Below are 71,518 nucleotides of genomic sequence, written 5' to 3' on the forward strand. Positions count from 1 at the left end.
TTTTAGTGGAAATGAGTACAGTCTGAAAGCACACCTGCTCAGCTTGGGAAAAAAGTGGATTCTGATGGGTTTATGTCAGAGGGAGAATATCTGTATCTGTATCTCAAACCCTTACATGCATCCACATTTAAAGGAATAGCTTGACATTTTATAGGAGTAAGGTGAGATCATGCACACATGAGTGGTAGCAATCTTTTCACCTAACTCAGCAAGAAAACAAATAAGCGTTTTTCCCAAAATGCCAAAGCGTATACTTGCTATGTTAAGGGCAAATTGGGTTGTTGTTGTTTTTTTCTTCTAGCTGTGGTAGCCTACTTAAGGCTTTATTACTTCATAACATATTAATCCGAACCTCATTACTGAGCTAGAACTAACACAAAATCAGAAAATTGGATCAATTTGCGGTTGTCTGGCAGGAAGAAAACGGTCCGTCTCCAGCTGTAACAAAAAGTAATCTGTGCCAGAGTAAAAAAGAAATCACAGCTCTCGTGGCTGGAAAATAATTTTTAATAGCACTCACATCTCCTCAACCTGTTTTTTCTCTCCAGTTGCTACGGTTAAAGTGCAACTCTCGCCAAAATGCAACCTAGGGTCTTTTTGTGAATGTACCCGAGTCAAACTTTGGTTTAAAGGCAGAATCAGGACGGGAGTGTCACTTTTAAGATTGACTGTATTTTCGTTTTCGGTCAAATGGCCTTTTGAATGGGAGTGCTAGGGGCACTAAAGTAGTTATTTTTAAAACACTAAGAAGGCTCGACACAACATGAGACTTTGCTCCAAGTATCACCAGGGGCTCTACACCTCAACGAAAGCATTGAGAACACTGTTTGTGTACACAGAGTTTACTAAAAAGTAGTGCTGTCAGTTAAATGCGTTATTAACGGCGTTAAGCGTACATTTTTTTATTTTGCGAGATTAGCGTTATTTTTGGCCTAGCAAACTTTGTAGTTTTTTTTCACATGCTGTTGCAACAACTAGTAACGTTACAAAAACTACAACACCACACCGGATCTAGCTAGATCGGAAACAAAACAACACACTTGTTTGGGCTCGCGAGCCGGCCAAAGAGTAGTAGGCTAACGTTACGTTTTGAGTGGATGGCGAGCGCGAGACGCCGAAATGGATGCCAATAGATATATATAGAATAGATAAAAATGTGCGATTAATTGCGTTTTAATTGTGAGTTAACTATGACATTAATGCGATTAATCGCTATTAAATATTTTAATCGTTTGACAGCACTACTAACGACTCACTTTAGCAGTTGGTTTTTCCGCTCGCCGCCATCTTGCCAGTCAAAAAGTGTCGATCTCCGAATGCAAATTAACGGACTCCATGGGAGGAAATGTCATTCTTATCTGAGGCTCCTTTTTCATCTACAAGGTCAATATCTTTTTTCACACAAACAACAAATTATCCGTGCATTTATATGGAACTAAGCTTTAGGAGCTTTCCATCTTTACTCTCCACGTTGCATTCGGCGATCAACACTTTTTGACTGGCTAGATGGCGGCGAGCGGAAAAACCAACAGCTAAAGTGAGTTGTTCAAAACCTTTGTCACTACCCGATGTGAGTCGAGTGCAGATGGGAGTTGCGCATGCTAAGATTTAAACGGTGTATGGCATAACGCCAAGGGATCCAGATCCGGCAAACGTTTTAGATATCTATGATTGTTTGATTGCTAACGTTAGCTCAAAACGCCATTCAAGTGACAGCCTTCGTTGTGCTTGATTGCTAACTTGTAGCCAGCAGTGAACGAACATCGTTATGTAGGTCCATTTTTATTGTATTGACGTTACAGAAGTCTCTCGTTAACAGGTTTTTGGAGGCTACTTCAGCCTCTAATCTAGAACTGACATCAGGGATCATGCCGTGAAAATGTGATGCCTTACGCTAAGTAATAAATGACTGCTATGTAATGTACCTATCATTATTCTGTGGCTAACGGCAACACAGATCTGTGTGAAATCTGGTCATTGTCGCAAAGTGACGCATGCACAACTCACATCGAGTTCATGTGTAGAGCCCCTGGTGATACTTGGAGCAAAGTCTCACGTTGTGTCAAGCCTTCGTAGTGTTTTAAAAATAGCTATTTTGATGCGATCATAGTAGTGCCCCTAGCACTCCCATTCAAAAGGCCATTTGACCGAAAACGAAAATACGGTAAATCTTAAAAGTGGCTCTTCCGTCCTAAATATGCTTTTAAACGAAAGTTTGACTCGGGTACGTTCACAAAAAGACCCTAGGTTGCATTTTGGCGAGAGTTACGCTTTAAGTTGGCTGCAGCCCGGTGTCATTCTAGTAATAGAGAATAGGTTTCTGCAGCAGGGACAGAACTTTCACTCACTGAGCAAAATACTGCCCGTCAAGGCTGTTGGCAAAGTGACATCGTCTCTGACTGTTGCCAGCGTGCTGCGCTGTTTGAGGCTGAGGTGAGGACAGCCTCAGGCGGCTCTCTTCTGTCAGTTCACTGGTCTGCATTGAACAGAAACAGATCTTTAGCAGCAGTAACACATATCAGACTGTCGCTGTGGATTGTAACGCTAACACTCATACCTCCGTCAGCTGTTGTGCTATTATGTTCAAGTATGAAGTGTCAAGTAGGATTAAAGGCTGCTTAGTGAATACATCTGCCAGCAAACTTACTGGTGACTCATATGACTCAGATTCTGTAAGAAAAAGGGTGGGTGAAATCTTCCCATGTGGCTGGTTTCCTGCTGTCTGGATCTGTCATCATCTAGTCTCGGCTTTAATGTCCCATTCATCAGTAGGACTACCTTTTGGATGAGGTAGTACACATGTATTTACTACATTGAAACATCTGTATGCTATGTGATCCGACTCTTTGTATCTTATGCTACTGTACAAATAAAAGCTTCATGAAACATGAGGTAAACATCTGATGTCGTGTTTGTGGAATTCTGACTTTGGTTTACACTGAGCCACTGAAATAAGCTGAGCTAGAATGCAGACAAAAGATGTATTAAAAAAAATCCTGAAACTTGATTCAAGTTGGCACTGATATGTTGCTGAAGATATAATACTGTACTTGCGTATCATTCTTTCAGATATGCCTACTTACTAAACTGGCATATTTCCATTTTAAAAAAGAAATATTGTACTTTTTACTCCATTTACAGCTTTAGTTACTTTTTTTTTTGGTGGGGGGGGTCTTTTTCTGCCTTTAATTGACAGGACAGCTAGGTGAGAAACGGGAGAGACGCAGGAAATCATCTCAGATCGGACTCGAACCCCCAGCCACTGCATTGAGGCATAAACCTCTCAGTATACAGTATGTGCATCTGCTCTAACCACTGAGCCAACCCGGGCCACTTTTTCAGATGGATTTTAAACATAAAAGATGATCAGTTCATGAAAAATACATTGCTCTAAACTAATCAACTATTAGCACCACCTTGACACGTGAATGAATCTATTTCATTGAAAAAAAAGTAAATGTTTTGGTTCACTCAGTTTTGTGAAATGCTCTAAAACACAATGGCTGACAGACAAAGTGCCTGGTTAACATCATGGGCATTAAGCTGAAAAGTTAGGGGAGTTACGGAAGACTAAAGCCAACTAGAAGCAGTTGATGTTGGACTTACTGCAGGACATTTAAATGCTAAAAGGCTTGCTATCACGTACTGACTTAAAAGGTGATATGTCAGTGTTGTGTATACAGCTCGTTTTCACTGCCTGCCTGAAGTGGACAAAACTGTTATTGCAAATCAAGAATAATTCACCAATTCTGCCACTGTAGGGGGCAATTTCAGGCCTGAACAAAGTACACGATATTCACTCTTTAAACCATTATTAATACATGCTTCTACTTGCTAATTAATCTATACCTCAATCATTTTTGTTCAGTGATCCACATCTAATGATCTGTCTAACCTTTCGGTGTAATTGATCAGAAACCAACACTTGAAGTTCAGAGTAAACAGAGTCTCTACTTTCCTTTGCAATTAATCACCGATACAAATATATCACACATTCAAAAGAAACAAGGTAGACATGTGGCATTTACCAGTCATATTTATTTTTCATTCCCATAACGTGACACTTCTCTGACATGGAACAGCTACAATGATAAGACATTTTCTGCATAAAATCGATATTTAATGTTAGCGAAATGGTTACACAGATTATTGGACACGTTCATGATCATTTTATACAGTTAATGGATTATTCCTTTTACCTTATTAAACCCGTTGACTTCTTGCAATGGCTTGTTATTCAAAAAAAGCAAGACTACGATACAGCTAGTGCATGTACAGCAAGACCAACCAATCACAGAAGAGAGCTCAGGCTTTCGCTCACACAGACGGACGGAGCCGCTGGCCAGAGATCAGATCAAAAACCTTCAGACAACTAAAGGACAAAAAGTACCTAAATCATTTAAGAGTTGGGCTGACTTTTCACTTTTCTTTCCAAGGCTGAGCTTAAGTGGTACGGGAAGCCAAAAAATTAAGTTGATGCAGTTTAAAGCAGCCTTGGTTAAGCAGGAAAGACAAACTGCTTTGGGGGTTGTATTGAAATAAACATGGCTACAGTGAGATGAAACAAACACAGAGGCAGGATGGTGGGGTTGTGGTACTTCATCTGATCTGTACAGTACGTGTCGGGAGGCTAAATTGATCAATAGTACATCCCCTTTCCTCTGTCACAAGCATGCCAAAAATGAAGTGGAAACACTAAAATAGAATTTCCCAAATCATCTGCCGTCCTCTTTTACTCAACTGCATGAGGGGATCTTCTTATATATTCAAGCTATTTCCACAGAGATGATTTATTAATGGAGCAAGTCAGCAATCATAGTCTCAATAAATATGAGTGGCTCAGTTACTGAGGCTGAGAGTCAGTGGTCATTCTGTCAACATAGTGAGCGAGAAGCGTGGAAGTTTCGTTCCTTTTCTAATCCTTTATGCGACCCAAAGGGAGAAGAAAAGAGAGGAAATGGACGAAGGAAAGAAGGATGTATGGTGATTTCTAACTCAGTTAAGACTCAGGACTTATTTCCGCTACCAAACCTATGTTTGCAACCTCTTCTTCTTCTCCTCCTCCTCCTCCTCCTCCTCCTCTCACATAGACCCCTCTTAGTTCTCTCCCAGTTTAAGCTGTGCAAACTGGTTGGCCATTTGCAGTGCCTCCTGCAGGCTCTGGGTGTTCTTGCCCGTGGCCTGGGCCGACATGTCCTTGCCGCCTCCTTTACCGTCCAGCAGGGGGCACAGCTCCTGAACCCACTCGCTGGCCTTCAGACCTCGGTTGGCCACATCCTGAAGAGAGGAGGGGTGATTAGGGTTCAATCTGTTTCAGACGTGGCACTGAGTGGCTGCCAGGCAGCACACTGTATGGCTTAATGAATGGCTGTGTTACCTGTGGGACTTGACACAGGCAGGTGATCTTGCCGGCGTCTGGGTCTACAGTGAAGAGCATCGCAGCGGTCTGAGGAGATTGGGACTTCAGCAGCTTCAGTGACTCGTTCAGTGCCTGCGAGAGGATAAGGAGAAGAAGAAAAACAAGTGAGAGAGAAGGAGTGGAAGAGTAGAAACAAGGAGGGAAGAGCGAGAGAGAGAGAGAGAGAGAGAAGAAAAAAAGTCTCCTACTCAGCACTGTTGATGGCTCAGGGCCACAGAGCTGATTTGGTCCCATGGCAATAACACAATGAGCTCAGAGACTGCCCTGAGAAAATGTGCAATACTGCAGAGATAAACTGGATTTTAATACTGTTTGTACCTTTCATTTATTTTTGTATGGGGTGCTGAGGAAGTCTTGGGGCTTGGATTATAGATTTCTTCTCGTATGTGTGTGAATGGTCTTCTTTTACAAGGACAGTTTCCTTTTGGGCTGATCAATTCAAAGTCAATTCAAGCTTTTTCCTTTTCCTTTATTGTGTTGTATATCTTTTTTGTGCATGTTATAGGTGTACAAAGTGAAAAAGCCCAAAGTCCACCCCAAAGGGACTCACCATCTCCAACAGAAAACACTGTTCACAAACTGCTCCAAACAGCTCTATTGTAGTCCAGGTTTACTTCTGTGACAAACGTGCGTCACTCTGTAACACGTTATAATGCTCGCCTAGCTGCTAGCGTGGCACGCCCTCATACTCTGCTTCTGATTAGCTAGTAGTCCTTACCTAGCTACTGAGCGACTCCCAATAAAGATGGAATAGAAGTGAGATGTCTCACTCTGTAGAGAGCTCAACACACAGGGTGAAAAGAGGAGCTGCAGCTATGTGCAGTACAACAAATATATGGTGTTTTTTTTAAACCACATAAACCTATTCTGGTACAACCTCTAAATACAATTATAAACCTGAAAATGAGCATAATATGAGCACTTTAATACAAATTAATTTCCATAATTTTGGAGGTTGTTTAAAATCCTGTGTTGCCTCTCACCTTAGCGGAGGCTCCGGTCTCCATCTCCATGACAAGCAGCGGCTGGTTGGGGCTGCTTTCTATCACCTCCTTGGTCTTTTCCAGGACTCTCTTCTGGATGTCAGCCTTGTAGTTGCGGTCCAAGTCATCCATGGTCTTCTTCAGGCCCTTTAGGGATTCCCTCATCTCGTCCTTCCTCCACTGGGAGATCACTGCTGTGCCTATCAACTGCAGAAAGGACGGCCATGTTGACACCACGGCAGAGAGTTGTTCTGGAGTCTTTGGAGCACACAAATGCCATTTACCTCCGTCATGTCGGCGATGTCTTTCTGAATGTCCTTGTTCGGGGCCGTCTGCTGCTTCACCTTGTCTCCCAGCTGGGACAAAAACTGGAGCAGGGAATCGGCTTTCCTCTGGGCCTGATGGATGTGACACACAGAGAGGCATGAGCAGTGGGCAGGAGCCAGACAAGGGCAACAAGCAAAAAGTAGAGGGAGAGATGAGCAAGAAAGAAAATGAAGCAGAGTGGTGAAAGAAAGACGGGAAGAAAAAAAGAAGAAGAGGAGCATCAAAAACAACATTGTTGTCTAAAAATAGTGAAGCTTAGTTTGTCCTCGGGGCCTGGGGAGAGGGGGGAAATGCTAAATGCTCCTTTCTAGCTCCAAGTTCACCACAAGTCAAAAACAGCTTCATTAAAGTTCATCAGTGGGGGTGCGTTTTCTCACCAGGGACCCAAAAAAAGACCTCAGTCTGAGACACATTTTATTTAGTTTTTAGGTTTTTCTGTTTTGAGGGGCAAGAAAATCATTGAGACTTTTTGACCATCAACCCGCCACAACAAGTAATCATTTCATTTTAGACAGACATACAGTCCCTCCAGAAAAACGCCATTATGCGATCTCATAATTCAATGCATAAGGGCCAAAGTCCGCATATTTATGCGGGGGCAAAAATTGACGATTTCCGCGCAAAATATGCGAGGCCTGCATGATTTCATAATCCCCGCATTTTCGTTGCAAAAAAGTCACATATATCTTAGCAGAAAGTTGAAAGATGTTGCGTTTACTTCACACGAGAGCAGCCATTTTCCCCTGTTGCCATGGGAACGTTATGACGTGACGTAATTACCCGACGTGAACATCATCGAAAAGCTGCAAACCCCGCGATGAAACCACGATGAAACCACAGTTTTTGCAAGTTCCCGCAATTTCATCGCATAAAATTGCATAAATATCCCGCATATTCCATCGCATTTTTTAAGAAAACGTGACGCATAATCAAGGATTTTTGCCCGCAACAATCACAAAAAAAGCATTTCTCTGGAAGGACTGGACATACACTGCAGGAATATTAAAGCTACTTCCTTTAAAATGTTGGCTAAATCAACTCTTTTCTATGTGTGGGTGGATACATAATGCTGGGAGCGAGTGTGTGTGTGTGTGTGTGTGTGTGTGTGTGCGTGCGCGCTGACCTTCTGGGCCTCTGTTCCTGTCACAGCAACAATGCGGCGGATGCCCTTAGCGATGGCCTCCTCTGAGACGATGACAAACGGCGCGGCGTGACCCGAGTTCTGCAGATGGCTGCAGATAAGAGAAACCAACAGCACATTAGCAGCACAGAGATACACAACTGTGGGAGGCAGACGAGAAGGAGAGCCGTGAGGAGGAAGGAGGAACACCAACAGAAGACAAAAAAAAACATTACAAAAACAACAGCAGCGGGAACCAGTGATTCTTTGAAGTGGCTGCCGATTTAAAACAACATCACAGACGACATCCAGAAGCACAACAACAGTTTACTAAAATGGAATATTTTAAAGCCTGAAGCGGCACGGTGGTATGCACTTTAAGCCTTGTGTTGTCTTGCCGTCGACCGTGCAACGTTTTATTTTTCTGGGCCAAATCTTTTTCTGACGTTGTGGTCGTCTTTTTCTAGCCTGGTCCTACCAGACTCTGGTCCATTTCATTTGTACAGAGAGTCTGGCCACTCTCCATTGACAAGTGTTAACTTCCTTGAAGGCGGGTACTCTGTTGAAGTTTAAAACTATTGGATCTGCCCAGAGCCACTCTGGATCTGCCATAACCAATCGCTAACGCTTGGTCGTGACGTATGTCATGCACATGTGCAATAAGAGGGGAGACCGACAACAACTATCGGCTTATATTTAGCATTAGCATCGCTAGCGTTAGCCTTAGCCAACTCCTTCACCACTAAAAATCTAACTTTTCCCGAAGCCCGTGGGGAGGAGGGCCACAACATCATGGCCACCAACAAAACTCAGCAAAGACTGTTCTTGCTCGGGCTTTAACTTCTGGATATTCTGCCACAACGGACCGAATGGCTTCGCTCGCATCTTTCTAGTGCACGTCCTCGACGTCATCGTTCTCAGCCACTCCCTCTGTTCCCTGATTTGACCGCCAACAATTTGGCCGGAGAAAACCCAAGAATACACCGCGAACCCAGACGGAGTACAGAAGGGAAATGAAAACTGAGCGGAAGTACGTAGGAGGGCGGAGCCAGGCTAGTCTTTTTGACACTTCTGTCGCGTTCCCCCAAAGTTTTTTATACGTTTTTTTTGTCACTTCTTACCGATGTTTTTGTCACATTTTTCCTGCGTTTTTAAGGTTTTGCTGTTGTTTTTTCCCCACGTTTTTCCGACATTTTTGTCACTCTTCAACGTTCTTTTATCATTTTTTTCTCTCCAAATGCTATAAAATTGAATAAAACACCCAAATTCAATGAAAGTACTGTGCTGATCTTTTATTTTACTTGTGAAGAGTAATGGTTGTACGGAACCATCCATGTTATTTTTTGACAATTTGGTTGAAAGAAACCCAAATTTTGGATATAGAAACGTTTCGAATATGGGTCAACAGGAGGGTTTTAAAAAAAAAAAAAAAAAAAAGTGCTTGAATCAGAACCAACATTATACATGCGGGGTCATTTTCAACACTAATGCAAATAAAAATACAGCTTGGAAATCATTTTTGACAGCAATCAAATGAAATGAAACGTCTTGCTATAATCTATGCAAGAGCCGTCTTGGCATTCAGGTGAGTTTTACAGCCGGGGGCAGACACTGTAAAAGTCAGCAGGTTTAATCGCTGGAGTGAGCTCTACAAAATGTTCCAGGACTTTGTCTGCACAGGGACACGGCCGTCTCACCGTAAAAGACCCACAAATCCAATTAATGGTTTCCACTTTACACACCGCCACTGGGCACTGGCTTCATGCAGATGCAGACATTTATTCAGAGATAACTCTACTTCTCCAAGTTGATGGGAGAACTCGCGACATGCACCGTTAACGGTGAACAGAGCAGAGCTCATCTTACAAAAGTACCAACGGGTTTAGATTTTCCATCCTGCCGTGTGTTTTCGTTCTGCTACTTCAGCAGTCCTCCTTTGTTTTATTCTCCAGCGTTAGAGAATTTAGCTACTGATAGAATTACCAAGATTATCCAAAGTTTTTTTTTTTTATTATTACAAATAACGGCTTGGGAAAAAAAATCATTCTTATGTTAGTATTAGCTTAATGCACTAGCAGCGTTCATTTTGGCAGCTACTTCAGGGCTTGACATTAACTTTTTGAGGCACTTGTCCCTTGTCCTTATCATTTTATACTTTTTTTGTGTTTTGCTAATGCAGAATTTGAACAAACCGTTGAAAGCATCCAAAATCTATCAACATTAATAAAATTCAGTTGAAACAGTAGAAACAAACATGTCCCAAGAATAGATTTCCCATTCAACAAGAAAAAAGGATCTTCAGACACCATGATACAAAGTAATACTTTGCATGCCGATGTGCAGAAGTTAATATATTGAGATTGTAAGTCAATATTTTAAAGTTTGTCATTACTTTCAGATTCCTAGTCAATATTCTGAGTTACTAAGTCAATATATTGAGATACTGAGCCAATATTTTGAGATATTAAGTCAATACCTTTTTACCCTTTTTTATAAAAAGAACCGTCCCCTGTGGAGCCCCCATACTGCATTCTAGCGACCCAGAAACTTAACTTCCCCAGCTTGACAAACTGCAGCCTTGATGTTAAGTAGTCCATTATCCAGGTGGTCATGCAATTCATGAAAATTATATATATATATATATATATATAGCAAATCAACTTCTTATTCGATGGTGAGAGCTGACATTTCGGATTAGAAATGCTACATTCTTAAACCAAGATCACTTGAAAACAAGTTGTAAACAGGTTCTCTACATAAGGTTTGTTGCCAGCTATTTAGGTCAGTAATAATATGAAGTTAGGTGGACTAAGATGCTGACTAAATGTGCACCGTGACGGGCTGGTTTGCATCCTCTGTCACGAGCAGAAATGCAAAAGAAGTGAAGTAAAGCATCATACTCACGTTCCACCACAAAACTCAATGGAGGTGAGAGAACCAGCAGTACTGTCGGGACTCTCCAGCAGCTGCTCAACGGGGATACCGATAGACACGACTCGGACAGGGTCGGGGTAGGTCTCATCGAACACGGCACGCAGACCCTGAATAGCCTTGGCTTTTGCTAGTGGGGCTTCCATGGCATACACCGGCTGGACAGAGAAAGCACTGTCAACTGGTGGTTTAGTTAACATTCGTTATTATTATTATTATTATGGCAAAGGCAAGACCATGTGAAACTTAAATCAGGGTTGAAGGTTGGTACAAACCCTCTGTAATCTCATCAGCTGAAGACATTAAGCATTTACTAACACAAACTCATCTTTTTGTTTACGTTTCGGAGAGGCCAGAGGATGGTAGCTTCAATTAAACAGTGGAGCTAGAATCATCACCTACATGAAAATTATTTAGAGTATCTAAAAGGCAACATTCTCTTGCCCTTTCAGTCAAAATAAACTACTATCTGGTGTGTTTATTTCATGTGTATTCCCTTGCTGACCTTGGCTTCTTTTATCATGGCACAAGCAATCTCCTCAGTCTGGCGGACCTCCCCCGTGCTCAGGGCACCTTTAGCAGTGAAGTCAAAGCGCAGGCGGTCAGGGGCGACCAGGGAGCCCCTCTGGTCTGCCTCCCCCAACACCCCCCGCAGGGCGAAGTTCAAGATGTGTGTGGCGGTGTGGTTGCTCATGATGGGCCTACGACGAGCCTGGAAAGAGAATATGAACAGACATATGTCCAATAGACAAGTCAGGGGTTCACCTAGAGGCATAAAACAGACAGAGATCCCAAACAAATGTGTGAAAATGTGTCAAACTTATTTTCATGCCATGATAATGAACAATATCATGTGAACAATATCATGTGTGCATCTTGATTATATGGTTAAATACATTTCAAATCCTGCATATAGATCATTATATTCTTACCTCATCTACACGCAAGGTAACGCGGTCTCCAACCTTCAGACTGCCATAGACCGTCCCCAGATGGAGAACGTAACCTCCTCGAACCTGCGTATTCTTCACTGTGAACTCCATCCGCTGCAAAGAAATGAAGAAAGACGGAGCGACAGATGGTTAGACAGGTTTATGTTCTGCAAAAAAACATTAGAAAACAAGCGAAAATTTTCAAATCCAGCTTGTTAGCCAGTTTTCTAACTAACCTGATGGAAAAATGATAATTATCAGAAAGAATAACAGGACCCACAAAACATACAACATTCTGACATTTGAACATTTTTTGTCAGATGGTCTTCTGAAAACAGACATATGAATGTGTGTTCATGCCATTCAGGGTCTCACTCATGAGACAGTTGAGAACAATTTATTATATTTATGTTTTCCTGTCAAAATTGCAATATTTCCAGCCTTTGTCAGCTAACAGAGGGCCTTTATTTCCACCAGCTATCAGACCCAGTGGTTTTATTTAAAAAGTCATTTTAGCTTTGAAACTTTGGATTTTAGTTTTTATCTGCATGATCAATATGTAGTTTGGGTAAAAAGCAACACACCGACTCTGAAAATGACTCTAATGAGGGCTTCTTTTTAATACCGCATACCTTAAGATGTTTGTACAAAACAATCTCAAACAGCATCAGTGGAGCTCATTACAAACCACTGAGAAGCACACACATCCATGTTGTTTTTCATCCTAGTTTTTTTTTGTTGTTGCTACACTTACATCCTCTGTGCTGTCGTCCTCTCGAACCATGTAGCCCTCGTCAAATGTCTGTCCGCCCTGCTCGGCGTAGAAGGACGTCTGGTCCAGCAGCACACCGCACTCCTGACCCGTGGTCACTTCATCGCAGAAGGCGCGGTCGCAGCGCAGGGCCAACACTGTGGCTGAGGCCTGCTCAAACTCTAGACACACACACACACGTTAAGAGTTAGTGCGAGAAATGTTCTGTAAATACAGCTGTCCAACTAAACTTAAGGTCTGTTTGTGAGAATGCCAAACACTAACTGTAGTTGCCGTTTTCCTCAGAGGTGTAACTGTATTTGGAAGAGTCATCTGTGGCGGGTATGTTCTTGTTTCTTAGCTCTTCAATGGCGTAGATGTCCAACATGATGTGGTCAACGTCTCCTGCGCCCTTACCCTGGGACTTTAACTACACACACACACACAGTTGTTGTTCAGTTATAAAACACAACATCTACAATACTTAACACTTAAATACACCACATGATGGACTCTAGTCTCGCAGTACCACACCTATGTCCGGAGTGCTGTGTCAGCGCAGAGTATGGTCTTGATACACTGCTTATCTATTTTGGGATAAGGGGGAATTGATGCTCTAGCTTGATCGTATTACTTTAAATCAATCTGTGCTAAGCCCTGGATGCAGCAACGGTGCCCTTGCAAAATAGTAAGCAGACATAGCGGAGGGGGTTATTATTATCGATAACCAAAGCAAATTATAGGTTTGGTTTAACTAATCTGCTATTTATTGTGTGACTGGATAAAGGGGACATTTTATCGTGGGGCTCAGAGCATAGCTTTCTCATTGCAGTCTAAACTTGACTCGATCTAGTCAACAAAAACTGAATTTGCTGATTTCCTTAAAATGCATTCATATATTCCCACTCCCTATTGCACGTTCTGTCAACCTGAACAAACTGGAACTTTCCTGCACATGGTCTGGGAGAGTGAACAGGTGCATGAGTTCTGAAATAAAACAACATCAATAATATCTGATGTGATAGGATGTCAAATTCCTACTGACCCGATTGTGTTGTTACTTAATGACGACTCTAAATTACACCTGCTTGGGAGACAGAAGAAAGTTTGGCTAGCCGGCTCAACCGCAACCAAGAAAATGATAGCCCAACGTTGGCTTCCCCCTCCCACTCACTTTGTATAAAACAGTATTTTCTAGACATAGTTATGCTTGAGCTCTCTACAGCAAGGATTAACAAAGGCAAATCATCGACTATAGACCTATGGGAAAATGCAGCAGCACAAGTATCAGTCCTAATGACCTCAGCACCACAAGAACTAGAGGAGAGCGACTAGGCAAGGTGCGATCTCTGTTTTTGCTTATTTGTCCGTTCTTGTTTTCCTGGAGACCGCAGACGGTGGGGGGTGGGAGAGGGTTTTTGTTCTTGTTCAATTGTGTTTGTCTGTTCAAAAATAAAAAAAAATAATAAAAAAAATGTATCTTAAAAAAATAAATAAAAAAAATGCATTCATATCCATTTATCTGCTCGGTTTTAAAAAGTGCATACGAGGCAACAATACCCCAGCCTATATGCATTATAAATGAAAGTGGGTGTACTTTCACAAACACTTGGTCCCTCTCACTCGTGTTCTTATATGAACATGTGCACTGTGGATTTGCCAGTTTATTTTATTAGGTACAATCTAATGCACAACCACCCTGGAACACATCCTATCTTTGTCAAGCTTATAAGGTTCAGTTTGTGTTAATAGTCATACTCAAAACTAACCTCAGAGTTAAATCCATGTCTTTTTGACAATATCAACAAAACAAACTTTACAAGCTTGACAAAGTTTGGACTTACTGCAAGGCTATTGTATCATATTGGGTGTAATGAACCCAGTGTTCATGGCAGGATAAGAAGAAAATATAGAAAAATGCATAGTGTGTCAAACTCCCCATCTGGTAGGGAGCTGAGCTGCGGTGCCAGTATGTGTACAGACATTAGTTCACTCATGTGTTGGACAGCAGTCTGAGGCTGCAGTAAACTGGAAAAGAGATCAATATTTTTGCAAAATCAAACAACAAGGGATTAGCACAGCGCTGTAAAGTAAATGAGGGTTCATTTAAACAGCAGGTGCACAGCTCGTGATTCTGACTTACTGTGCAATACTGGAGAACGCTGACACGAGGCAAAATATGTTCCCACGGTAGTGGACACAAAACACTGCTCAGTGGAGTTTCCCTCCCAAATTCAAACAATCATTGAACACAGAAGGTGTCCTTCACTTCCCTCAACTCCTCCTTCCATCTCCTCACCTGTGCTGCCTTTTTCTCCTCTTCGAAGGCAGCGATGTCCACCACCATGCCTTTCTCCTCTGCGATGAGGGAGGTCAGGTCCAGAGGGAAGCCGTATGTGTCATACAACAGCCATGCTGTGTCACCTGGACGTACAAACAGAGAGGGGAAAGAAACGGATTGATATGCGGGAGAGGCGTTTGTAGTCAAAGACTACTTGATTCAAACAGTAAAACACGTTGTTGCTATAAAATAAAGTATCGTATATATCAGCGAGACGTGAGATGTGAAAAGCAAATAGTTGTCTGTGCTGTTAATGTATTTTCAACACTGTCTGTTAGATGTATTAGCGTCAGTAATGTCTCATCCATTATGGTGAGCCCTTGGGACAAATGAGAAATACATTTAAAAATCCTGAGGGAGACAACAATCGGTCTTTATGACAAGAATGTGTGTGAAAGAGCTGTTACTAGGATTTTAGTATATCTAATTGTAGTCCCTTTTCCTTTTAACACATTCTCTCTCCTTACAATAAATCTAAGCTCTTTCCTCTAAAATTTATGACACGTTAACGTGTGCACAAACAAGCGCTTCTCTGTAACTGAGTCTCACCTGGAATGGTCTTGCTGTCTCCCAAACTCATGATCTTCCTATCAAGGATACGGCGCCCCCTGCTGAGGGTTTTCAGGAACTGCACCTCCTCCTCATTAATAATGTCCTTCACCACTTCTGGGTCTTTCTTCAACTCCGGGAAGGCATTGCCCTGGAGAATCAGAGTGAAAGAAGATGGGGCGAGAGGGGGATGGAGATGAGATAGGAGAAGAGAAAAACGAGGGATCATAGAGAGGAGGTCACCATTTACAGCATCAGTTATGAACTAGGGTTTTGCGATTTTTTTCAAAAATATTGCGATTTCGATTCAATATGCGATTATTTTTTAAGCTCTTTGTCTTCTGTATTATTCAACAAAGACCAGCAATAAATCATTGTATAGTATGAACAATACAAGATTAGATAGATTAAACAAACTGTTCTTTCCTGGAGGCCAGGCCTGGATGTGATGAGGAAATCAGGTGATGCATGAATTTATATGAATGACATCTTTTATTTAACTACTTCAGTCACAGTAGTATACTGAGCACTGACCGCCTGGTATAAACATTCATATGAAAATCAGAAACAAATCACACAAACTAAAGTTCAGATTGCAGAAATATAAAAACAAAGATGTGGCTTTACCACACAATATTTACATTTAATTATTTACTGTAATAAACATATGTAAACATGTGGATTGCACTTTTTAAACACTGTCTTTGAACTTTACTAGACAGTTAAATAAGTAAAAATATAGCATATACAGTATATACAACGGTGTATTTTTTTTACAGCACACACAGAGGAGCTGCCTCCAGCCCCTCATGAAGTTGCGTGCCGCGTGCATGACAGCGTCAACATTGCACCAGAGCCCGTCTACGAAAAGCCGTTCCACTCCCTATTCAGCCCCATTGTACCGAATTTGGTTGCAGTTCCACCAGAGTTCCACTGGGGGTGATCACGGTCCAGTGCTAAATGAATGGGACTCTATGGAACTAGACGGCTAAATTTGTCTCTTTCGCCTGATTGTCATTGAGAAATCTCAGATTTGATTGTAGTTTGTAAGTTCAACATGGATTATAGGTCGAAAGTTGAATGAACGAGTACTTGTGTCCTTTTGATTTCTTACAGGTTGAGTCGTTGTTGCCCATAACACGCTAGCATTCTGCTAATGAATGCTGATTGGTCAGTGAAGGACTGATTACGACCAGAGATCCCGCTTGACGGCATCCGAAGTAGAACCAGAATGTCAGAGTGAATATTTCGGCGTGGTCTTTAAAACATTAGCAAACCTCTTTCTAGCACGTGTATTAACAGGGAGAGTCTAACCTGTCAGCTGTGTTGTATTAACAGGGAGAGTCTAACCTGTCAGCTGTGTTGTATTAACAGGGAGAGTCTAACCTGTCAGCTGTGTTGTATTAACAGGGAGAGTCTAACCTGTCAGCTGTGTTGTATTAACAGGGAGAGTCTAACCTGTCAGCTGTGTTGTATTAACAGGGAGAGGCTAACCTGTCAGCTGTGTTGTCGATGCCTCGAGAGAACAAAGGAAGCGACTCAGAGCTTGCCGTATATGTGTATGACGTCATTGACATTTTAAAAGGCTTTTTAGAACAAAAAAGCACCCAGCAGTGTGTATTTTCTTAGCCTCCCCTTTCGAATGCAACATTCAAATTACTAGAGAAAAAATTATATCCTGAGAAAAGTGGATTTTGAGGGGTATAGCTCCATAGAGTCCCATTCATTCTGCACTGGCTTGTGAGCGCCCCCTATATAGAACTCTGGTGGAACTGCAACCAGTTCAGAAGCCGGAAGTAACGAGAGAGTGGAACTTCTTCCCTTATTAGAAATTCTTTGATTGCACTCAGAGACAGAGAGGCTATCGTTACGTTAGCAGTAGCATGCTGCTACTGGTCTTGCCGTGGGATTAACTGTACTAATAAAACCGTTGAAACAACGCAGCCACGCTGCTGTGAAAGCTCCCCAAACGTCATTTATCAGAGTCTGGTTGTTACCCCTCCCTGTGGCAGTCTCCTCCACTCCATATCTTTATAACGGAGCTAGCTAACTGGAGCTAACCGCTCATCAGAGCTAATGGTTGCTAACCGAGCCTTCAGTTCTGCGTGCCTGTATCCATTAACTGCATGTATGGACTCGAGCCCGAATAAAACCCTTCATTTTATTAAAATGGCTGTAAAAGTTTTAAACTACAACTCAGAGTTGTTTGAATGACAGAAATCTGCTCAAGGTATGGCGTAGTGTTAAGTTGAAGTTAAGTTGATGCTTTCTCTGCGGGTGCAGACTGATTTGCTCTTGCGAGTCACGTGACTAAATCGCAGCCTTTGCAATTAGGAAATCGCGTCTTAACATATCGCGATATTATCGCAAATGCAATTAATCGTTCAGCCCTATTATGAACTGGATGTTAGAAGTTACTATTACCATTTCATGCAATGAACTGTGTCCCACTGTCACACACAACATGAAACCCTTTAGAAGTCTAAACAAAACCTCACATTACTCTTTTGGCGGGTTTTAATTACACGTTTGCTTAAAAACCTTAATTTGGACAACAGAAGACTTTAAAACAAAAAAGCAATATGTTATTGCTCAGCCCTAGTGCTATCTCAAAGGGCTTTACAAAGAAACATCCGTAGAAATGCCGCTTTATAACGGCATCAGGATAAAATGAATGACTAGTACTAGTTCAGGTTACTGTATGAAGGGAGATGGACAGAGAGAAGAGAGCTGCAGGGGACTGTTTTGTCAAATGCTTGCATTTTTTGGGGGCTTTTCCAGAAAACTGCCTAGCTCAGCTTTAACCAGCACACAGTACTTTTTAATCTTATATTAATGTTAGCCTCAGCGGTTCTGGACATACCTGTACTAAACTTTTATCCATTTTAACAGTTATGGAAAACCCCTACTGAGGCCATCACCAGTTTAAAAAGTCCACTCCTGTGGCCAGGTTGGCTCAGTGGTGGAGCAGGCGCACATATACTGAGAGGTTTATGCCTTGACGCAGAGGTCCAGGGTTCAAATCCGACCTGTGACAATTTCCTGCATGTCTTCCCCCTGTCCTGTCGGTTAAAGGCGGAAAAAGCCCCAAAAATAATAAAGTCCACTCCTCTCAAGTTGATATGTGTCACATACAGACCATTGAGGCTAGAATTAAAAGAAAGTGAAGAAAGGAAATCTCACCAGGGAATCGACCACCACATCCACCAGAGAGGCAAAAAAGCCTCTCTGAGCTCCCAGCTTCTCGTGAGCGTAACGGACTGCGCGACGCAGGATCCTCCTCAACACGTAACTAAAACATGATGGAAACAACAAAACGTTACAATAAAGTACTAAAAATGTACTGCAAAACAAAGCATTTATAGCCACGCTGTCTGAAATCTTGTGTAGTTTTGCAGTATCAGCAATGTTCAAGTCTCACCCTCTTCCTGTGTTATCAGGCCGGCCGCCATCTGATAGGGCGATGGTGATGGTGCGGGCGTGGTCAGCCAGCACACGGTAGGCCATGTCAATACCGTCAGTATCCTCGGCACCTACTTTACCGGTGTAAGGTCGAGCACCTGTACCCTGAAACAAACACAAACTATGTTTAAACGGCGTATTAGATCAGGGGTTCCCTAGCTTTTCTTCTGATATACTGTACACCGTCGAGTCGAGCAGAGCAGAGCTGGTACTAGCAGTGGGCAAGCGCCAAATGTCTCTATAGCCGCTTTCCGACCGGAGGGATTTTTGCAGTTCCTAGAACATAAAATTCCTAGAACTCTTTTTTTCTCGTGTTCCGACTGGACCAATTTGGGGATTTTTAAGTTCCTCTGGGCGCAGTTCCTGTAACTCTTTCAGCTCATACTTCAGGGCAGGGTCTTTTCTCTTTTCAGCATATGAACCTAGGTGAATGAGGGTCGGGTTTCCGGTACAGACAGATCAACAACGGGACAATTTTAACAATTTTCGCCATCTTATTCATCACTAATTTCACTTCTGACAACGTTTTAGGCGAGAAATTAACTGTTTAGATTTCGAATATAGGCAGTCTTGCGAAAATTGATGCCGAATTGACAATTTGCATCAAAGTTTTCGGAGTTGAGAAGCTCCATAAAGTGAGGCGACAGCCAGCAGGCGCGTGCCAGGGCCGCTAGCTCGTCGCTCGGCCAGTCATGCTCAGAGACCCCGCTGTAAGCTGGAGGTTTTTATTTCGCCGTTGACGGTTCGTTTGTTTAAATATCACAACACATGTCCATCATAAGATTAACGGGAACCTGTGGTTAACTGTCTTTTAGGAGTTAAACCCCACACACACACACATATATACACACACACACACACATTTCTATTCGGGAGACTTGTTTAAATTATGACAAATATGCTATACACATTAGATTTAGTATTTAGTTCATACTTTTCTTGGTGTTTTGCCAATCGCAGGTGTTATTTGTTTTCTGACTTTAACGCTATAAAGACCGTTGCCATGCTTGCATCACTCCCTTACCCCTCCTATCAGTCCCTATGGCCACTTGGCCAGTGCGAATGCAATTGGAAAAAACGGTTTTGGGGGAAGAGTAGTTAGTAGAACTGTTTAGAAGTGGACTTTTCCTATAACTACGTTCCTGTAACTACTTGGTCGAAAAGCGGCTATTGTTGATGACCAGCGCCCCGACATGGTTCCGACTCTCAAATATAAAAAGAAAACAGAAAATCCAGGCAAAGGGCAGGTTCTTTGCAGATACAGACACCACCCCACACTTCTAGTGGGTCAAAAGTGATGATTGAGAGGGATTACTTTTGCATTAGTCTATACATGTTTTTTTGAGGAAAGCACTGCATGTTATACCTTTAAAAACAGATCAGTGATGCTGTTCTGCCCTCACTGTTCTCTGTGAAGTTAGCTGGAAATGATGTAATGTAGCTCTAGTGTGTTTTATGTGGAGTGAGCACTGCGCCGGACTCAATTTCAAAGAGGAACTGGTCATATGGTAACTAAAGAGGTAATTTGGCCTTTTGTGCTTTAATTAATTTGGCATGCAGTTAACACGCCAGTCATAATTTTATTTTAATGAAAACTCAACTCCTGGCATTTGCCCATAGTGTTCTTTCACTGTTTTGGAAGACGGAATTAATGGGAGAAAAAACTCGCTTTAAAAGTGATTTTCTTTTTACATATGTGCTGTGGGGTGGATCTACTTTAAAAAATGTTTTTCCCCCTTTCCATTCAGTTACACAAATCTGGTAGCCTGAATGCCAGCCAAACTTAGCCCCGCCCACAACATTTGAGGTCGGGAAGTTCGGTCTGGACTTGATCCGTTGTGGAGCAACTACGCTCGAACCAGAGCTGTTCGGACCAATCAAATTGTCAGGGCGGGCTTTATACGATGATGGACAGATGATCAACAGTGACGTAATCAACCGCGTCACCAAAGAGCGCTTGGGTTGAATTCGTTTACAACTCCGTTGCTCTGATTGGTTGGAGGTTTATCCAATTGAGTGCAGGGGCATTTTCTTTCCTGGTTCGTTTGAAACACGCCCCATATGCCCACACGGCCCACAGCCCAATGGAGCAGCATCAGACTCATATTCTGACTAGAATCTGAGTATGACGACGTCAGGCTACAAATCCACGGCATTTCAGTACCTTCTGAATGGCTTCAAAGTACGGGATGAAGAGGTCAGTGTCATAGTTGGACATCTTGTTCTGCAGTACGGACACCAGGCGCTCCAGGCCCATCCCTGTGTCTATGCTCTTCTTAGGCAGTGGCTTTAAAACAGTCTCGGACTCCCTAAGCAGGATGGAATGAGAAACAACAGTTACAAACACGGATTCACTGATCAGTATACGAGTATGCACTTTGAGCAAGGCAGTCTCATAGTGTGAAAGCACACAGGTTTTTCTTACTCTGTGCATTTGTTAAAAAGGAGGATCGTGCTGTTTTGTTCCATTCACATCAAACCAGATTATGAGTTTTCTGGGCCAAGTAACACTTCAACTGCACTAACAATAGAATAAAGTGTAGAGGTGTGGAGTGAGGGTGTGTGTACATCTAATTCAGTAGCTGCACTTTATATTGGACAAAACAGATGATAATGAAAGGTGTTGCCAAATTCCAACAACACCTGAGCTAAATTCCTGGTTAGGTTTATGTTTGGGTGTGTTGCTGTCACAAAGCTTGTGATCAGTTAAACTTTCTTTATATAACCCACTAAACTGGTTACAAGCCTCGCCTGAAACAGACAGAGATTACCACAGAGCCATGAAGTCTTAGCGTGAAGGTGAAAACAAACTTTATATTTGATGTGTGAATAACTGCATCAGTTTGACCACAAAACCTGTCAACTATGTGGACTAAAAAATTAATGAGCCTCTCAACTTATTCTGAAAAAGCATTGTTTGGTCCACATATCAATACAAAGGTCGGTACCTTTACTATTGTGGCTACCGTTGCACTGCAAATTAAGAAAAAAAACATGCAAATAGACAAAACACATGAAATGAAGGAACATTTTCACCAATTTGACAACCTATGCGCAGCATTTAGAAAGAGCTTTGCAAGAGAAACGGGCTGCAAGATAGTCAACCAACTGTGTGCATCACTTTTGTGTCCCGTGAAAACGGTTTCTGTTGTGTTGTTGTGAGCTTCTTGCAGCGCGTTTCTCCATTTCCAGCACTTTTTCTAAATGCTGGGCATGACGTGTTGTCAAATTGGTGAAGACATTTCTTCATTTGTTGTGTCCATTTGTAATTTGCAGTGTGTTGAGCCCTCAGGGCCACTGTACAATACAGTCTGTCTGCACTGATAATCGTGAGGTAAATCATGAGGTACCTATCTTTTAACATACTCAGATCATTGTCCGTCTGCGAGTCTGTTACCTGTTGAACTGGATGAACACCAGGTTCCAGATCTCCAGGACATTGGGATCGTCCATGTTCACCAGGTGAGAGGCGTCCCTCCCTCCAATGCGGTCAAAGTGCATCTCACTGCAGGGACCGCAGGGGCCGGTGTCTCCCATCTCCCAGAAGTTATCCTTCATACTGCCTGGCAGGATGCGAGCCTCCTCCATCCTGAGAGGACACAGAGAGGATTTTATTAAATGTTTTGTCACAACTAGGGCATATGTGCAAAGTGTGAAAGCCTCGATAAGCAAAACAAATGATTATATTTTTGATGTGGGTGCCTTTTTTGTGCAATAATCTGAGTCGTACTTGATGTGAATGTTTACCCCCTGATACTTCATGACTGTCCTAAACTGCCTGCTTATTAAAATGCCATTAGATGGCAGTCACAAAATGAAGATATAAATTATATGATAAAGATAAATAAAAAATATGTCTGCACTGATAATTGTGAGGTAAATCTCTTTCTGAAAAATAAAGAAAAGGCAAAGCGACCACGTAAAAATATCTTGCGTGTATTTTATAAACTTGCCCTCCTCTGTTGAAGCTGCTTTAGCAGGACCAGCAATTTTGTGTAAGTTTTTATGTGAACAGAGATGTTAACGGGAGTAAAAAGTGAAACAAGCCTACCAAAGAGAAGCCAACAGATAAAAAGAGAGAAGGATCATAAAAAGTCTGATGCTAAGTGGGAAAAATGTCAACTGAAAGATTTGAATAAATACATTGATAAATGAATGGTAGATAACTGCACTGTTGAAACACCAATGGTAAAAATGTATTCATGTATTGGGACATGACAAAATACAACAGTGAGATATGATTTGAGACAGGGAGGTAGACAAATGAAGAGAGAGAGATAATCGTGTAGGCTGTTGTTGAGGTGTGAGATATGAGGAACTCCTAGGAGCTAATGCATGGGGAGAAAAATAATTCACAGTGGGCTGCGATTATAAAAGAATTGCTCAGAGATGCCCTAAAGCAAATGCCTTCATCTGATGTGTTCACCAATACATCTTATTCTCAAGCTAGGCTCACCCTAGGTCGATCCAGATCTGTTTGCACTCCAGGTCGGGCTCCAGGCCTGCTTCAGCGTCACCCCCGAAGTAGGTGACGTACAGACGGTCTATGGGAATACCAAACTCCTGGGTCAGCAGCTCCAAGGCCATCTTACAGGCCAGGTGCTGCAGGGGGAGGTGGGAAGATGCAGAATGAGCAGAAGGAAGAAAGAGACAAGACAGAAGAGTAAGGGGGGAAAAAAAGATCACTCCACAGTTCCAGAAAAGCACACATCTGGGTTAGAGACATGCAGGCCAGAGTGGGGCGAAAATTCACATAACAAACCAAAGTTGTCATTGTTCATGATATAAAATTATATAAAAATGTAATCTAATTTAATCTCCAAAAGTTAATTCTTGCATGTTAATGAAGCTAGTTTCTTAATAGATTCTCTTTGCTGAATCAGCCATGTCAGTCATAATTGAGTTGTAATATTGCCCAACACAGGTAACATTCTGTATCAAGTCAGCAGAAAGAAAGTCTTCGCTACATTAGACCACGTTTTACAAAAAGCACACACTCAGCAACAGTAAGGACAAGATTATCGCGCTTTCTGCATATTATTCTGTACATAGCTTACCACTTTCCTTCATGTCAAAATGAAGGGCACTGCAGCAGATCAAGTTATAAGTAGAGCTAGACCAATAAGTCTGACAGACATTGGTCAACATAAGCTTGTGGCAGATATATCAGTACAAGTATAACCTATATTGGCCAATAAGTTGCAAGTTACAATTAAAAATAAATAAAATAAAAATAAATAAAAAATAAATAAAAAACTACTATCACTATCTGCTGATATCCAGTTTCAGTCGGGTTGGTGACAAAAAGTGACACAACTGCAGAGTATGACAGTGTAATACCTTAAAGTAGTCACCAAAGGACCAGGACCCCAGCATCTCGAAGAAGGTGTGGTGGTAGACATCTTTACCCACATCATCCAGGTCGTTGTGTTTGCCCCCTGCACGGATACACTTTTGGGTGTTGGCGGCACGACGCAGCTTGGCCATAGGGTGGGACGGGTCGAGGGTGTTGAGGAAGATGGGCTTAAACTAAGAGGAAGGGATATAAGGAGCAAATTTGTGAGTCGTGTTTTATTGAAAGTTTGCTACAAGAATCTTCTCATTTCAGCACGGAGTCAAAATGTTGTAAATCAGTCGGTACGTATAAATGAACCATCCTGAAATATAGAGGCACAGATATTTGAGAACGTGGAGACGCATGGATGATGTACCTGGTTCATGCCAGCATTGGCGAAAAGCAGCGTGGGGTCGTCCAGTGGGATGGTGGATGACGAGTGGACATACTTGTGCTCATAGCGACGGAAGAAGTCAATGAACTTCTCGCGGATTTGAGCACCACTCAAAGAGGAGTCCATTCTGAATCAGCTGTCTGAACAAAAATACACACACAAAAAAAAGATATGAATACTGTAACCATAAAGCATGTTTAAATAGGCAGCTCCCTTTTTACTTTAGCTCTGTCTAAATAAATTGTTCTGGGTCCCTGACTGTGTTCCAGTGACAACATAAACATTTGAATGTAAATAACTGCTAACAGCATGGTAATAGAATAACCGGTCTGAACATGCTCTCAGCAGCTGAACTCAGTTATGGGGCAACAAAGGAAGACAAATTAATTGGCATCTGAACGTTACAAGACTTGACTGTATATCACTATATATAAGAGAATACATTTATTTTTTTGTAAAATGTGTAATAACTCCCCGGGGCTTTCTAATGAGGTTTACAACGAAATTATAAAACTGCTTTTCTCCTATTTCTGTGAAACAATTATTACATTTTCACAGTGAGTCTGCTGTGAAATCGCTCTGGTTAAGGCCCTGACATACCAACCCGATTATCGGCCGTCGGACAGTCTGGCGAGGTCGGTGACTCGAGTCTGTTCGGTGTGTTCCGTGCCGTTGTCAGTCGGGGGAGCCGTCGGCCTACATTTGGGCCGATTTGACATGTTGAATCGGAAGGCGGGCAGTCGGACTCAATGGCAAATCTGATTAGTGGAGCACTAACCCGGAAATGATGAGCGGGGTGAGCCTGACGAACGGCTCTCAAACTCTGACGAAAATCTTTTAAACTTTGTCGATCTGAAATGAAGACAGATTCAGCAACTGCACGGCCTATTTCTTGCTTAAAATGTTTATCAGAAACACGTTTTGGTGAACTATCTTTGTAAAATATGAGATCGTATTCCGAACGAAGCCGCCATTATGCCCGGTTGTAAAATCCGGGAGCAGCCAGACTCACGTGACGCGTTCATCCAATCAGCTACCGGTTTTCATTTTTGGGGCGACAATACGGATTAGCACCGCCTGCTGTTATGGAGACATTATGTCTCGTGCACGCGCAGAACGTACACTCAAGTTGGCGTCGCTTCGGTGTTCCGAGGCACTTTTTTAACCAACTCGGGGAGGCAGTCGGACTGACTGCCTTTTCTGCCAAAGGTCGGCCGTTGGGTTGGTGTGTCAGAGCCTTTATAGGCACTAAAAGGCAATATCACCAGTTAAACCAATTTAGCCTTTTCTGCAAAACAGCCAATTGCTCCAAGGTTTGCCTTGCTTTAACACACTCCTTCTGAATCGACACATAAACAAAAAAATAAGAGCACAGCTCAGGGAATGCTATTGTTTGTTGCGTGATCACTGGTATATAAATAAAGTGTAAGAGGTTTTGAAGATTTTTGTCTCTGCATACAATTACATTAATCATCTCCATACTTGTTATAAATATGTATGGTAATTTCATATTTCCATTATCAGTTTGGCCTAATCTGTCAATTATTTTTCAGATTAATCGTTCAGTGTTTAAAACATGTCAAAATAGGAAGAAAAAAAAAGCTAACTGCATTTTCCCCAATACCCAAGGTGACATCTACGAATGTCTTGTATTTATACAACCAACAATCCAAACCCACAGAACCACCTAAGGGTGTTGCTTTATTTTTTTTATCTTCTCTAGCTTTTCCAACTTTTTAGATATCACAATAAAAATGGTCCAAAAGTATGTGTAATTGCATTTGTTTGTTTTTTAAACATAGCTTTTTCTTGAGGGAGGACCCCTAAACCCCAAATACTTGCAACTAGGTCTTTCACAAATCTGGATCTGGATATGTTACTTACAAGTTACAACATAGCATTGTTTGTATTACTGCAGTATGTCATCACTTAATCACTCAATTTAAGGATGATTCGGCTTTTGTCGGGTTCTTTGTGCTCAACATTTTAATCCAAAATGCACCCAAACAGCCAAAAGGCTTGAATGCATTCAGGGCACCCATTGCTGCCATGGTTGCAATGCTCACATAGGATATAGAGGGTTTTCACCGACGTCACGTTCTGGGCGGTAACCTGGATGCGCGGCCATCTTGGAGGCACTCGGTGTAAACAACTGAATGGAGCCCATACACAGCGGAAGACCTTAAATCCTACAAAAGTTTGGAGGCTTATAACCAGATGGTGTGTGGGTGAGGGAGACGCAGTACCAAGTCATTAACGACCAATGTGTTGTGAAGGCCAAAGTAAGTAATGCAATAACGTCTTTAATCAACCTAACCTTAACTGTATGATATCATTGTGATACTCAAGGTGTAGTCAAGTGAATCTCAATCGGGTTTTTTTCATTTCAAAGACCGAACAAGACAGAGTTTTCCCTCGTAGATCCTGGTTGAGCTTTGCCAACCACAAGCGCCTCCTTTCCTCTGATAACTTCTGGCATTCCTCTCCCTGGTTTTTAATAACTTTTGGAAGTCGATAATATTCCAAATGTTTTTCTCGGTCTGACCTATTGGTACAACCTAAAACACGGCAATAATTAACCATTTTCCTTGACGCCGTTCGGAACCTACTTCAGTGCCTGTGCTTTGTTGTGATGCCGAGTACCTCCAACATGGCGACTTCGGGTCTGATGACGCGTCGTGAAAACCCTCTATACAGAGAGTAATACTGAGAGTAGTTTGGTGTGGTGAAGCTTTAGTAGTTGTTTAACACTTTCAGCTGCCATGAAGTACCTAGGGGGGTTTTGCATCGAGCAAAATGTAAGCCATAACTACAGTATCAATGGATGTTTTATTATTAAAAGGCAGCACAGTAGAATTCATATTAGTAGACTTATTTGTACACTAGCTGGCAAAGAAAACCACACAGGTGGTGCCCTCAGCTCTCTAGGGCCAGCAAGCGAACCGTAAACAGCCACCCTCCCCATTCTGACTATGGAACCACCCTGTTGGCAACCAGAGAAGATGGAAACATCAAGGTGATGGCGATGGAAAGAACACAGACAGTTAAAAAAATAGTGTTGTAAATAAAAAAAAAAACATAAAAAGGGGCTTATCATGAGGAAGATGAGACTTCACAAAGGGTGAGGCATAAAATAGGGTACAATAACTGAAAACAAGAGAATACAGTAACAACAGGGGAAATTGTGCACTTGTAAGTATGCACACAAGGATACAATAAAGGATCAACACATTTTTGGTTTGTTCGTATTTGTAACAATTACAGTCTGTGAGTGGTAAATTCTGAAACCAACATCTTTATGTCCACAGACAAACTCCACGTTAGTCAGTGGAGCAGCCCTGTGCCTTGTCTCCAAAACTTAGCTTAGTGATTCTACCATTGAGGAGGCCCACAAATAGAGACTAAAGTGAACGTTAGTTATATCCGCAGGTCAAACATGAAGTCACAGAGGGTTAATTTCCTTTTCTCCTGCTAACTAAAATCAGTTCTTCCATGTCCCCTTTGCACCTCTGCTGTGAACAAGCAAACAGAAAGTAGTGGCACAAAATAGTGCCAGTCATGTGAGACAGCATTTCTCTGAAACAGCTAAAAGCCGGAATGCAACATTATCATACCATCAACTGGTTCAACTGATGTGTTGGGCAGAGGCACTAGGTCGACAAGCTGACGTTAGCAATCGAAATGTTAGCCAGACAGGCTATGAGAGAGATTTTAGTACACAATTATAACAGAAACCTTACTTTACTGAATGGTATGGTGAACGTAATGTATTTCAACAGCACCTGAGGGGAAAAAAATAATACTCACAAGAGTCGCTATTCTCGCAGAATGAATCAGTTAACTGCTCCCAGACACACTGCTTTAGCCTACGCTGCTCGACCAAAAGGAAAGCACAGATCCAGTGAATACGCCCACGGCAGCATCCCATTGGTCGGGCCACACCGGTACATCGGCAAACGTACATTTCTATTGGACAAGCCTACTGTCAATCTTAGCACCAACGGTACCAACTTTCCTGCTTGGCTGATGCAATTGAAAAGACATCTCAATCTAAATAGTTTGCCCTGCTTTATATATATATAAAAAAAGGTGGTAGTGCACATGTTCCTAATATAATAAAGTTCACTTAAAATAATAATTTCTAGTCAGTTATTGATTTGGGTGTTTAGGTTCTGGCCAAGTACATGCGATGCATTACCAATTTTGTAATAATTAGTGATTTTGTGACGTATAATGATAATGAAATCATATTGCTTATTTTGGCAATTTGCATCCGCATTTGAGCTGTTTCTATCATTGATGTAGTGTCCTTTACTGCGACGCAAAAGCGGAATCATTTCTCTGCTTGCTGTTTCCGGGGGACAGGTTTGTGCTGGACTTCTACACACACATATGCGCGCTGTTTGGGTAGTTCATTCCCTTCATTTCACTGCACCATGCCGGTTGATACCAAACGTGTACGTGGCCCAGAAGTGTCCCAAAGTCCGTCTTTGTTTTTGTGCAAACCCGCGGCCGTTCTTCCCTCGCAAGGCCCCAGAGCGGACGGTCGGCAGCGGGATCAAGTGGACGTCCGGCCTGTTTTTGTCCGGTGCGGGCTGGTGAGCCAGGCTAAAGGCTCTGCTTACATCGAGGCTGGAAACACCAAGTTGATGTGCTGCGTTTATGGCCCCAGAGAAACAGAGCGGAAAGATGAGACCGATATGAAATGTGGAAGGTATGTAGTGATTTGACAAAATGTATTTATTTTATTTGACTTGTTTATTGATCTACAACACAGGAAGTACACGTCAAAGCGAGACATCGTAACTTAAACATTCTGCCTGCATTCATAAGCAGTAAAACGCAGCCTTGGTTTTGTGTGAGTAAAGTTAGACCTAGCTTATGTTGGCTGAATGTTAACGTTAGCTCATATAAGCAAACTTCAGATAGATAGTTTAAGTATTTAACAGAAGTTACATGTTTAAGTGAGAACACCAATGTGAAAAGACAGACCATAACATAAAAAGAAACAACTAGGAGCTTGCATACCAAAAATAAGTGCAAACTAGACCAAGTAGTAATTATCCACATCAATATTAAATATTTTATTTGGAAGGCCAAAAAGAAGCTTCTGGCTTCATTATTTACTGGGGGCATATTTCATGAAGGCACCTGGCACTGTTATAGCCATGTGGAGTAGGTACCATTCTCTGGGAACACAAATATTAAATAGCATGCCCTTTTGATTATAAATGTTCACTAAGGGGCATATCCCTGTTATAATCTTAAGAGGTGCTGTTGTAGCATCAATGTTTCCTCAATACCTTTCCTGTTTTAACTTTTTTTTTTTCTCATTCAGAACACTAGACAAAATGAGATTACTTGCCAGACGTTATTTGCAGAATAATCGTTTTTCATTTTAAAGTTGTTCGTAATCGCGATTAAAAATCAATTTGAGACGGCTGTGCGTGTGTGTCTATATACGAAGACTTTAACAAAACTGTATTTCTCTGTGTATCCAGGTTGACTACTGACATGCGTTTCGCTCCATTTTCCTGCCTGGAGAGGGGCTCCTGGATTCAGGGAAGCCAGGACAAGGACCTCTCCCTGATGCTGCATGAGAGTCTGCAGCCAGCCGTGTGCCTCAACAAATATCCTCGTTCTCAGATCGAGGTCAACGTGATGGTTCTTGAGAACAGCGGTTCAGTTCTGGCCCACGCAGTCACATGCGCTTCTCTCGCCCTCGCAGATGCAGGGATCGAAATGTATGACCTGGTGCTTGGTTGTTCCATACGCCAGGATGGTGCCTCTTATGTGGTTGACCCTTCTTACATGGAGGAAAACAGCTGCAGCTCAGCCAGCAGCCATAACCAGGGCGGTCTGACTGTTGCGTTCCTCCCCAGCCTCAACCAGATTTCTGGGCTGCAGTCAGATGGAGAAATGACTGAAGAGACTCTGGCAGCCGGGGTTCGGACCTGCATTGAGGGATGTTATAAACTGTACCCAGTCATCCAACAAGCCCTGGCAAAGGCTGTGCGCAGGGCTGCGCCCCCACCATCAGAGAGCTGAGACACTCATTAACCCAGAACTGCTTAGTTCATAGTTTTTCTACTTTACAATTTCAGGTCCTTTCTTTGACAACAATACCTGTTTCTATGTTTGCTATTCAATTCTTTAAATAAAAATTGATAAGACTGATTTAACTGTGTTTTCTTAATTAAATAATTTAACAATGCACATATATGGAACTTTATTTAACTTCACTCAACTTCTGGACTGTGTCATCAACAATTGATTGCATTGCATCACAGGGGTTTTTCAGCAGCTCCAGAGCAGCTGCCATTATGCAGGATCATTACTAATAATAGCCTGACCTGAATAACTGGATGTATGAAATGCACAGATAAATAATAAAGTGGATAAATCAAGTTGTGTTTTCAAATGAAATGATTCCCTTTGAAAACCAAACCCCAGTGTCTTGTACCAATGTTTCCACAGGAGTGACTGGTATCATACAACACCAAAACTAGGATTTGACAGCAGCATGATGGTGTTCTGAGAATCATTCAGTCAAATTTGTACATCAGGGTTTTTCAGTGGAGACTGGAAAGTGTTGACTCCTGCATTACAAAACAGTTTGCTTGCACTACACCACTTAGGTTTTTTTTAAGTAATGTCCGCATATAGTCATTAAAGGCAAACTGAAGCTAATGCATGCTTGCCTTTTTAAACTTGGCCCACAAGGGGGCAGTATAGAGAGGAGTGCTCAGAGACAGCTCTAATATTTTAAGAGATAATAAAATATTAAGTCATCCAGTATGTAAGCAATTGAGTCAATGGAAATAAGAGAACTTTTTTATGCCAAGGGGAATTGTTGTCCGGCAGTTGCAGTACAAAGTGGAAATGAAATATATTCACTAAATATGAATAATGAATAAGGTACAAAAAACAAATGTACTCAATCCACTCACAGGTAGGTAAACAGGTCATAGCAATGTAGCTTCTCAATTATGAGAAGTGCTATTTATTTATTTATTATTTAGCTATTTATGTATGATATACAATGTGAAGTACAGGTAATGTGTATAAATGTTGAATTTTATGCCCCATTATGTTCCATAAATTGTTGAGTTGTCGGGCGCCTGGGTAGCTCACCTGGTAGAGCATGCGCCTATATACAGAGGCTCAGTCCTTAACGCAGCGGGTTCGGTTCCAACCTGTGTCCCATTGCTGCATGTCATTCCCCCCCTCTCTCTCTCCCCTTCCATGTCTAAGCTGTCCTATCTAATAAAGGCCTAAAATGCCACAAAAAAAAAATCAAAGAATTGTTTTTCAGAGACAAAGAAAGAGATTAAATCAATAAGGTAAGCTATTGAACCATTATCTTACTTACACTTTAGTAGTAATGGTCCTGCAGATTTATCTGAGGCAAGTAATAATCACAAGGGAAATGTTTTGAACTATAATTCTACATCAATCACACTTGATGGCAGACAAGCTTAGAAATATTAATGTTCAAAATCTGTCACATTTGTCCCAGTTTGCCTTAAATTCTGTACAGCATAATAAAGAATCAGAAAGACAACCACTTGTACTAATTTGTATTTTGTAAACATGTTATTGTATATAACAAGAAAGGATATTTTTTTGAATATTCTGTCCTGTCAATTATGCCACACTCTAGTCACAGGGTGGCAGCGTTGATCTACTAAGAAAAATTTGTTTACAAATATTCTTATATATTGTCTTCAACTTCTGGGTGTATTCACATTATTCTCATTTGTACAGTTTATGAACTGCATAATCAGTTTTTTCTACAGGCTTCTCCTGGCAGCATTTCATCTATAATGCACCAGTGATAGTGAGCTATGCGATGTAGTTTTTGGTTTACAAGTTAAGATGATTAGAAATCAAAACAAAGTCAGATGATTAATATATATCTTAGCTGTACTATTTGCAAATTCAGATTGGTAAAATGCCTCGCTGATGGGCCATTATTTCTACTAATCCTTGTCTGTTCCTGGTCACCGAAAGTCTCATAAGGCTGTGGTTCTTTAGTTACAAAACTAACATTGTGATCCATATTAATCAATGTTAAACTTGATCTACTTTCTCCCATAATGTATTTATTGAGACACATATAAAAACAATTCTAGATGTTATTGAAGCCAAGTGTGTTTGTATTATATTGTCCAACACAGTCTGTTCCTAGTGGCTTTAAAATTATTAAATTAGTATTAAATTATCACAAAAACTGGTCAGAGTTAACAGAGGACCCCTATACACATTATGTGTTTTTGATCATGTACATTTTAATATGTATATTTATACCTAAGTTTCTGAATCCCCTCCCTTATTCTTTACCTTACTTTTTAAGCTGTGTCCATTTGTCTAAGTACATTGAGAACAATTAATAAAATTACTCCTCAGTTATGTCCACATATTCAGCCACTCGGCTGATTCTGATTAAATTCATAATGACCATGGAATCCAGGAGCATAAATAAAAACCCACTCTTTAGTAGAATCAGTGGGTGGCTCTTAAATGTTTTACTTAGGCCTAATAAAAATACAAAAGAAGTAAGCATCCAAATGTACTTTAGTGTAAAGGTATATTGTGCAAAAAGTAAAAGTAGGACACATAGCCTAGCTTGACCCTGGTAAAGTTGGTTTTATATTGGACATTGGCTATTCAACACATTCGAAAAATCTATTATGCGGCTTGCCATTTTGACCTATCAATGGCAATATACTTCTGATGAACTCAGCTAACCCCCCTACACATAACACAAAGCTTCTTTTTTTTTTTTTAAATATCCTTTGATTTTTAAAATATTTTTTAATATTAAAAATTGCTATAAATCTATTTTGCGGCCTGACCTTTTGACCTATTCATGTCAAACCACTGTTGGTGAACTCAGCTAACTCCCCTACACATAACACAAAGCCTCAAAAAACCATCCTTTGGGTTTTTTAAATATTTTTATTACTTTATTTTATCTTTGTAGACCCAATTTGACTCATACAGAAGATGGTTCCAAGATCTCTGTACTCCAGCAACCGGAATGGTACATGTTCCAGAAGAATTGTTTCAATGTACACTGTGGGAAAAACAATAAATAACTAGAACTTCAAGCAATTATGACGTGAGTAGCCCCCGGGGGAGCGCGTGAAAGTGGGACCCAAAGCGTAATGGTGAGGAGGCAAACGTCAGTAAATATCGCCATGTGTGAGCCGCAAGGTCTGCGGTACGTTGCCGTTGCAAATATCCCATTAACATTGATTGAGTAGAAGGGCCGAAACTGGTCTATGTTGGCTACAGCGCCCCTTAATGGCCGATCTTCTTAAAATGTGTGGGGGACCCCGAGAGGGTCATGGCAAACTAAGATTTAAGTTTCGTGTTGGTAGCATTTATTTTGGTTGAGATATGTCAAAGTTGGTGTTTTCATAGTTACCTACACACATTTGTTTGTGCGTAATTTGCGCAATTTTTGTCTAATAAAAATTCTATAAAATTAAAGGATGGGTTTTTTGAGAAAAGAAGCTTTGTGTTATGTGTAGGGGGTTAGCTGAGTTCACCAAAAGTGGTTTGACATGAATAGGTCAAAAGGTCAGGCCGCATAATAGATTTATAGTATTTTTTACATAAAAAAATATTTTAAAAATCAAAGCATGTTTTTTTGGAAAAAATAAGCTTTGTGTTATGTGTAGGGGGGTTAGCTGAGTTCATCAGAAGTATTTTGACATGAATAGGTCAAAATGGCAAGCCGCATAATAGATTTTTCAAATGTGTCGAATATCCAATGTCCAATATAAAACCAACTTTACCACGGTCCTAGCTTGCAGCTCCAGAGCTCCGTGCAGCCCCGAGCCCCGGTCGTCCAGTAACCGAGAAACAACTTTAACTGGGTATGGAGGTTGGTATGGAGGATGGTATGGTATGGAGGTTCCTCGTCAGACTGTGTGGAGCTCCTAAAATCCGACACGTCTTACTAAATTTGCAATTAGCCATCAATTTTCGTAAAACGGCCCATATTTGAGCTTTATATAGTTGATTTCTCGCTTAAAAAAGTCTCAGAAGTGAATTTAATAACGAAATAGCCCGACAAACAATGTATACCTTTGCAGTGTCTGAAATATGAGACCTGCTGTCTCGTCTCCAATGTGTTTCTATGGGGTTCGCTCAAACCAATCAGCGCGCAGCTCATCTAAATATTCATGAGCATACCATATTTGGAAGAAAAGCTCTTGTTCCAAATAGAGCCATATTCACAGGGTAGTTAAGGACCTATTAAAATAACATTCGGGCAATTTTCAATTCAACCAATGTTACGTCCCCTATTAGGAGACCTTAAGGAACAGTGTAAAATACCCTGTATAATCATTCTATCACCCCTTTAAAGGGGTGATAGAATGCAACACCGAGTTTACCTTGTCATAGTTGAATTACGACAGTTTGGTGGGTAAAATAGGCATACATAGAACCTCAGAGTCCCATTGACATCCCTTTCCTATGCAAATCTCACAATCTCACTGCTTTTGAAAACGGGCACACAAAGCTAATAGCTGACATCAACTTGGTGGCTGTACCTTATTTGGCTCTAGTCTGTACCTTTGTCACGCCCCAACATTTACATACAAACCACTGATCTGAGGCCAACTGGTCTTCTGAATCTAGGTCGCAGATCTCAGAAATTGTATACATTGTTCGTCTGCTATTTCATTACTAAATTCACTTCTGAGACTTTTTTATGCGAGAAATCAACTATATAGATCTCAAATATGGTTTCTGGTGCTTCAACCAACCAATCAGTGCGCAGCTCATCTAAATATTCATGAGCAGACCATATAAGGGAGAAATCCTCTTTTCATCCAGGGCTTTTTCACAGGGTAGCATTAGGGCCCATAGAACAGCACCCGGGCCATTTTCAGTCCAACCAATGTTACATACCCTATTAGGAGACCTTAAGGAACAGTGTGAAATACCCTATATAATCATTCTATCACCCCTTTAAGCTTAACCTCCTATGTGTCAGAGATATTGCCTTGAACCAGTTCCTCAATGACTGCACACAGCCCTTTTGCAACACAATGCAATTTTAACTGTCAGCAACTTTTATTCTACAATAGCTAATGTAATAAATAAGCAAAGGTTTAGCTGAGGCATCATGGCCATACAGACTAATGTAGCTACTGTACTTAATGGAGACACTCCGGGTGAACAGCTACGGTAAAATCTGTGTCTAATAACGTCATCACAATCGCCACATTGATATGCAAACTAGGCGTTAACTATTTAAAATGCGTTAATTTGCATTCATTTGACAAGGCACTGCAGGTGAACAGGATAAACAAAATAACTAAAACATATCAGCAAAGAACTTCCCCAGTTAATGAGTTAAGAGTCTTTCCCCCTTAAATGTTAGGTTTAAATATGTAGATTAATTTAGAAGAAATCTACAGATGCAGCCTAAAACAAATACCATCTAAATGTGTATTTTGGAAGCTTGATTTCCATTAAAGTAAAAGAAGACATGAAAGCAAAATAGACCAAAATCTCTAAATTGACCACAACATGAAAAAAGTGTCCTGCATTAAACAGTAACTTCATCATTTTGATCGTAGGCTCCTCATCAAACAATAAGTGTTATTCTTGCAAAATTAACAAAATTGCAGCAACAGTCTTTTTCAGTTTAGTGTGAAGGTTTTTGTTGAGATTTTTCTAAAAATAAAACAAATACAAACTAGAAGGGCATTTGGAGAATGCAGACCTCTGCCAAAGCCATATTGCAAGTTAACAAAAGCTATATATAATGAATTTGTGTATCTGACCTGTGAGTCGGATCCACTCCAAAGTGTAATGAGTTCGTCTTTGGTCCATGCTACACCCTTCCACCAAGTTTCATGGAAATCGGGCCAGTACCACACCACATGGTACATTCAGCACACCACTCTATGTGACCTGCAAAAGGTGATTACTCCATCAAAATAATTAACTCCTGTTTCAAATGTAAATAAATCCATCAATGAATAAATCATTTCCATCAAAACAAAAGGTTCCTTTATCATTGCTTAGACCAAGACAGTCAAAATGCAAAGACATCTTGTCAAATTACACTTTACTCTGAAAGTGTGATAGTTACCCACTATGTAATATTGTCCAGTTGCTAACATTGTATATTTAGGCAGCTGAATAGTTTTGATGTCAGCCATGGCACACACTATACTTTCTCATTGTATGTACACAACAGCCAACTGCAAATACATAAATATTTTTGATGCCTTCCAGTCGGGATTTCGTCCACACCACAGCACTGAAACAGCTCTTGTCAAAGTGTTTAATGACATCCACTTGAACACAGATAGTGGCAAAACCACAGTCTTAGTATTACTTGACCTCAGTGCTGCATTTGATACGGTCGACCACAACATACTACTGGACCGATTGGAAAACTGGGTTGGCCTTTCTGGCTCAGTACATTTTTTTATCGCAAGATTAATGTTCTTTTTGGCCTAGCAAACTTTGTAGTTTTTTTCACATGCTGTTGCAACAACTAGTAACGTTAGAAAAACTACAACACCACACCGGATGTAGCTAGACTGGGAACAAAACAACAGGCACGCCGCACACACTTGTTTGGGCTTGCGAGCCGGCCAAAGAGTAGTAGGCTAACGTTACGTTTTGAGTGGATGGCGAGCGCGAGATGCCAAAATGGATGCCAATAAGATTCTGAATGGAAAGTTTAAAAGGGGGACAGTGGTTTCACGCATACACAGCCTGTATGACACGGAGAAAGCAGCCACACTGGAACTGCTGCAAAGTGCTGCAAACGCTGTCTCATTAACCGGTGATCACTGGACGTCAGTGAGTAATCAAAATATTTAGAAGTTACTGCACACTATATTGACTATGTATATCAGCATACGGTTTTAGGACTCGGTTGTTTGTATTGTTTTTTTGACTGTTTTTGTCATTTGGGACATTGTCCACCCCCTTTTCTGTCCAGGAGAATTGTTACATTCCTTATTAGAAAAACGTAAAGGTTACAAATGTCCTGCTGTGGCATCCAGTTTTTGGACCATTTTGTTTGTACTTTATAAGCAAAGTGTTAGTGTTACATCTCAGTTAGGTTAGGTACTTGTAGGAATTGTGCAATAATGACAGATTCACACATTTATCTTTTGCTTACAGTAAATAAATAATAAACAATTACAAATCTTAAAGACAAGTTCATAAAGTAACTTTCTTTGCATTCATTTGATTTCCAATTAAGATACACTGATAAGAATGGCTTTCCATTGTTAATATGTACTTAAAATCAGTTCTGAAATGCTGTTTAATATCTACGTGCTTCCACTGGCCCAGATGTGCAAGAAAAAACAAAATATGCTGCAAATGTATTAACCTCAAGGGTCATCCAATCTCCCCTGTCTGTCTGGCCACAACATTTTGACATCACACCTGATATCCTGACTTGCAATGCAACGAGGGACAATCTGCTGTGATATCCTCACCTGTCACCTGTTTGCATTTGGTTGCTCTAAATTGTGAGGAATTTGTATTGTTCCCCATATAGCCTTAGTCTCATTTCTCTATCTTACCCCTACCCCTTACCACTACCCCTTAGTTTTGTGCGCTTTTACAACAGAACCACATGCCTATTATGTATCTAATATATGTGTGACAGGTTATTGTGATTGTGGGTGCTCTATTTTGCATGTAGGGATTTACACAATGAATGTGTAAAATTGCATTTGAGAGTAATATGATTTAATAGCAAATGAATGCAAACTTTTGATCTGTAAGGCTTACTCGATGCATTTTGTGCCAAAGCAATGACAAATGACTATAGTCATGTGAACAGCTGACCTGATGTTCATATAAATAGTCATATAGTTTGATAAAGTTTAATAGTCATTCGACGATTGTGCCAAAACGATTGAGAAAAACTGTAAAATACGTAATCCTGTTAATTGTACTCCCCAACCTTGCATATACTTTACATAAAGAAATCATATATTTTAAATTGACATGAAGAAGTCATGTTAGTTTAACAAACAAGATTTCCGTATATTGAACATGAGTAGATCATTTTCATTATCTGCTGTTGGCTCAAATGCTGGAGCTGCCTCTGTAGCTTGAGCTAGCTAGTATTAACATATACCACCACACACAGGCTTACATTATTTGTGTTGATTATTTTTTGGTATAAATACATGCATTTATTTGCATTCAAATAAGTTGCATGACGTTTGTGTGTGTGTGTAGAAAGCGACCAACGAAGTCGAGCTGTGTAATGAGGTATGTGTCATAACATCACTAAAACAATGTAATCGAGAGAAATAATTATTTTGCACATTATGTTTTGCAAGCAAATTCTTATTTTGTCTTGTGTTCTCAATGACACATGATCATTTGCCTCTCCTGAAGGCTAAACTCACTCAGCCAACATAAATATATTTTGAATATATTTGAATATATTTTTTAGATTATTTATTTTAAGGGGAATTCAAAAAGTTCAATGGGAAATGTATTAAGGGAAATTTCACAGTTCGAGGTGTTTTCACTGTGGATTTGTTTAACTGTTTCACGTTGTCTACAATCAATTTAACATATTTCCAAAAGTCAATGGTTAATCTTGTTAAATAATCGTGAATTCAATATTGACCAAAATAATTGTGATTATGATTTTTTTCCATAATCGAGCTACCCTAAAATTAAGTCCATTGCACTTTTTTCCCCTTCCCATCAGTATGTCACTCTGTTGACACTTTGGTGTGATTGGGAGGCTGAGGTCAGTCAAAGACCTTGTTTTCCCGAAACATGACCATCCCAGCATTCCATAGGCTAATATCACTCTGTTACGAACACTGTTTTCCCATCAGGCAGATGCATTCTCAGCAAGGCACATATTTACTCAACAAAATGTTTGCTCTTCTGCTTAATGTCACTGTCCAATCAGTCATCGGTATGTAACAAGGAGTGTTTTGACTGGCATTGCAAGCACAAATGCATATATGAGTCATTACCTATGTGGAAAGTAAGAATATTAAAGTCAAATTACTGTTCATGACGCGTACCACACATTAACCCTTAATTAACACCCTTAATCTTAAATGCAATTCTAGAACGCTAGTACTCATTTAAAACCATATCAAGTGTACAGTCTTCGATGGGTATAGATGGATTTCCTATTGTATAGTCTGTATAGACGGTCTGTATCATCTTAGTCTTGCATTGCCAGACCTTCCTCCACAGCGCTGCAGAGGAAGGTCTGGCTAGTCCACACAGCATTCTGGGATGGGAGAAAAATGTGCTCTGGTTTATTGGCATTTCTTTCTTCTTTATTGCAAAATAGCCTCGGGAAGGAACTTGTTTTAGTCATGCGACAGAAAACTCAGATTGGACAGATAGTCTAGCTAGCTGTCTGGATTTACCCTGCAGAGATTTGAGGAGCAGTTAACCATAGTCCTCATAAATCCACCGGAGTTTAGAATGCCAACACAAAGAAAGCGGAAGGTAACAGACAACCGACCGAAAAGAGGGCAATCCGGCGGAATTTCCGGCAGCACCTGTAAAATCCTGGAAGTGGAACATCGTCGATATAGACTAGTGTCATCTAGACTAGATCAGTGGTTCCAAAGGGGTGTCTGGGGGAACCCCAGGGGTCCTTGAGGGGATTCCAGGGGTTCCCCAGCAAAAGGGGGAATCATTTATTTTCACTATAATTCCATCTATAGAATGTAAGACTATTGCGTTAATGGGTTTTATACACTTTCTGTAATAAACATCTAAAAGCAAAACTCCTATCAGATGGGGGTCCGTGGTCTAATTTGTGTCAGTTTAGGGGTCCTTGTTGTGAAAAAGTGTGGGATCTAGTGGACTAGAGGACACCCTATGTCTCTGCTGTTGGTGTGTAATCAGAATTCAAAGGCAGGCGCCTGGCTCACAGCTGCCACATCACCACAAGAAATTCATATGTTGCCTTTTCACTTCCAACTTATTCATCTCAACCTGTTGGAATGAGTTTACACTGAATGGCTATAAGAAGGCTATGTGTACTTGTATATTTATCTGAGTCAGTCACTACAGTAACAGGGGCATGTATATGGCAGAGATGCTCCAAGTCTCTGAACTACAGTCCAAGTCAAGTCTCAAGTCTTTGAACTAGAGTCCACATATTTTGCATTCAGTGCTTCTTTTTTTAGGGCCATGTTGTGTGTTGTAATGTATGTATGTAAGTTGTTAAAGCCAAAGCTTATGATGAATGGCACAGTTTGTTAGTTGTCCTCTCTCATGTGTGGCAGCGCGCAATAGATACATATTACTTAGCTTGTAAATGGTTAGTAATTTTATATTGAATATTAACTGGAAGTTAGTCATAGGTCACTATGTTGCAATTGCCCTACTTGCAGAATGGAAAGCAGAACCAGCCTTGTTACAGCCTTTTAAAACGCCAACCATCTCTCAGATTCGTTCAGTAATTCAACTAAATGAATGGGTGAATATAATGAAGTCAAACTAAGTGGTGAAATTAGAGGAGGCTCAAAACCTAACATTTGCTCAAATTGTATAATTTCTTTATTAAGAGGAGTCTGATGAGAGAAGAAGTAATGGGATGTTACTCCTCCACTGTGCTGGAACAGTATTGAGGGTTCATTCAGTGTCACAGTTCTCCCTCTCAAGCATAGGATAAGCAACAAAGACCCTAGTGTCTCAGAAGGGATGACAAAACTCGCTTTAAACTATCAACTCACACATTGCAAACACAGTCACACATGCATACGCAACGCAGTCTCACGGCAGTTCGTAAAATAGACAAACAGATAAGCTATATTGCTTTGTTGTTTTAGTATTTTTAGGACTGTAACCACTGCTTTAATCAACATTTATTCACTACAAGTTGTCATGGTTTTTGTTTCTTTCTCAGCTTATCTGCTGCAGTCCTAACTGACATACGTGGTGCAAGCACAAATTAATTTCTCATTGAAATACATTGTTTGAAATTCATGCTGAGCGTCACAAAAAACAGGGCAAAATCGTATCTGTGTACACAAATCAAAAGATTTACATCACGGCTGTGAGAATGGGTCGTGTATGCACAACACACCCATAGAGGAATGTAGGTTTCTGGTAAGTGATGTCAGAGGTCACCGAGGGTGATGAGGTGGATTACGTGAGTGTTTCGGGGTGAGTGTGTCTCGGAGAAGTGGGAGGGCCAGTCTTGTGTGTATAAATACTAAACTGTGATGGAGACAGAGCATGAAAAGAAGAGTGTAAAGACATCACTTGGAGCAACATTTTAAAAGACCTGAAGAGGAAGAGGATCTGTGATGGCCAACCACGATGGTACGTGATTTTCTCTATCCATCTATCTATCTATCTATCTATCTATCTATCTATCTATCTATCTATCTATCTATCTATCTATCTATCCACCCATCTGTCTGTCTGTCTGTCTGTAATGCTTATTGTCTACATCTCTTGCTCCCTTTCTCTCTGCAGTCAATATTACAAACCGTATGGGAGCATGATACGAGTCAAAAATGTGCTGATGCATGTATCAACATTTGGGTGTGATATGACCCATCCTAATTCCTGCAACAAGTCAGCTAGGACAAGGATCAGACTGGCTAAAGGACCCTACATTTTACAATTTAACACATTGATTATTTGAGCTACATTTATGGCTCAAACTAATTTAGTTTTCTCAGTTTAGCACACATAGCTTGACATTGGGAAATACACATATTCATTTTCTCGCAGAGAAGTAGATGAGAAGATGATTAATGCCTGAATGGTAAATATGAAGCTACAGCTAGGGGAGTTAGCCTTGCTTAGCATAAAGACCAGAAACAGTGGGAAACAACTACCTTGGCTCTGTCTAAATGTAACAAAACCTGCCTACTAGCACTTCTAAACCTCACTAATTACTGTAACAGGACATGTCTCATTGGGGTCTGGCAGTGCCATGGTGACGACAAGACTCCAGGAAGTCACTGCGCTTGGCAAAAGTCACATAAACCCCTAGCCTAGAAATCTAGATGCACCCTAGCAGCAGCTAATTTAGTCTGCAGCCAGGGGGGGGGGGTCTAGGCACTCTCCGTTGGCTTACGAGCTGGAAAAACCAAACTCTGGTCAGGCCAATCACATCGTGTATAGAGTCGGTGGGCGGGCTGCTGCTGGGAACAGCGGTCTTCTGGAAGACTTGGAGTTAAGCTTTTCTTTGAGAAAAGAACAAAGAACGGCACAGAAATCATTCTTAAGAAAGGAAGATGTGCTCGGAGTTTTGCCGACTGAATACGGCAAAAGTTTAATCTATCAACTAGCTTCGCTACCATCTTCGTTACTCTGCCTGGTTGTAGCGCTATCCTATCACGTGCAGAGGGAATTTGAAAGACAACCGTTTGTCCCGCCCCTCGGATTGAACCCTGCCAATGGTGAGTTCCCAGACCCAACATCTTGATGTGGGTCTGGCTTGTCAGGCTAATAAACCCCTAAACCACCACAACTTTTGAGTTTGGAGGGTTTTGTACTGATTCAACAAACAAAATATGACGTTTTAATCATTAAGTTTTAGAAGTGTTGGTAGGCAAATCTTGCTACCTTTGGACAGAGCCAGGCTAGCAGATTCCTCTTCTTTCCAGCCTTCCTGTAATGCGCATCTCATGGCAGGAGCTTCATACTTACTGTACAGAGTTGTATTGATCTTCTAACTCTAACTCTTGGCAAAAAAGTGTTGTTTCCCAAAATGTCTAACCATTTCTTTAAAGAGAACGTGTACTGAAGATGAAAACGTAGTCATCAAGTTCAACTTGTGGCCACAATGCAACTCTGAGTAAGGTCACAACTGAACTGAAACTCTTTCATCACTGCCAATATTTTATTTGGCAACAGGACAGCCAACCACAGACCACAGAGTGTATTGCAGACTGATTGAACTTTGTCTCTGTTAGGTTTGATTAATGATGTGGATCTGCGAAGTCATGAAAACAACTTGGCTCACCGCACCAGGGAGATTGATAGAAAGCGCCTGATTGTCCGCAGGGGTCAACCCTTCTCCATAACTTTGCAGTGCTCTAAGACTCTGCCCTCCAAACACCACCTGGAACTGGTCCTGCACCTCGGTGAGTACAGCCCACAGCCTCACAAAAGATACTGTGGCTAAATGTGAACTATTCTCCTTTTACAAAGGCATGGCATAACCAAGCAAGAACAAAACAATAAGAAATTCAATATAAAACATATTTATTCAGTAAGTAATGAATGTGAACACATCATAACAACTTACTGTAATGCTGCAGTCAATTGGATCCCTATACACCAACAGTTTAGCTTGTCCTGCAGACTGGACTGTACTATTCTCTTCCAAGTATTTCTTGACCTTTAAATAACTAGTAACGTTTAGCAGATATATTTATTCATAGCTACGGCAGAACAATGAAGCTAGCAAATATGTGCCAATACGTTAGGCAACAAGGCTAGTTTAGCTGAATGTTAGGATAGCAAGTTAGCTTATACACTCATGCTGAACAAAAAAAAACACGTCAAGCTATAACCAACACTTCTATGCAGCAAATATGTAGCCTATACTTTTTAACGTTGTTTATAAGAATAAAGTAAAGTTTTAGACGATTATAGTTAGCTGCAACAACAGCTGTCTTGGCTCTGCGCTACATTCAAATATGCTGATTTCAACAATATTTTGTGATCCTGACTCAGATAAACAGTAAGAAGGTAAATTGATGCTAAAGCAATATAAACTTTTGTACGTTTCTTCAGGTAACAGAGACGAGGTGCTGATTAAGGTTCAGAAGGAGCGTGGGGCCGGAGACAAGTGGTGGTTTAACCAGCAGAGAGTACAAGATGAAATGCTGCTGACTTTGCACAGTCCAGCAGATGCTATCATTGGCCAGTACCGTCTGGCTGTGTTGATGATGTCACCTGATGGACACATTTTAGAGAAGACCGACAAAATTAAGTTCCACCTGCTCTTTAATCCGTGGTGCAAAGGTAAAACATAAACACACACACACACACACACACACACACACACACACTCTCTCTGCTATGTGCTTTCTCCAAGAGAAAGGTCAGACTAACTGCATGTATCATGTGTGTCTTGATTCAGCCACAAGAAACAAAAACAAAACGGATGTTTTTATATTTACATTCAGCGGGGGTTTCTATGCTCATCCTGTCAGCTGTTTGGTGCATCAATGGGCAAAGATAAAAACCATATGACAGGAGGATCTCATTACCAGCATCATCAAAACACCAAATTATATGTCATGTTTTTCTAATTGAGGCTGTCTTAATGTCAAAAAAACTAATTTAAAAAGACCTTGTTAATGAATTAATGCTAGTGTTTGTTATTTCATTAATAAGAGGACAGTGTACTCATAGTTGTGTGTGTGTGTGTGTGTGTGTGTGTGTGTGTGTGTGTGTGTGCCAGATGATGTAGTGTACCTCCCTGATGAGAGTCTGCTCCAGGAGTATGTTATGAATGAAGATGGAGTCATTTACATGGGGACCTGGGATTACATCAAAAGTAATCCCTGGAATTATGGACAGGTAACTCACACTGACACACACACACACACACACACACTGTGAAAGGATTGAGTATGTCTGTGTATGTCAGGCCAGTAGGTGGCATGTGTGAATTGTCACAGCAGCGTGACAGAGGAGACTCGGGGGATTCGGCTGGATCAGTAAATCTGTTTGTTGGACGGAGATAACTTCTGGACGGGAGGTGTCAGAATGTAACCAAACCACATAAACAAGGGCTTGTTTCTTCACAGCTTACTGGGAGGACAGAGAGGAAGAGAAACAGGCAGGCAAACAGATAGATGGCATATAGAGAGACAGCAAGGTGGAGTAACAGACACTCACATACACAGACCGACCAATGGGAAACAAACGTGATTTGAAACCTGTTTTTAAAAAAGGTTCAGAGGTCTCTGCTGCTCAACAACAACCATTTGTTTTCTTTGCTCCTCTCTCATGTTTTCTCTCCATCTCCCTGTGACTCTCTCTCAGTTTGAGGACTATGTGATGGACATCTGTTTTGAAGTCTTGGATAACTCCAAGGATGCCCTGAAAAACTCAAAGATGGACGTTGAGCAGAGATATGACCCCGTCTATGTCAGCAGGGTGATCACTGCGATGGTGACGATCTCTTCTACTCGCTGCTAAAACAACACTGACAGTTTAACAGCAGTACAATAAAAGAAAACATCTGCATTTAGTTTTCTCTGTCATGAAAGCTTTCACATTCAATGATGTAAACACCTTGGGTGTTATAGCTACTTCCCAGAAACAGATCAATAGAAACCCTCCCCAGGAAGGAGTTGTCATCATACTAACCTTACTGTTTCATTAACAAATGATTCCTACATACAGTATGACCCTATAAATACTGTATATATTGTCAGAAAGATAAACATGAATACAAATCTGTCCTTTCCAAACCTATGCTTCATGTAGTGATTCACAGCTTTAAAGATTGACATGTTGTCTCCACCTGTTCAGATGAACTCTAACGGAGACAGGGGAGTGTTGACCGGTCGCTGGGACAACTCATACTCCGGTGGAGTTCCACCATACAAATGGACCGGCAGCGTGCCGATCCTTCAACAGTGGAGTAAGGCCGGCGCAACGGCGGTCAAATACGGCCAATGCTGGGTCTTTGCTGCCGTCGCCTGCACAGGTGAGGCTTTAACAGATTTCACTGCTGCATGATTGAATGAAGTGTAATAGTTCTGAAAATGAAGGAAAAACGTGTTTTCCTAAGTAACTAGTAATTGCTAGACAGTATAAGACATGTTTTAAAAGGGGACATGTTATGCTCATTTTCAGGTTGATACTTGTATTTTGGGTTTCTACTAGAATATGTTTACATGGCTTAATGTTATTTTTTTCTCATATCATCTGTCTGGAGATACAATGTCAATATTGGTACAAAATAACGGCCTCAAACGCATCAAATTCCACCAGACGAGCGAAAATAAACTTAAACTAACAGTGGGATGTGTAATCAATGAATTCAGTAAGACGAGTGGGTGCATGAGTGAAATAATGTATGTGTAGTGTTGTATGGTGCAGTAAAACAAACCAAAAAGCAACCAAGGCCAGGATGATGGTGTGTCCACAAGGAGGGAGCACAACTGAATCCAAAAGCCCTTTTAACAAGTTCACTAGCTCATAGAGCACAGGTGTTGCCAGTGAAACAAATGAGCCCAGGATCTTCCACTCTACTTACCCATCCTCTGCCACGCCCACCTGCAGTACCTGCAAGGAAAGCAGCCACACAAACACACAAAGCCATAACCACTTTGAACTCACACATGCACTGACTTCACAGTCTTACCCCCCAACCTCTGGGCTTTCTTTTACTCACCTACTGTGCAATATTTAATATTTAATACTTATGATAATATTGATAATACTGTGCAATTATCCCCCCCCCCACACACACACACACACACACACACCTTCTATTCTATTCTATTCTAAACAAAGTAACAGACAGACATGGCGGAGAGGGTCGTCACACTGTATTAGGAAAGGAAGAAAGAGAAAGTAGGTAGGAACAGAGGAACGAATGGTCCCAGGCTGATGTGTGTTATCTTCACAGTGATGCGCTGTCTGGGAATCCCAACACGCCTCATCACCAACTTCTCTTCAGCCCATGATGTCGATGGAAATCTCTCTATAGACATCCTGCTGAATGAAAGATTGGAGCCCTTAGCCGACAGAAGAAAGAAAGACAGTAGCTGGTAGGAAGGAACACAGATTTTAAACCAGATATAGTAGGAGACATCACATCATCTAATGTAATGAATTATCTCCTCCTCTCCTCTCCTCATGATTTCAGGAACTTCCACTGTTGGGTCGAGTCCTGGATGAAGAGAGATGATCTCCCCAAAGGATATGACGGCTGGCAGGTTTTGGACCCCACCCCTCAAGAACTGAGTGATGGTACATTCCTAATCTTAAACCTAATCTCTGTTGTTCACCTCTCTCTCTCTCTCTTTGTTTTACAAGACATGTCTCACCTTCTCCACCTTGAAAACGAAATAATTTACATCCTACATGTTGATTGTTGTGTTTTATTACTATAAACTCAAGACTGTCAGTGCTGGCTTCCTGTGGTATCCTATTTTAATATTTTAGATTCAAGGCTGGTTGGTGTTTTCTAAAAGCCTGATAATCAAACCATCATTAAAAAAAAATCATAGGCTTGCTTCTGCAGCTTGTCACTGCGTCAACTATTTAAAGATGTAGGAAATGGTTTGAAGAAATCCATGACAAAATACACTTTTACTCTTCAGGTGAGTTTTGCTGTGGTCCGTGTCCAGTGACGGCCATCAAGGAGGGAAATCTGGGAGTAAAATATGACGCTCCGTTTGTATTCGCCGAGGTGAACGCTGACATCATCCACTGGATTGTCCAACAAGATGGCCAATGGAAGAAGGTGATTGAATTTTGTTTTGACCTGTCTTTTATATTTGCTTATATTTGGAGTATTGAAGGTTTGTATCATGTGGATGCGCCGACAGTTTTGTTGTCATTACTTAGAATTCTACATGGGGGCGACAGAAACTATGCACTATAGCTTTAAAAAGCAGCTGCACTTTTTAAGACCAAAGAATTAAAAAAAGACTAAATGATAATGGCGATTGGTATTATTGTTACAGATCAGTGTGAACCAGTCAGGTGTGGGGAGGAACATCAGCACCAAAAGTGTTTACGGCGACTACAGATACGATGTCACTCTACACTACAAATATCCTGAAGGTTAGTAAGAAAGTTGTACAAAGAGGAACTAAAAGAATGGGATCACTGATTGCAGAAATATACAGCAGCCATAGTGTTAAACACTGATTCGGAAATTTTCGTCCAAAAGTTTTCGCGCGGTAAAAAATACATACCACCTCAAATTGTGTCAATCACGTTTACACACTGCCTCTGAAACTTTCGTCTGTCATTAAAAAAAAAAATCTGATTTGGTTCAATTGTCTGCATTTTGTCGCATTTTTAGGTGTTTTGTGCATGTCCATACCTGGCTGTCAGCCTCTGTTCAGTATCAATTGGTTGGCAGAAATCTTCTTTTTAATATGTGGCTCCAGTATGGCTAGCAAAGCATCAAACTGAGCCACTGACCTGATCCTGAAGTAAACTTTAAATCGCTCGGGATAATCCCTCAGCTCTGCGCAGTCTCAGGATTGGATGGACCCAATATTTCCTTATCCTTTTTCTCTTTTTAAGAAGAGAGAGGACAACAAAATCAACCTCACTACTTGAAGAATCAATTTTGTATTGTTTAGCGGGGAAACAAATCTGTTTCTGTGCGTGACAAATTAAAAAAAATGTTCACGACCAGTCGAATGACAAACACCGTGCAACCAGTAACCAGTAACATAGCTCAAGCATGTTCTCAATGCTTCGGTTTACATGTAGGGACCCTCATTATTCTACTGTGGAAGTGTGGTGCTTGTTAGTGGTATAGAAATAGCGATTTATTTTTACTTTCCTCGTGCCCCGATGACTAGCGGTATAAGCTAATTAGCGGTTTGCGCTAAAACTGGTCACATTCGATTAGCATGAAAACAGATCCCAGAGAACGGTCAACTCGGTAATCATGTGTTATTAACCCCTAGGTTCATTTTGCTACAGATTTCTCCTTTAAAAGAAATCATCAGGGGCGCTGCCAGGAATTTTGGGCCCCATGACAAAAAATCGAATTGGGCCCCCTCTACGCAGCTGTTGTCACCACATCTCTAGGACCTTACTGTCCCATCAAAAGCTTTACATAACTCTAATTGAAGGCTTGCAACTGTCTTGCTTCTTGTAGTTCAATACTAGTACTAGCCCAATATTTAGTGCTGGTGATTTGTACATGCATGCAAGTCTAGTATGCAGTTCACTATTTGATGCAAGATTAAAAGCAACCATGCACATGCAGGCTCAGGTAAGCTACACACTGTTTCCAACTATCCAGCATCCAGTACAGACAGTAGGTTGTTGTTGTTTTATTTTATTTCATAATGATCATTATGTGAGAAAATAATTATTAATGTGTTTGAATTTCATTGTCATTAATAAATATTTAATTTTCTTTTTTGTAATGGTTAAAAGAGCAAGAGAGACAGAGAAATCCCCACAGACTCCCTGCAATGATGCTAACTGGCATGTCATTGACCACAATGTTGCTCACCTTCTTCACTGGGACAGGGAGGGGCACAGTTAGGGGGAGACTGGGGTGCTGCTGACTCATCTGTTGTTAAGTCTGCTAAAAGGGGCAGGGACAGTGATTTAATATGAATATCTTGCTAAACGTTTCCCTGCACTGATTAAATGGTGATTAAATGTAGGCTAACACTAGTCTGTAGCTAACTAGCTTATTTCACTATGGACATTAAGCCAACAGGTTAATACCACTCACAGACTATAGGCTACCCACCTTTCTTGGTGAAAAACTGGGTTACAGTTTGACACCCTTTCCTTTGTCTTTCCTCTCTCTCTTTTCTCTCTTTCCTTTTTTGAAAACCAGATTTTAATTTAACGTTACTTGGCAACATTGTGGTCACTGTAGTTCTGGCGCATCTACTGACTGCAACTAAACACCATCACTGAGTGCGCTAAGGCAGGACCAAACCATTTCATGCAGATACAGGGGGGTGGTCGGTCAATATGGATGTTTACTTTTTGGTCAACGGCGAAATTTAACTTTTACTGCCAAAAACAAGTAAAAACAAAAAGATCATTAATTTTATTATTATATTTGAAATATGTATACTGAATGATGATGGTTTAATAATTTTATATTAGTTTTTACCTATTTTTTGGGGCCCCTGTCAGTCATGGGCCCTTGGAATTGTCCTAACCTTTCCCCCCCGGCGCCCCTGGAAATCATACAACTGATTGAGCATGTAACTGATGGACGCTCTGAAGCTCCAGCTTTCTGTAACTTCCACTGTTAAACTTGTGTAATGTCTGCTCATAGTCATCTGTTTAGACTCATGGCTAGGGCTAGTTGTCATGGACCAACGTCCTCTTCACAGGCTCCAAGGAGGAGAGAGAGGTGTATGAGAAGGCAGGACGCAAGGTCACAGAGCTGACCAATGGGAGTGCAGAACCAGGAGAACTGAAGCTGTCAATCAAGCATGCTAAGCCTGTATTTGGGACAGACTTTGATGTGATTGTTGAGGTATGGAGTGCTTAGACTGTAGCTGAACAAATAGATGGATCAAATGCTAAAATGATTCCATTACATCATACACAGGGAATCTGGGGCTGCATATTCTTCCTGTATTCTGTTTGATTTATGGACATACAGTGAGATACCATCACAGTGGTCAATTCATTCATCCACTCATGAATCCTCTCTGCCTGCAGGTGAAGAATGAAGGAAGCAGAGATGCTCATGCTAAGCTGACCATGCTGGTCATGGCTGTAAGTTATCATTCTCTCTACCATGGGGAGTACCTGAGACAAACAATCAGTGTGACAGTACCCGCTCACAAAGGTTAGTAGTTCAAATAAACACACAATCTATGGTGCGTTCCATTTGTACTCGGAAGTCGGATTTTCCGAGGTCAAAGTCGGACACATTGCCCCCTGACCTCCGATTTTCAATGACAATCCGACTTGTAAATGGAACGCATTTAACTTGGGTGTGACATCATTCCCAGCTTTGGCTTCCGAGTTCTGAGGTAAATGGAACGCACTAAAAGTCTCTGGTGCAGACATAATGTAAAACAACAGCGCTGTGTCTTACCTGCACACTTCATCCCGCTCTTATTTTGTAGCAGCACGATGTACCATTTTACATTTTAATACTGCGTGTGTGCGTGTGTTCAGCCCACAAGGAAGTCCTTCGTCTGCACTATGACGACTATGCCAGGTGTGTCTCTGAGCATCATCCGATGAGGGTGAAAGCTTTCTTAGAGGCTCCAGGTGAGAGCGAACCCATCATGACCATCGCCAACATCCCACTGAGCATGCCAGAACTCCTCGTACATGTAGGTACACACTGAGCTCACCCATAGGTCATAGTTGGACCCTTAAAGGTTTATAATGCTGGTGTAATGTGTGTCTAAAAGAAAGGTAGAGGACTGATTTGAATTAAAATATAAACAATTTGAGCGTGTAGGTCTAGGTTAATCTCAGTTACATAAGGTTGACATTGAGCTAGGAGACTACTGACATCAAGAATTTGATGTTTCATATATGAGATTTAACTGCACGAGAAACATCCCATGTATCATTCTTGGAGGTTGTTATCCCAGTATTTAATGGAAAAAATAAGTTTATGTATAAAACCGCAGGATAATGTATGTACAATCAGCTGGAAGCTCCTTGGATTTTTTGAAATTTTCCAGGAGCCTTTCCTGCATTTTGACTGACTGTACAGGGATACTGGATTTCCCCCCCCCCTCTGTCTCTGGGCTCATTCGCATACTCTCTACAGTTCTCCAGATGCAAATCTAAAATGCACATTTCGTCCCTGAGTTCAGTTCCTGTGGTTGGGTAGTACCTGAAATCCTTTGGACAAAAACAGGCATTCATCCCAATTAATCCACAATTCTGTCTGGTGGAAGTCTTTTGATGTTTTAATGTTTCCAAATTTGAAACAGTGACGTCCTACACTATAATTGTTTAACCTATGTTAAAGTTAAAGCTGTCGTCTCTTTTTCCAGGTGCCTGGAAAGGCTTTTGTACGGGATCAAGTAACAGCCTACGTCTCCTTCACCAATCCTCTGCCAGTTGCTCTGAAGGGTGGCGTGTTCACTGTGGAGGGGGCCGGCCTACTGAGGGCCACTGAGGTCCATGCTGAGTAAGTACAAAGAGTTTATGTGCAAAGAATTGATATATATCAATATACAAATTCCTCACACAACCGCATATATCATACACACTAGAATAAAAGATGGTGGTTGTGTCCATATCTAAACATCCCACATGAATTAAAAAGCTGGTTAGAATTAAAAAGGCAGCCTGGCCTCCAAAAAGTGTTAAGTCTATGTTAGAAGCCCAGAAGCACAATAGATCAGAATGAGTATTTTGAGTTTAAAAACTAGCTGTTGTAGCCAAACTAGCAGTGTTTGGTATATAACCTACAGAAGCCCTGAGAGGCAAGTGAGAAAAACAAATCTAGGGATCCATTTTCTAAGCCTGATCTAAATAGTTTTCTCTCCTGTGAAAAAAATCCTTCCAAGTTTTTTTATATATTTTTTCGTCCGTGAAAACGATAGATTAGCGCTGATTAAAATACATTTCTAGCCAAAAGAAAGACATGACAGTAATAACGTTACATAACTTGCTAACACACAACATTGTATTTAGAGTGCATGGATAAGTTAAAACTCACCTGGAGGAAACCATGAATGCTTTTAGTCCTATTTAGAACATAGGGTAATGCTAGTGGCCTCTTGTGGCTGAAATAAGGATTAAATCAACAAACACTTAGAAACTTGATCCTGACAAACTAAAATACTGTATGTTTCACCTGCCAAAACCAAAAAAGGAACTTAGAAAATGTATCCTAGTATCCTTTTTTTTACCTGTTCATAAACACAGTAGAGAATGACAACAGATCAAAATTGTCCAACACTTTGGTTCACGACAGGACCTCAATAACGAAATAAAATAAAAAATTAACTATTCTTTCTCTTTTCTTTTTCAGTGGTGACATATCTCCGGGCCAGAAGGTGTCTGTTGAGTTTGTATTCTCACCCATGCGCACCGGGGTCAGGAAGCTCCTGGTGGACTTTGACTGTGATAGACTGAAGGACGTGAAGGGAGTCACCACTGTGGTTGTCCACAAGAGATACCACGCTGTAGAGTGACATTATAGACATAGATAATGTGACATTTTCTGTCTGTGCAAATAAGTTCTTAAATGATAAGTTTGTGTGTTCCAGGATGACTGTGACTTTATCCACAAAGACATGCTGGACGCAGTGCTAGTTTAATTACCTTAAAGCCACTATGTGTCAGATTTGAACACTTCTGACTTTGCATTACGCCTGGCACTAGATGACCACATGGAAATGCACAGAAAGACAACAGGTGACAGCATCTAGATAGCAACTATGTAATTGATTGCTTTTTGTTTATGATCCTCCTCTGTACCGTTTCATTTCTTGTATTTCTTACTTTCTCCTACAGAGTAGCCAAATTTAACAAGTTTCCTTCTATCTTCATTCCCTTCTCCTGGTCCAAATCATCGCTGGGTTTTATTCCCTGAATATGAACTGAAATGAAAACCATCAGGGCAATAGTCATGAGGTTGAGAGTTAAAAACGTGCTATATGCTTTGTTATGCATATACTTGTTGAAAAGTATCTGATTTCACAAAATCTGTTGTATGTTTTGTTTCTTGATTACCTTTTTGCACTGCTTCCAATCCCATTTTAGTCCAAATATAATGGAAGATGAAGAAACTGAAGAAATGTTCACATTATTTAATCCTAATATTTTTGCATTTTTATAATAATTCTGTGTTCAAGCTGATATGACACTGCTTTCAATCAAGTTTTTTTTTCACCAGTATTGACTTGATCTGACTTGTTATTAACATCAATGTCTCTGAGCTAGGCGATGAGTTGGCTATCTGTATCTTAGAAGGTAAATATGCACTGGAATATTTCCGTAAGGGCCTTTTACATATTGACAAACGTTGATAATAACATGTATATGCCTGTTTATGGTGAAAATAAGCGATTTATTTCAAGATAGCATATTCGCCCCATAGGGTTACACTGTAGAGTCATCTGACCTTGGTCTCCAATATGGCGCCCATGATTTGAGTTGACCAAACTTTCTATATAAAGGGCACTGGCTGTGACAATTCACACATGCCACCTACTGGCCTGACTGACACAGACATACTCAATCCTTTCACACAGTGTGTGTGTGTGTGTGTGTGTGTGTGTGTGTGTGTGTGTGTGTGTGTGTGTGTATTGATTGCATGATATTGTCTGATCCTGGTTTCTGCTGCATCAGTGACACTGTGTCCCTGTTAATAAAGTACATTTCATTTACTCATGGTGTGCTTTCTCTAGCTGGTCCAGAGAATCACCTCCCTTTATGTGTGTGTGTGTGTGTGTGTGTGTGTGTGTGTGTGTGTGTGTGTGTGTGTGTGTGTGTGTGTGCGTGTGTGTGTGTGTGTGTGTTTGAGGGCCTCATACAAACCATGAGGGCCTCACATAGCAAACCATGACACTGTTGTCCTATGAAAACTTCCATCATTTAGTGTTTTGAAGCTAGATGCTTGTGATGGTAAATGCTCAGTCTGATTGAAATGTGGCAATGGGGACCAGTCCTAACAGGTGCAACGGCAGCACCGTCAGCAAGTTCACTGATATGGCGGGGAGTCTGGGCGGTCCAGGATCAGACCCCCGCTGCTGGGTTTTGCACTGGCTGAATTGGAGTTGCTGCAGTCTCTATCTGAAGATCTGTCTTCAGAGCTGCTGTCCACTCTCCTCCCAGCAAAGTATTCTTCTGGGGGTGGGGAGTGAGGCAGAGAGACTGCAGCTTTGTTAAGATAGAGTTGTCTTGTGTAAAACAGTTGGAAGGGCTTTGAAGAAAATTGAACATATTGGCCAAAACAGTGGAATTACAACACCCAGCCCGTCTTGCGATGACCTCTGGCCCAAAAAGACTTCCTGTAGTCTAGATGAGAGTGTAAGCGGAGCGCTAACCCAAAAGTAGCTGGGTCGGCCAGCAGAACTCCCTAGTACACTTGCTGTGCTGATCATCCAGGTAATTTTATATGCGTTTTTGGTTCCATGATTGCACCACTGATCAACCCTCACAGGAATGAACGTGTCTCCGCCTCGAACGGTGTATCTCATTCTTATGATCCATGATAAGACCCCATGTGGGGCCAAAAGGCTCTTTGCTGACGCCCATAAACACAAATAAGAAGAGGAAATACAGGCATAGGGCCTCTGCAGATACAGACACCATCACACAAGGGATGATTGAGAGGGATCACGTTTGTATTGGTCGGTACATTGTTTTATATGGAAATGCTATTAAATTATACTTCTAAAGGTTTAGTCTTACTTAAATTGCAAAACAAAATGAGAGCACAAAATAATCACACAGTTGTATTTGTTGTGCCAGGATGACATTTTATACAGTTCCCCTAATTTCAGAAATTTAAAATGACTCATTTTTTGGGATGCTTGCTGTTCTGTGCTGTTGTCTCATTGGCGTTTTCAGTCCAAAATGGCGGCAGCACCATCTAGCTGTGGTTGTCAATAAACGCTGATAGACACTACAGCTAAAACACCAGCAGAGGGAGCAAGAGAGCCATGTATAACAGAGCCGGATAGGGCTCTGATGTATAAATATGAGCCGATGCTGCTGCTGAGCCACTGAACAGAGTAACACTGTCTTGTGGTTAACTATTATCAAGCCGTATTGTTTTTTTTTAATAATGTGTGAACAAACTAACTAAGTAATAAGAATACATACCCTACTACTTAAATCATGTTTTAAGGTTCGTGTCTCAGGATGGCTGAGCGGTCTTTTTTTAGGCCTATTTGGACTTTAAAATGAGATCAAACAAGTGTTAGAGGTTTGGACCAGTTGCATGTAGAGCAATCAGATATGTGTCATTTAGTTTTTCATGTTTCCTAAAACTATAAAACTCAAATTTGACTAGAGCTAAATCACCAGAAGAGGTTAGCAAAAGAGCCACGTATAAAGTTTAGCCGTTGTTGCTGCTAAACCACTAACACAAGTCTACTACCAGGAATACACAAAGATACAAATGCGAAAAGTAACATCTATATGAGGGAATGCTTATTTCTATAGATTTTCATGTCAGGATGGCCGAGCGGTCTAAGGCGCGGCGTTCAGGTCGCAGTCTCCTCTGGAGGCGTGGGTTTGAATTCCACTTCTGACAGATACCTTTATTATGTTTTTTTTCATCAATCAAATGCTACATCCTGTCAGAAACATCGGGTATGTGTCGGTTTCTACACAGTTGCTACACTGTGTTTACAACGTGTATTACACATACAACATTGCCATACTAACACATATTATTACATAACATATACATACTTTACATACATTACATTACATACATCAGACTTAATTGTCCACTGTAGTGTAAACAAGAATACATCTGACATTGTGATCTATTTATTGCACTGTATAATCATGTTATTGCAATTATGTAATAATGACATTTGTCTTGGCTGTAGTGTTTTAGTCATATGTTGTATGTGTCTGTGTCATGACATATTGACTGTTTAGTAAATAGGTATGATAGGGTGAATGATGGTTGTTATGTGAAATGAATTGAAACAAGTATTTGTTCACTCTTCTTCAAGTAGGCCCAGCCTATAACACTGAACCAGTTTCACTTTGAAACACCAGCACACAGCTCACTCTTTCTCAATGAAGGACCAGTTGCTCACAGGATGTTGCTTTTGAGTTATACATTTACAGCATACGATCTGGTCATGTGTCATCATTAAACTCAGCAATACATGACCAGCATGGTCAGCTTAGCATGAGCATCTCTGCTTCCTTCATTCTTCACCTGCAGGCAGAGAGGATTCATGAGTGGATGAATGAATTGACCACTGTGATGGTATCTCACTGTATGTCCATAAATCAAACAGAATACAGGAAGAATATGCAGCCCCAGATTCCCTGTGTATGATGTAATGGAATCATTTTAGAATCTCATCCATCCATTTATTCAGCTACAGTCTAAGCACTCCATACCTCAACAATCACATCAAAGTCTGTCCCAAATACAGGCTTAGCATGCTTGTGTCTTTCATGCAACATCTGGGGAAAGAAGGAGGTTTAACAAACTCTGGAGTCTAACCCTGAACTCTGAGTTGATTTACCCTGAGATGGGAAACTCTGAGTTTTCGGTTCCAGAACAGCTGATTTGAGTTGGTCAACTCAGAGTAGGTTCACTCAGAGTTAAGCGTGTGCACCACCACTATAAAAAGGCAGTATGAATGGAGCACTGATGCTACAATTCATCATGTTAACAACCACAAAGAAACTAGTCGGCGTAAATACTCATGTGCACGTACAACAAGTTTGAACATATATTTCGTTTAAAAAGCAACACAGCAAAAGAGAGAGAATTTGCATGGGAGAAAATTGCTGCAAGAGTAAATGCAGTAAGTTCCAATATAGTGTATTAATTACATATTTAATCATAAGTATAATATTACTGGTACGAAAAAGTCCTAACTAACCTCATTCTGAGGCTGCAGCACCATCATTAACAAAATTCTAATTCATAATCTTTTATTTCAAAGGGTTCACCTGCAATACTGTGGAACATCTTTTTGTTGGCTCTTACAGGTTTGTGTCCAGGGAACACTACAAAAACGTTTAAAAAACGTTTCACAGCGAGTCACATTCTTCTGACGGCGCTTTGCTTTACAGTGGCTTTACTAATATGCTCCGCATCACTAATGTTTGCAAAAAAACTTAATGTGACACAAAGAATGTGCTGGGATGTAGAGCATGTCCACAATGGGTGAAGTTAGTGATATGAGGATGGATAAGGTTAAGTAGGCTACATAACTGATAGACTCTGGGAAGAAAAACCAGACTGAATGAAATGAAAGAGCGCTGTGTCAGAGGGAGGAGACTGAAACAAACTCAAGGTTTACTGAAGAAAACCTGCTCCTGAACAGGTTAGGTTCACAGGCTCAGTCATAGTAACTGACTCTGAGGTTAAGTTACTTCTCTTTCTGAAACAGGATGAAGTTACCCTTCTCTCTCAGGTTTGATCAACCTCCCTTTCTGAAACAGAAAACCCAGAGTTTCCCTCATCTCAGGGTTAACAAACTCAGAGTTTTCACTAAACCTGCTTTCTGAAACGCCCTGTGAAGGCCAAATATGCACATACAAAATATCCACACCAAGAGGGTGTCACTGAGTCAATTTCTTTATTTTGTTTTCTTGCTCCACCTCCTCCCAGTTTTCAAACACGTTCATTAGTCACTCAAGTAAGAGTCCTCTGGGAGCCATATGGGAGGTGCCAGGGGGAGATAAAGATGGTAAAAGAGGGAGAGCAAAACACTAGAGAACACATAGAGAGAGATGACGAAACACCCAGTGTGTGTGCGTGTGTGTGTGTGTGTGTGTTTAAGAGAGAGAGAGAGAGATAAAGAGAGAGAAAGAGAGTGAGCAAGGTGTAGAGAGACGCACACACCACCACCATTAGTCACCTGTCAGTACAGGTGGAGAGAGTGACTGCTGGACATCTGAGCCTGGAGGTTTTACCTGGAGGACTCCTCTTTAACTCTTTGGACAGTTTACTTTTCTTTCTTTTTTTTCTTTTTTTTTTTTACTATCAAAACCTTTTTTTTAGGGTTTTATTTGGACAGAACTGAACTTTAGTCTTGCTGTTGCCACCAGCAGGAGGAGTGAAAGCTATTGGAGGAGGATTGTTTTCATCAGTCTCAGTTTATCCCGAGACTGAATCCTTAAGGAGTTTTCTGTTGGTGTGGCTGTTTCTGAGACACCCATCTTTGGATAAGCTGCGTGATCATGGCAGACTTCCCGTCCAAGGTTACCACGGAAACCAGCTCCCCCCACTCCCAGAGCTCTCAGCAGGGGGGCAACAGCCTCCAACGGCTGGCCACTAACGTCACCACTACGATGGACAGGTCCTTTATCCGAAGCATCCCGGCCATCCTCATGGTTGTTGAAATAGTATGTAACAGGCAACGCTGTTCTGTTTTTACTCTATTTAACTGCATTCAGTGCAAACTTATTTCCTCTTCTGTTCTTTTCTATTGTATTCTGTTTCCCTCGGGTACATCATGACTGAAACCATTGGTTGATTCATTTACAGATTTTTAAAGAATACGGTTGGTGATATTCTTTATTTTTCTTAGTGTCACCACGAAAAGACCAAAACCAACCATGCGTTATTCCATCTGCTAATACTTTATGACTTTCTTACTCGGACTATAACTCTCAGCCCCAGGTCAATTTTTTTTCCAACTGAGGACATCCATCTTTAAAAGAAATATATTTATACTGTAGTTTTAGTTTTAGAAAATTGAAATAATTAAACAGCTGGGCTCTGTAGTGTCAAGCAAATGTTACAAACAGGAGTAAATAGTTCATTTGTTTGGGACTAGTTTCTGCGTGGATTAATACACATTGGTGTTCTGGAGAAAATATGCAGCAGCAGGACAGTCTATGTGGGATCAACTTAAAATAAATTACAGTGCCCATGTTCATCATAATGAAGGAACATGTCACCCAGAAAACAAAATGTTACAAAATGTTACACCCACCCACAAAATATTAAAGGTAAAGCGCCAATGTGGGTAATTTAGGATCAATCATAGACAAGTTTGCTAAATATAAAACCTGATATTCATCATTGATATGTCAACATTGCAGTAGCAGATACAGATATTTGTATATCTCCAATCTTTTTCTGTAGCAATATGAATTTGAATATGTTCACACAACAGCTTCAGTTTGCACCTTAAATATCCCTGACTATCAATATAAAAAATAGCATGACTGTCAGTAGTAAAAGCTTCTGCTGTTTTGCATGGCAGTGTGCACACAGTCATGTCTGGTCAAGTCAAGAACTGACATCGAGCTGAAAATTAAACTAACAAGGATTTGAGTTTATACACTGTCCATTTGTGAGATCAAATTTAATTGTGAGAATCAGCGGGACAGGTTTGTTATGTTAACAGTGCTGAGTTTAAGCTAAAACTCATCCCCCCCCCCTCTAGTGATGTATTTGCACTAAACTCTGACCATACAAAGGACATGTGACTGTCTGCAGGAGATCTTTGTCCCCTGAAGGCCCTCTCCCCTCCTGTCATACCTCTCCAACCATCCCAATATTACACTCAACCTATAGCTTAGTCAGAGGTACAATGTTCATTCTGTATATGACCTGAATGTTAAACAATGTGTCACCTCTCCATGCTTTATGAGTGGAATGATTTATTGGCATTTAATGGTATTGTAGTAGCGGGCCAGTTTGCTAGGGTGTGGCAGCTGAACCCTGAGGTGATACAGGTGACATCTTTCAGCCCGACTATTCAGGAAAATCAACAGCAACCTTGGCCTATAATGTTTGTGGTAGGGTGTGAGTGAGTGAGTAAGGTAAACAGGCTTTACAAACAAGTTGTTTCAATGTGAATAAACCAAACTAAACAAACTTTACAGTAAATCTTCATGCCCAGATCTAAGGCACCCATACAGGAGCATTGTCTATACACCTTTAATAAGTGTGACTAATTTATTAATAGTTGCGGGTGATTATTAGTCTTGTGATGTTTAAATGGCTACAGTTATGATGTCCTAAGGTTAACAAGCTGTGAACATTGGATGAAAATCATAAAATAGAGCAGGCACGGTCTAAAAGAAAAGTCCTAAACACCACCACATGACTTTTATAAGCTCTCCCTTTTATGTTCAAGCTGCATTCGTTGATTTAGATTGTCTGGAAAGTGTTAGCATGTCTCTGTCCACCTGACAAATGTAAGTCCACTTATTTAAGCTCTGTTTTGGTCTCCACCAACTCCTGAGGGAAATATCTTGTTCATGCTGCTAAAAACTAGCTAGTCGTTAACTTCACATATGGAATCATTTCACACATGTAGCACATCACAGGAGATGGTCCGTGTCAGACTGGAAAAGAGCGTGCAGGAGGCAGGACATGACGTGGATTACACCAGTCACAGAGCTGATTCATAGTTTCTTCATAAACAATGAATCTCACCCTTCTTTACCCTCGGTTTGTTTGGTTTCGGAAAGCCGCATGATAGAAACGTTATCAACATGCCCACTCGCTCGCTGTGAATTCTCCGCACAATGAGCTGCTCTATTCACACATGGGCTCAATTAGACAATACACATACTTTGGACTAAGAAACTGGCAGGGTCAAGTCTGTTTAATGTCTAGTCCAACTGATTAAAACAGTTCACAATTCACATACAGCTATGCCAGGTAATTTTCTAGATAGGTTTAGGTTTGCAGTGCATGTGTGAAAGGGCCGAATTCTGTCTGCTGTTTGATGGTAGAGTTTTTTTCACTGAAAGCAGCTGCCTGCGGCATGTGGAAACAGCACTGCGATGCAAATTGAATTCAAATGGTAAATTAAAGTATTTATAGCAAGGCTCTGCCACTTACTTTTACTTCTGTTTTAAAGTGGTCATATTATGCTCATTTTCAGGTTCATAATTGTAATTTGAGATTGTATCACAATAGGTTTACATGGTTTAATTTTCAAAAAACACCATATTTTTGTTGTACTAAACATTGCTGCAGCTCCTCTTTTCACCCTGTGTTCAGGTCTCTGTTTTAGCTACAGAGTGAGACCTCTTAACTTCTGTAACATCTTTGTTGTCAGTCACACATGCGCAGTAGCTGGGTAAGGATTACATCAGTTAGCTAGCTGTTTCTCCAACTTCAGTCAGTACAAGGCAGGATTAGCCGGGAGACTTCTTCTAAACGAAGGCGCACTTCCAACTTTGTGTGGAATACCTGCAGAACAGGGACATGTAACAATTTATTTTGTAGCTTAGGGTGAATTTAGGTGTGTTGTAGCAGTGTTCGCAATTGACATCGAGCATGCTAGCGCTAGCATGCTAACGGTCAGCCCCCTAGGCTCCAAATAACACCCCAAATCCCATTATTTTCATAATATGGGCACTTTAAAATCATTGAAATGTGACAAGTAGAGAAGGGTCATGAAGTCAGCAATCTTACTCAGTGGTGATGGTGGTAACGTTAGCACGTGGTAGTATGGAAGCCTACATGATTGAAAATGAAGAAAACGGAGATCCCAGAGATTCGGCACATTTTATCCTTTATTTTCTTTCCAGAAGCCATATTTGAGCACAGACACATTCAAAAAGATAAACTGGATCTGTGAATTCTCACAGAATCACAATTGAATTCATATCTTGCTACTCAGTCCGAATCTTATTAACCTGGAGTCCCAGTCTCTGTCACAATAATCATATATGTGATGTTTTAGGCCTATTGGCAGACATCCATTTAAAATGTGGGCAATGGCATATAAAGAGCCTTTTTTCCATGTCCACTGAAGTTTCTCAGCTTGCACTCTAGTAACATTTGTGCAAAATGAACCTAGGGGTTAATAACTTATGTGTACTGAGTCGAACGCTCTCTGGGATCTGTTTTCATGCTAATCGAATGTGTCTCTAGCTTGAAACTAGCTACCGCAAACCGGGGGTTAGCTGCTAACGGTAGCTTTCGGGCACAGGGTAAATCACTATTTCTACACCACTGACAAGGCTCAAAATAGCACCACACTTAAACATAGTTTAATGAGGGTCCCTACATGCAAATCGAAGCATTGAGAACTTTGTAAGTGTACAGACAGTTTATTACAAAGATAGATTTGCGGCCGCCATCTTGGATAACAGTCATAACCAGTCGAACGACGAATGCCGTGCAACCAGTAACCAGTAACATAGCTCAAACACAGAGTTCGTGATTCGACTGGTTATGACTGTTATCCAAGATGGCGGCCGCATGTAAACATTAACGCTACTGTCTTTATAATCTATCTGAAATGAAAACAGATCCCAGAGAACGGTCGACTCGGTACACATAAGTTATTAACCCAAGTTCATTTTGCGCCGGAATTATCCTGTAAATTTCCAAGCCTGTACTTTGTTACTTTTACTTGAATAAAGAAGTTAAATCAGTACTTCTACTTTTACCAGAGTATTTTTTAACACAAGTATCTGTACTTCTACTTGGGTACAGGAAGTGAGTACTTTTGCCATATCAGGCAAAGAGCAACAGACAATAGTCAGTAGCTCCCTCCAGGGTACTTCACTCATTTGCAGCACTAAGATGAAATGGTTGTGTAGCTGTACCAATAGAAAACAAAAAGTGTTTGTTTTGTCTCAGTTTAACTACTTTAAGGTTGTTGAATTTTCAGTGATAGTTGGTGTGACACAGTTACAGTTACACTCACAGCTACATTTTAATTTAAAAGGGTTTGTTTGTTTTGTGGCCTTTCAGCCTAATCTTCAGAGAACAGTCCTTTGCTTGTGTGTGTCTGAGATGTTTTCTAGGATTATTGATATGAAAATCAGTTGACCTATTTGCAAAATGTGACCATATGTGTGTGTTAGTGTGTGTGGCAACGTCATTTTCCCTACATATACTTGGGCAACAACAATAGGGGAAGAATTAAAGAAGTAAAAAAGGGAAGTAGGCTATCAGAATAGTTATTTGAAATTCTTTCAAAACCAAACGGTCACTGCATTCATCCATCTGCAGTAGGTGTTACATTCATAGAACAGCAGGTTTCCTGTTTCAAGCTTCCAACTCCTTATGCAATATTAATACATAAAATGCCCCATGCATACTGCATTATAAAACACATCTGCATAATATATAAATGCTGGAACTTGTTTAAGAGTGCATGGTTTAACTTGATAGATGCTTAAAGTTCCTGTACTGCCCTGGCAGTGTACAGTAGTCTTTGTAAAGGTCAATATCAGAGTTCACACTGTGTGTGTGTGTGTGTGTGTGTGTGTGTGTGTGTGTGTGTGTGTGTGTGTGTGTGTGTGTGTGTGTGTGTGTGTGTGTTACAAAGTGAAACATGATCTCTGCATATATGATAGACTGTCCTTTTATGTCCTGAGGCAAAGAGAGGAGCTTTGTGTGGTTTCTGTCTGGATGATGTCTCATTTTGTTTTAAAAAGAATGAATGCTGAATTTTAGGCTTAGCTTTTTTGTATAAATGTATTGTAAACAAAAAAGAACTTCACTGAGAATGCTCACATTTTCCATAAATCTTAGTTTGTCACGTTCCCCTCAGCATGAATGGTATTGACTTTTCATATGATCACAGTTTCAATCTGTCCCATACTTTGGTTTAAGACCAAATACATGCAAAAGTAATGGCATTTCCATCATCCTCAGGGGCACTTTGTGTTTGATGCTAATTGGAAAACACTAGCATGCTAAACTAAGATGGTGAACATGGTAAACATTGTTAAACATTGTGACCATGTTGCCATGCTAGCATTATCATTTAGCTCAAAGCACTGCTGTGCCTAAGTACAACCTCACAGAGTTGCTAGCATGGCTGTAGATTCGGTATCTGTGAAGTCGGTGGATTTTGTGAGTAGGCCTTCTGTGACATTACCACCGCAGGGCCCATCACTTCTCAACTTTTTATTTAAAAAGTTCAGCAGCCAAATTCACAAATTTAAAGATGAAAAGCCAAGTCAATAATCACAGCCAATGACGAATAAGTATTATTGATCAGCATAATTTCCAACCTCCACACTTTTCTTTCAATGTAACACACCTGTTGATGTTTGAAAGACAGGTGTGTAGGTTTGCACGTGAACTGTTTGGACATGTCCCTACCAATATTTTTGGAGGATGTAACATGGCTGGTGCAGGTGGAGAGAGCTAGCAGTTAGCCGGAGTTCCGAGATAGCCGATTAGCTTAAAGAGTCCACAGACAACTGAACAGAGATTCTACACTGATCATTTTTGCTACAACATCGACCATAAAATGCCAGGTCTCCACTGTGCTTTATTTAGTTATCATACATGAGCAGTAGAACATAGCATAACCTTCCTACACCAACTCGTTAATGAAGTCTCTCTTGTGTGTGTCAGTTTTAACTGTCTGTTACAAAGACAGAATTTTCCCTACCAATATTTGAGCTAACTCTTTGCATTATCTTACTGCCAGACAAGGAGGAGGCGAGAGCTGCTCAGTGTGCTCTAGGGAATATCAAAAGTCGGTACCGATACCATCAAAAGTACACAATACTCTTGGACTATACACTAAAGAGAGGATGAGCTCCCATGAAAGCAGTAAAATCATACACCTGGGGGGGGTCTATAAAAATCATCAGCACCATTAGTTAAATCACAAATAAAGCACCTTTCCCAAACAAACGGAGCTCTGAAGCAGACCTGTGCGTCGCTTAGTGTCCACTCTCGTTGTAAAAACAGAGACGAGCAGCGGCACAGACCACGGAGCTGCTGCAGCGCGCCTTCCGTGGTCTGTGCAGCTTATAAAGGACGCGCTCTGCTGTGGGCATGCTGCGGTAGATGTGTCCCGTTTCAGCTCCTGTGAATTTCTGCAGTAGTTTCGGTTTCCCACCCCCGATGTAGAGCAGCGTACAGCCACTTCCCTAAACTTTCTCTCATTCAGAGAGCCAAACGGGGCTTGAGTCTATCAGGAGGTCTGAGATCTACCGTATCAGCAGAGCAATCACGTAATGCACAGCAGACTATATATGATGCAGGTAGATTATTTTTAGAAATATTGTGACTTTATTCTTGTAATAGCCTATTATAACTTTATTTTTCTCAAAATATCACGACTCCTCCAAATCTCAGAGAGCACAGATGGGTTATATTTTGAATGTGCACAAAGTTTTGAACATGAGCAGAAATCTTGCTCAAACATCTGAAATATTACAGTCCAGGGGTTTATTAATTCATTCAAATGAATTAATGTATCATTGAGGTGAATAATTGTCATGTGCACATTTCCCCAACAAGAGACGCAAAAGAGGAGGGAGGAGTTTCAGTTCAGATTCAGTTCACTGAATGCTCAATACTCAATGCTCATAGACTACTACAATTAGCAGCAGACTAGAACACTTGAAGGCGTGTACTGACCCCATTACGTCCCGGTACCTACAGTACTGTAGAAAAACAAGTAACGTTACGTTTTCCGAATTTTGGTACTGACTTGGTCCCGAAGATCCGGGTCTTGTGACATCCCTAGTGTGCTCCAGTTATTTTGACTGATGAAAAGTTTGGGGTGCTCACACTCCAGTGCATGCTGTTTTATATTCAGGATAAGTGTAGCAGTTGCAGTAATAATGGACTGCAACTGCTACACTCCATTACACTGCCCTTGGCAGAGGGAACTGTATGTCAAAACGACATGTTTGATGTGCACATAGGCATGGGGGTTTCTGTTATTTTGACACTGGTTGCACAAAATGTAACCAGCTGATCTGTCTGATCCACGCAACATCGTTTCAGTTAGAGACTGCAGATGGAACAGATAGCTGCTGCCTTCAGATGGATGTAAAAAGAGTCACCAGTGTAAAGGCCTTCAGTACTAACTGTGATGAGCTTTATTCTGATATAGTCGGCATTAATGCCATAACCACTGGCTGACAAGTCAGCATGATCGTGTTGCAGAATAAGTATTGTTGCTGTGACAATAATTAACTAAATTGCACTCGGGTTTCAGTTCATGCAGCAAACAAAAATAGATCAAAGATAGGTCAAATAATCTAAAATGTACCCTAATATAAATCCATATGTGACCGGTGTGAGGTATTTCCTGCCTCGCTGGGGCACATGTTCTGGTTGTGCCCAAAGTTCATACTTGCTGCTGCCTCAAGCTTACTTTTCCCCACAAAAAAACGTTTTTGGACACCGCAGCCATATAACCATAAGAATTGAGGCACTCATTTGCATTTTGAGTGCCTCCATGCTGCATTCGCTGCAGCAGGCGTTCACTAGACATGTGTTGGTACACTGGGATAAGTTTCTTTCCAACCTCTCGCACTAGAAAGTTTCCAGCATGGTGTTTATGGCAACCAGGTGTTTCACCATTTTCCTCTGCTTTCCTATACCAACACCAGAAGGGATTGCACCTGGTGTGCAAGGGGCTGTCATCAGTGGACATACAGTGGAGGAGACCTGCCCAGATTGCTGCCTTCATCTGATCTAGTGAACCCTGGTTATTAAGAATCCCCCCCCTGTAATAATTTTGCAAAGTTTTGCATTTATTGGCAGTCAGTTTCCCCACAACCTTCCCTTCAAACTTACCCTGTGCACTCAACTTTCTCAGTGCCGTACACATTTGCTTGTGGGCATGATTGATACACTCCAATTTCACAATGCCATGCCCAGGGTATGGGTTCAGTGCAACCACCTCCCTAAATGCTGCACTATCCCCATCTGAGAGCATCTCAATGTACCGCACCTGGTGGCGATTCACAGACCTGGCCCACATCCTCTTTGCCAACTCCTGCTCCATTGCCTCACTCGATCCTGCACAGTTTTTTGGCATTGGCATACAATTGTGCGAGGTAGAGGCTACAAGTTCTCCCCAATGTGGTCAATTGATAATTACATATTACATTGAAAAAGTGTCTACTTTTCATATACTAACAGTTCATGTTTTTTTTTTTTTTATTTCAGCCTGTTTAAGTTGCTGTCTCACTTCATCTCTCTCTTCTTCTTGGTTGGTCTGTCTTGTTTTCTCTCTCTCACCTCCCTAGGTTCTGGGGCTGCTCCAGTGGGCGTTGATAGCCAGTGCCCCCTACACTCTGCTGCCAGCGTATGGCTGGGTGATGTTTGTGGCCGTCACTCTGTGGATCCTCACCACAATCCTCTTCTTCATGATCCTGTTCGGCGCCCAGCAAAAACTCACATCCGTCCCCTGGCCCCTGACGGTAGGAAGGGACGCGGGGAGTGTGTGTGTGTGTGTGTGTGTGTGTGTGTGTGTGTGTGTGTGTGTGGGGGGGGGGGGACTTGTTTTGCTCGCATGAGAAAAACATGTATTTTTTAGAGTATCTCTCTACTTGTTCTAATAAGGGGGAGAGAGCTACCTGTTGATTCCAGGGTACACAGAAACTACATCAGATGTGATTTTTTTAGCAGTCTCTGGCCTTAGAGCCCTCCTTATGACATGAATGACTAAATAAGCACAAATTATCAAGTTTGAAAATAACCAAGACTAATTTAAAATGATACCATTGACACCACTGAGTCTCCCTGTGCAGGTGATATTCCAGATGTGGACTGGCCAACAAGGCCCACTCTGATAATCTCTCTGCTGTCTTCTAGGCAAGATCGTAAGGCATTTGGTCATTCAATGCATTGCTAAATGGTGCATAAACAAGAAGAAGGCAGCAGAATTTTTAAAAAAAAGTGTCACTGTCAAGGGTCATTTAAGGTTTGGCTAAATAAAAAGAGGCTAATGAAATAGGACAGTGAAGTAGAATATCCAATCAGAATGCCAGAGCAGTGGAAGAGGAGGCGACATTTAGAAAAGCTGGCAAGGAAAAAGACAACGTAGAGAAGATGAGCAAGATTGCAATAGAATAGCAGGGAACAGACAGAAAGAAGAAGCCCTGAGGAAATGTGGCTAATGTTTCTCCTGTTTTGTTAGGTGATGGTGTATTTCGCCGGAGCCACGGTCTTCTATCTGACCGCCTTCCTGGCCAACGCAGCATCTGTGCGCCCCTTCTACTACACGATGTTCTACGGACAAATGGCAGCAGCCGCTGTAAGACGCCTGACACCACTAACACTGCCTCAAATACAAAGTCAAGAGCTTGTTAAACATGCAAGAAACACTCTGAGGTCCAGTGACGTGCGGTGATGTTAGTAAGAGGCTAAGCACTGAGTTATGAAAGCCAGATTAGCTAATTTATTGTTTAGGCTAATAGGCCTACGTCAAAACAGTAAACGTTACACACAAGCGCGGCACAAACGCACGGTCGATATCAAGAAATTTCCAATCAGGATGACATATCGTGTACCTCTTTCTGTCTCTCTCTCTCTCTCTCTCTCTCTCTCTCTCTCTCTCTCTCTCTCGAGCACACACACACACACACACACACCAGTAGTTAATGTCCAGCATCAGAATGCAACCATCTTTATCCTTAATTATTGCACATTATTGAGACCCAGTTGTGTGTGTGTGTGTGTGTGTGTGTGGGTGTGTGTGGGTGTGTGTGTGAGGCAAAAAAGACTGAAGATCACCAAAATCCGGAAATGCAGGCTGGATATGTTGTTTTATATCCTTTTCAACAGGCTAAAGTCCATGCTGGTTTACAGCTCGGTAGCATCCAGCACATTTCACACACACACACACACACACACACACACACACACACACACACACACACATTAGGCCCTGGCCCGTGTCCAATCACAAACTCTTATCAGTTGCATTTTACTGCCTCTGAGTCGTACATTATCATTTACCAATTAGGTGCTATTTGAAGTTACTGAATCACAAGTAGCTAGCTGAAATCTTTATAGATGTGATTACATAATGATGTAAATGTATCTTTGATTTATGTCAGCAGTGGGAGATTTGAGACCTTTGCTTTGCTTCCTAAAGTCATTAAAGAGGTATCATTTTCTTTCTTTTCACCTTTTAACGTCTCTCTGTTTGTCTCCCTCTCTATTTCTCTGCCTCTCTGTTCAGTTCTTCGGTGCTGTGGTGACCCTGGCGTACGGGGCCAGTGCCTTCATCTCCTATTTGACCTGGAAGGGAGATGGAGGAAACGCTGCCACCAACACAGTGCCGACCTAGGACTCAATCCTGATCCAAGAAGAAGATGCCTTGTGGTTTTTTTCCCCCTCAAAATACTGTAGCTGAATCCTGACCTCTATGAGATAAAGCCTTATTCAGATGGAAATATCCTTTATTATATATACTTTTCAGTCAAACTCACTAGACTTTTACCTTAACATTCTAAAAAAAAATGTACATCAGCAATGGATTGTCCACATAAATTGTACTGTATCACATACTACAACACAATATTTCTTTGAAGCGGCTCTGGTGGACTGCACTGAGGCCTCAAATTCAGATTCCTCAAAATATTACCTTTAATAATACTATTGTATATACACAAATAAAGCAAACAGTGCCTTCAATTGTTGGTAATATCACAGCGTATTGGCATACTAGCACCTCCAAGTTGTATTTAAAATATGCAGCCTAGCCTAGTGGCAGCTAATGGGGATCCCAAAAAAAGAATAAAGAATAACCAAATCCCCTCACCAGAACCTCTAAAATTCATTCGTCATCTTTGAAAATAGCCATGCTAGCTGTTTCCCTGATTCTAGTCTTTGTGCTAAGCTATGCTAACTGGCTGCTGGCTATAGCTTCATATGTAATGTACGGTCATTCGAGTGTGGTGTCAATCTTCTCATCTGAGTCTCGGCAAGAAAGCGAATAAGCTTATTTGCCAAAATGTCAAACTATCTCTTTGAAGTAAGGTCACCCCACTATGGAAGAAGACTTTACAATGCAAAAAAGTGATTTGAACTGCAGAGTGAACACAGTTATTTGTTCATATTCTGAATGCCATACTCTAACAAGTCTTAATAGTAAAAGAACATTGTAAAATATATAAATTACTTTTATACTATGGGATTAAAATAACAATATCAGTGTAAATGGCTCTAAAGGGGGTTCTTTGGTCAGTCATTGATGTAAATATCAGATTGATGAAGTGTAGGGTTGGGCATCGTTTGGATTTTAACGATTCTGATTCCAATTGCGATTCCAGTTCTTATCGATTCTCGATTCCGATTCTTTGAGGGGTGGAGTTGGAACGGGTCTCATGCTTATTTCACAAATAAGAGGAAAGTTTTATTTTGATTGAATGGTGGGTTGCAGTTTTACCGGGCTTTTTCAACGTAAAATAAAGCCACACTAGAGCGACGCTTACCGTGCTCCGAAGCTGCAACACAACAAGAGCCTGGCCGGGACGGAAACCAAAACGTGCGCATGTTCAATTTGGAACCCATGATCAGATTTGAAACCAAATCCTCCAAACGATTCCAATAAAGAAAAGATTCCACTGGAATCGGAATTTTTGAAACGATTTCAAGTAGGAATCGGTTCTCGATGGCCAACCCTAAAAGTGTAAACTGTTTTTGACAGCCTGACCAAACTTCCAAACTTTGATTTTAAACATTTCTTTCAGTGTGTAGTACTATGATGTGTCATCTATCAAGAAGAAACGCGAAGATACGCAACTATTGAAAATTCTTTTGTTTAGTATTTCTTGTTTACAGGTCGTGGTAGCGTTGGTTAGGCTGATGAGTACTGTACCGATAAGCCTGAACCACTGTAGGTCCGTGTCATAACGTGCTCGACTCCTGCGTTTGCTTTCTGTGATGCTCATATTACGGTGTTGCTGTAATACACTAACACG

At 41.0% G+C, this 71,518-nt stretch overlaps 4 protein-coding genes and 1 non-coding gene across 5 annotated transcripts; 4 read left to right on the forward strand and 1 right to left on the reverse strand.

Moving 5' to 3' along the window:
- Positions 1-4,018: 4,018 nt before the first annotated feature.
- LOC144522613 (alanine--tRNA ligase, cytoplasmic-like) lies at positions 4,019-28,461 on the reverse strand. The gene is made up of 20 exons (XM_078257841.1): positions 28,352-28,461; positions 24,527-24,684; positions 24,156-24,344; positions 23,272-23,417; positions 22,213-22,404; positions 20,980-21,124; positions 18,775-18,920; positions 18,537-18,645; positions 15,354-15,504; positions 14,763-14,887; positions 12,749-12,893; positions 12,467-12,645; positions 11,713-11,826; positions 11,286-11,492; positions 10,754-10,938; positions 7,853-7,961; positions 6,687-6,800; positions 6,403-6,609; positions 5,378-5,491; positions 4,019-5,277 (listed from the first exon to the last, which is right to left on the reverse strand). Exons 2-20 carry the CDS (start codon positions 24,668-24,670, stop codon positions 5,098-5,100), a joined length of 2,901 nt encoding a protein of 966 aa, XP_078113967.1. The 5' UTR covers positions 24,671-24,684; positions 28,352-28,461; the 3' UTR covers positions 4,019-5,097.
- A 426-nt stretch (positions 28,462-28,887) lies between these two features.
- exosc6 (exosome component 6) lies at positions 28,888-30,721 on the forward strand. Its single transcript, XM_078257842.1, has 2 exons — positions 28,888-29,258; positions 30,046-30,721. Exons 1-2 carry the CDS (start codon positions 28,981-28,983, stop codon positions 30,590-30,592), a joined length of 825 nt encoding a protein of 274 aa, XP_078113968.1. The 5' UTR covers positions 28,888-28,980; the 3' UTR covers positions 30,593-30,721.
- An 11,135-nt stretch (positions 30,722-41,856) lies between these two features.
- On the forward strand, positions 41,857-53,486 carry tgm2l (transglutaminase 2, like). Its single transcript, XM_078256176.1, has 15 exons — positions 41,857-41,872; positions 43,480-43,650; positions 44,306-44,536; positions 44,979-45,097; positions 45,566-45,694; positions 46,058-46,235; positions 47,163-47,304; positions 47,403-47,506; positions 47,860-48,002; positions 48,226-48,325; positions 50,593-50,738; positions 50,927-51,056; positions 51,392-51,552; positions 52,231-52,367; positions 53,217-53,486. The coding sequence occupies exons 1-15, from the start codon at positions 41,857-41,859 to the stop codon at positions 53,377-53,379; spliced, it is 2,070 nt and encodes a 689-aa protein (XP_078112302.1). The 3' UTR covers positions 53,380-53,486.
- A 2,881-nt stretch (positions 53,487-56,367) lies between these two features.
- Positions 56,368-56,450, forward strand: trnal-cag (transfer RNA leucine (anticodon CAG)). Its single transcript has one exon. It is a non-coding gene; the product is annotated as a tRNA-Leu (tRNA).
- A 2,105-nt stretch (positions 56,451-58,555) lies between these two features.
- On the forward strand, positions 58,556-70,032 carry pllp (plasmolipin). Its single transcript, XM_078257843.1, has 4 exons — positions 58,556-59,245; positions 67,835-68,008; positions 68,728-68,844; positions 69,775-70,032. The coding sequence occupies exons 1-4, from the start codon at positions 59,081-59,083 to the stop codon at positions 69,880-69,882; spliced, it is 564 nt and encodes a 187-aa protein (XP_078113969.1). The 5' UTR covers positions 58,556-59,080; the 3' UTR covers positions 69,883-70,032.
- The last annotated feature ends 1,486 nt before the right edge of the window (positions 70,033-71,518 follow it).

This window comes from Sander vitreus, chromosome 8, assembly GCF_031162955.1.
Source record: "Sander vitreus isolate 19-12246 chromosome 8, sanVit1, whole genome shotgun sequence".
Taxonomy (NCBI): domain Eukaryota; kingdom Metazoa; phylum Chordata; class Actinopteri; order Perciformes; family Percidae; genus Sander; species Sander vitreus.

What these genes read in the sequence shown, in the direction of transcription:
- LOC144522613 (XM_078257841.1), bottom strand. Translation starts at nt 24,670, where the DNA reads ATGGACTCCTCTTTGAGTGGTGCTCAAATCCGCGAGAAGTTCATTGAC. An exon ending in ACTTTGAAGCCATTCAGAAG is followed by an intron (nt 18,921 to 20,979) that starts GTACTGAAATGC and finishes TGTTTGTTTCAG; the next exon opens with GGTACAGGTGCTCGACCTTA. An exon ending in CCTGATAACACAGGAAGAGG is followed by an intron (nt 18,646 to 18,774) that starts GTGAGACTTGAA and finishes ATCATGTTTTAG; the next exon opens with TTACGTGTTGAGGAGGATCC.
- exosc6 (XM_078257842.1), top strand. Translation starts at nt 28,981, where the DNA reads ATGCCGGTTGATACCAAACGTGTACGTGGCCCAGAAGTGTCCCAAAGT. An exon ending in ACCGATATGAAATGTGGAAG is followed by an intron (nt 29,259 to 30,045) that starts GTATGTAGTGAT and finishes CTGTGTATCCAG; the next exon opens with GTTGACTACTGACATGCGTT.
- tgm2l (XM_078256176.1), top strand. An exon ending in ATCCCTGGAATTATGGACAG is followed by an intron (nt 45,098 to 45,565) that starts GTAACTCACACT and finishes ACTCTCTCTCAG; the next exon opens with TTTGAGGACTATGTGATGGA. An exon ending in GCAGGGTGATCACTGCGATG is followed by an intron (nt 45,695 to 46,057) that starts GTGACGATCTCT and finishes CCACCTGTTCAG; the next exon opens with ATGAACTCTAACGGAGACAG.
- pllp (XM_078257843.1), top strand. Translation starts at nt 59,081, where the DNA reads ATGGCAGACTTCCCGTCCAAGGTTACCACGGAAACCAGCTCCCCCCAC. An exon ending in TCCTCATGGTTGTTGAAATA is followed by an intron (nt 59,246 to 67,834) that starts GTATGTAACAGG and finishes TCACCTCCCTAG; the next exon opens with GTTCTGGGGCTGCTCCAGTG. An exon ending in GACAAATGGCAGCAGCCGCT is followed by an intron (nt 68,845 to 69,774) that starts GTAAGACGCCTG and finishes CTCTCTGTTCAG; the next exon opens with TTCTTCGGTGCTGTGGTGAC.